This window comes from Cervus canadensis, chromosome 18, assembly GCF_019320065.1.
Source record: "Cervus canadensis isolate Bull #8, Minnesota chromosome 18, ASM1932006v1, whole genome shotgun sequence".
In the NCBI taxonomy this organism is placed as follows: Eukaryota; Metazoa; Chordata; class Mammalia; order Artiodactyla; family Cervidae; genus Cervus; species Cervus canadensis.
This window is the reverse complement of record NC_057403.1, coordinates 27,323,509-27,395,597: the sequence shown is the minus strand read 5'-3', so window position 1 is coordinate 27,395,597 and position 72,089 is coordinate 27,323,509. Positions and strand designations below refer to the sequence as shown.

At 43.4% G+C, this 72,089-nt stretch overlaps 1 protein-coding gene across 1 annotated transcript; it reads right to left on the bottom strand.

Moving 5' to 3' along the window:
* Window positions 1-16,095: 16,095 nt before the first annotated feature.
* On the bottom strand, window positions 16,096-46,540 carry LOC122421018 (zinc finger protein 211-like). The gene is made up of 6 exons (XM_043436721.1): window positions 46,442-46,540; window positions 45,315-45,352; window positions 42,897-43,023; window positions 41,525-41,595; window positions 18,625-18,751; window positions 16,096-16,184 (listed from the first exon to the last, which is right to left on the bottom strand). The coding sequence occupies exons 1-6, from the start codon at window positions 46,449-46,451 to the stop codon at window positions 16,102-16,104; spliced, it is 456 nt and encodes a 151-aa protein (XP_043292656.1). The 5' UTR covers window positions 46,452-46,540; the 3' UTR covers window positions 16,096-16,101.
* Between the last annotated feature and the right edge of the window lie 25,549 nt (window positions 46,541-72,089).

The following is a 72,089-nucleotide window of genomic DNA, read 5'->3' as shown; positions in this document are numbered from 1 at the left end:
AAATCTATGGAAAAAGACTCTCATAAACAAAAAATATACAGAGAACACCTGGTTTTGTGATGGACAAGCTGATGTATGCTTATCTCCCCCTTAGAAATGTACCAACTTAGGGCATAAAGGCTATGGTGAAAAATAAAACATTGCCAGACTCTGCTGCACATCCCACTCTGGTTTCTCTCTCTCTCTCTCTTTCCCTCTCTCTCTCTCTCTCTCACTCGCTGATGCTGTTCATCTTGAGGGTTCCCCTGGATCCTGCTGGGGCTGGACCCCAGCACTGAACAACTTCCCTGATGTGTTGTCTTTATAGTTCTTTACAAGGGAGGCTCTGCCCTCTCCCTTCTGATGGACTTCTTTTTTTAAAGTATTCTTGTTTATTTACTTACTTATTTTTGGCTGTACTGGGTCTTTGTTGCTGAGCATGGACTTTCTCTAGTTGCAGTGAGTGGGGCTACTCTCTAATTGTGGTGCCCAGGCTTCTCATTTTGGTGGCTTCTCTTATTGCAGAGCACAGGCTCTAGGCACATGGGCCTCAGTAATTGCAGCATGCAGACTCTAGAGCAAATGCTCAGTAGTTGCAGTGCATGGGCTTAGTTGCTCCACAGCATGTGGAATCTTCCTGGGCCAGGGATCAAACCCATGTTCCCTGCATTGGCAGGCAGATTCTTATCCAGTGTGCCACCAGGGAAGTCCTCTGATGGACTTCTTGACATTCTACTGCATCTGTTGCTGGTGAAGGTTTGCACTAAATCAGAACACTCTCCACTTATCAGACCAGTGTGTAGTCTCTGCCCTGGTGTGTGCCGTTGTATCCAGCCAGGTGCAAAATGTTTTTCAAGAGTAGATCATGCATATACAGGGGTAGGTTTGCTGAGTGGGATTCCTAACATGTGACACTCCTACTGTGCTCAGAAGGGTACTCCTCACTCTCCACTCCATGCAAAACACTGAAAGCTGGGAAAAGGCTGGAGAAATTCTTGTTAACTTTGATGGGAGGAAACAGCCCATCACAAATGTATGCCTGACCCAGGAATGACTGCATGGGGTTGTTGGGAAGATGAAGGCATTGAGGTCAGGGTAAGGAAGGGATGCTGTGCACTAGTAAGCCTCTAGAGGTCATAGAATCTAGAGTCAGCTTTAACAGGGCCACATCCTCACCAAAGTGAAGGATATGAGGATGGAGCATGGAAGTGGATGGAAAGGCAGGGTCTTAACTTACTTCTCTGTAAATGCTTTTTTAGCAGGATGTTGGTGGCTGGTAACACACAAACCCTATGCAGAAAATGTGTCCAAACCCAGGAAAATCTGATTAGAGCTGAGTTGCTGGTATTCACGGACTATTAATAGAAATGTGCATCCTTGTTCAGTTGGTAAATCATGTCCGACTCTTTGCACCCCCATGGACTGCAGCATGCCAGGCTCCTCTGTCTTCCACTATCTCCTGGAGTCTGCTCAAATTCATGTACACTGAGTCAGTGATGCTATCTAACCATTTTGTCCTCTGCTGCCCTCTTCTCCTTTTGCCTTCAATGTTTCCCAGCAAAAGAGGTCTTTTCCACCTCTTCACATCAGGTGGCTGAAGTACTTGAGCTTCTGCTTTAGCAGTACTTCTAATGAATATTTAGAGTTGATTTCCTTTACTGGTTTGATCTCCTTGCAGTACAAGGGACTCTCAAGAGTCTTCTCCAACACCACAGTTCGAAAGCATCAATTCTTGTGCGCTCAGCCTTCTTTATGCTCCAGCTCTCATCTTCATACATGACTACTGGAAAACTATAGCCTTGACTATACAGATCTTTGTTGGAAAAGTGATGTGATGTCTCTGCTTTTTAATAAGCTGTCTAGGTTTGTCATAAATACAACACAATAATCGTAGGCTGATGTTGGAGAGCCCTGAGGAGTAAGTAGTGGAGAGAGTGAGACATGGAGACTGCAACCAAGGATCCACAGCCAGCATAGAAATAAGAAGTGGCCAAGTTTCAAGAATAGGGAAGGAATGATATAGAAGAGGTATGGCCATCAGCTTTGGAGCACAATGTTGAACAGGGGACAGAGTGCCGGTGTGATTTGAACCTAGTCCTGATGTTATGCTGTCCCCCAGGTCCCACTTAGCAAGGCTGAAGCCCCTCTGAGCACCTCTTCTCACAGGTGTAGTATGTCTGCTCTGCTCAGGCACACAGAGCTCTTCCTTCAACTGCAGTTGGGAACCCAGAAGATGTGGCGAGTTCTAACGGAAAGACATGGCAGGTGAAGTTGCCCCTGTGAACTACTCTACCACAGACCACAGGAAAGAAAATCTAAATGAAACAAAACAAAACAAACAAATCCCTACGAGGAATGTCTTGTGGGAACACTAGTGGTCCCAGCCAAGTAGTATCTATGTCAATGCCTATAATCACTGGCACAGTCAGAACCCAGGAAATATCCACTGAAAAGGGGGGCAGAATCCAAATTGCATGACTGTTCCAGAACTGGACAACCATCTGAGGAGGGAATGGGATCCACTGGGTTGATCTCAAGACTAATGACTCTTGGCCTCTTATGTGAAGGACTTCAGGATGGCAGTTTTGGGACTGAGAGAGGACTGGACTGCTTAAAATAGTATATATACTTGCCCCTGGAATCCTGGCACATATGCCAGAAAAGTGGGGAAGGAGGAAGTGCCCAAGCTCCAGCTGTGGGAGAAGGGGACAGGCAGAAACCAGCTCAGGTCACCAGGGTAGATGTGAAGGTTTCACACAGTAAAGCTGTTAAGTGCAGGGTTGTCCAGCACCACTTCACAGTACAGGATTCTCAGCCTTATCAAGCTATCCCCACTGCCCCCAGGGAAAATGAAATGGCATTATCCTCAAAGGTCACACAGCCCTTTGTGTGGGGGCAATTCCATGAGCAGCAGGGTCACAGTCCATCCTCCCACACATCCATTCCATGCTCAACCTCTTTCCCAACTTCCCAATTCAGAGGAGCTACCAGACACTCGTGCTCACTCTCAACTCATATTCCAGTGACTACTGTTAACCCACAGTAGAGACAGACAGGCAGGCAGACAGACAGCAACAAAGCTCTGGGCCTGATAGGCAGGGTATTTTAAGATGTTACCTGGGGTTTGTTTTAATCAGGTGTGGTAAAATGACAGACATGGAGAAAACTGTCTTTGAAAGAGGAGTTTATTACTTACAGTCCCAAGAGGAAGGAGCATGGCAAGCCGTGCAGGGCCACATGGGGAGGCACCAGGGTTGGTCAGGAGGCAGAAAGAGTAAGGAGGAAACAGACCAGAGACCATTGTGGTTTTTGCAGGAGGGAGTGGGCTAAATGGCGTCTAGTAGCCCAGTACTTGGCCCTGGGGCAACTGAGGACAGGTGGATAGTGTCTCAGGCTGCAGGAGCCTGATAAAAGGAGGTGGGGGTGTGGACTTAGATTGCTGGTTTGCATATCAAAGAGTTTCTCACAGGTAACTTGTTTACTTCCTCTAGGAACTAGCTACTCTAGGAGGGGTAGTCACTCCAGAATCAGCAAGGCCTCCAAGACTTCAAAGCCTCATGAATACAGAAAATAAAAAAACATGATGAATACAACCCCATCTCCTGGTGTCACTGAGAACATAACTCAATCTTCTTCCTTGATCTCCAGCACCAGGGCCCTGGAGTCACCAGTTAACACTTCCTCCCCACATGGATATCACTCTTAAGACTACACTTCTCTCACAACTCTAGACACCCCCCCCCCCCATGAACCCCCAACACCACTGCTACCCAACTCCTGGCCCACACCCTAGTCTTCTCCATAGACTCCCCACAAGTCACTCTGCACATGGCATTCAGAGAGCATTTGGCAAATGTAACCAGGATCTCAACTGGCCCAGACTTTCTGTATTAGCTTCCTAGTGTTGCTATAACAGAGTACCACACACTGAACAATAGAAATTTATTATCTCCTTGGTCTGGAGGTGAGAAGTCTGAAATCACAGAATTGGCAGGACCATGCTCTCTGATGGCTCTAGGGGAGAATCCTTCCTTACCTTGTCTAGCTTCTGGCTGTCCCTGGTATTCCTTGGCTTGTAGACGTATTTATTGTTCCAGTCACCTGGCCATCTTCTGTGTGTCTTCACATCATTTTCTCTCTGTGAGTATATGTCTCTGTGTCCATTTTCCCCCTTTTCTGAGGACACCAGTCATTGGATTAAGATCCATTCTGATGACCTCATTTTAGCTTAATTACCTCTATAAAAACAAGTAAGATCACATCCTGAGGTGCTGCATGTTAGCACTTCAGCATATCTTTTAGAGGAGACATGATTAAACCTACTGGCAAGGGCAGCGTTCAATCCTGCTCTGTTGGCTTCCCTCCAGGCTCTGTTCCTGATTTCATAACTGCAACCTCAGTCATAACTATACACGGATGTCTGATGTCCTTGATACTTTTCTCATCTGAGTTGCACAATCTGTCCCTTCATCACCAATGGTCACCAGGTTAAAAGCCCAGTATGTCCACAGAGGGGTGAATAAGATCAGGCCAGGCCTTACTGTAGTCTTATTTCCATTCCTGCTAAACCCCAGCATCCAGAAATCCACTCTGACTTGTGGGGAGGATGGTGGGAAGGGACAGTTAGGGAGTTTGGGATGGACATGTACACACTGCTATATTTAAAATGGATAATCAGCAGGGATTGACTGTATAATAGCACAGGGAACTCTGCTCTATGTTATGTGGCAGCCTGGATGAGAGGGGAGTTTGGGGGAGAATGGATACATGTATACGTACAGCTGAGTCCCTTTGTTTTCCACCTGAAACTATCACAACATTGTTAATGGGCTATACTCCAATATAAAATAAAAAGTAAAAAAAATGAAATAAAATCTACTTCCCCTTGGAATATTTGACCACCTGCCAGACCCTGATCTTCCCACAAGCACCTCTCAAGGCCACTATATTTCCTCTCCTGTCCTTGTGATGGCCACCTTCCTCACCCATTGGCCCAGGCAAGATAAAACAGACCTCGGGTCCCACCTTCTCCTTTCTTTCCTTGCAATTTTGTTGCCACCATGACCAGAAGATTTAATCTCCTAAATCTAACCCACAGTTCCACACTCATCCATACACCAGATGCTACGTTTTGGACGCTTATAAGCTGCAAGCCTCCCCAGCACACCCTAATTGTGTGTCTAGTTCTGCCTATTCATAACTTCCATTCAAGGGGTCTCTGAAACATCACACTCAACATTGCACCATTTGGCTCCTTTAAAATGTTATTCTTTTTTTGTAATTGGAGTATAATTACAATGTTATGTTAGTTTCTGCTGTACAATAACGTGAATCAGTCATATGTTTACATATACTCCCTCTCTCTTGAGTCTTCCTCTCAACCCCTCTAAAACTCTTTATTCTTGAAAATAAATCATGAAGAAGGGTTTCATAACTATAGGCAGGCCTATTGCCTAACAGACGATTCTGACAGGCCAAAAGATTCAACACTTGAGAACATCACGTCTAACTGCCCTTAGGCCAAAGCTGAAGTGGAAGAGACGTGATTTCAAGAATGTGATGGCAGTTGACAAAACATTGTTCACCTCTAATTCTAAGGAATTTTACCCTGGTCCTGCCTCCCCTCTGGATCTCAGAGCAGCCACACTCAGGTCCAAACTGAGATGGCACAGACTGGTGACTCAGTCACCAGGGACTGCCCTCATCAAGACTTAATCACTTCATCACCTGAACCTGCCATCCACAGGTGAGCACCAATTAAGTGTATGCCCAGGGAGAGAAAAAGGGATTGCTGAGCACCTAGTCAGTTTCTAGCACGATCAATCAATTTGGCTACCAGATTATCTGTTATATTATTTCTCCCACATGCTCAACACTCTCAACCTTTTTATGTGACAGTCTCAAAGCTCATTCAGTCACTGCCTCCATCAATGATAGAATTTCTGTTCCCAACCTAACCTCAGACCTGGAGGCTCTCCTCCAGGTTCAGGGACACAGTGAAAGAGACCTATTCAAATTGCTGAAGAAATAACTGCTCATCTAACTTTCTAAACATATTGATAGTGTCTTTGGAGTAAGAGTATGGAATAAACTACTTCACATCACAAATGAGAACTTTAATGTAGAATTAACCTGCTTAAAACAAAATTCTTTTTTAAGCATCTTCTATTTAATGATGATGAAAAGTGATCCCAGGTGAAAGATCTGTGATGATAGAAGAAATGAGGCTTCAAGAGAGAGATGCATCTGTGGATTTAAAAAAAAAAAGCTCATTATCTGTGTAAAACATGGATAATATTCCATTATGAAGTCAGAATGACAGCATTACCATGTGCAGCCTCAATAACATAAATATATACTTAACTGAATACTAATGTTAATATTTTATTTTTAAAAACATGTACATACTGAGATGGGACAAACTGGTTAATGTTCTAAGTCTCTCAATATTGTGGAGGAGGGAGGTAAGGTATTTGAAACTCTTTGTTCTGTTTTGTTAAATAAGTGTTTGTAATTGTTAGCTCAATACTAGGAATCAGAATACACACTTCCAAACTAGAAGAAAAGAAAATTTGGACTGTAAATAAGTAATTAGTTGAAATTTTAAAAAATGACCACCTAAAGAACAGTAAGGCAAAGAAATTTACATAATAAAAGAATATAGTTAAAGAAAAATACATTAACTATTACATTAAGTGAATATACAAGAGATGTTCAAATTAGCTGTCACTGGGCTTCCCAGATGGCTTGGATGGTAAAGAATCTGCCTGCAATGCAGGAGACCCAGGTTCGATCCCTGGGTTGGGAAGTCCCCTTGGAGAAGGGAATGGCTATCCACTCCAGTAATCTTGCCTGGAGAATTCCATGGACAAAAGAGCCTGTTGGGCTATAGTCCATGGGATTGCAAAGAGTCAGACACAACTGAGCGACTCTTACTCATTCATCTGGGCTTTACAAATTAGCGGTCAGTGATCTTTATTGAGACCAAAATACCTTTTATGAGGAATTTAATTTTCATTAGTGAATTTAAATTTTTATTCAAAGCACAACTAATTCCATGGCATCCTCAGTCACCACCAGTGGAAAGGAGCCAGAAGTTGAGCAGGGATGTCCTAGGTTTGGCTGGTGGGGTGCCAAGATCTTATATTGAAGGTTGTGAAGGTCATGACCAAGGCCTAAGGCCAGCTGAGATGTCCATGGGAAACTGTAGTACATATGCTTTTATTCAGAAAATCACTAGGTCAGCAGCACTCTCTGGTTGGGGAGATGGGGGTTGGGAAAGGTGTATGATCATAATTACAAAAATATCTGCCCTTTTAAAAACATGTTCATACATCAAGCATACATACATGTACAGATGCTGTGTCCTTTAACCTACAAAGCAGTCTGGAGAGGTGAATCTGCCAAGTTTACAGAGAAGGAGATCAAGGCCCAGAGATCCCTGTGTTGCCTTTGGTAATATTTGGTAAGTGGCTGGGAATGTGCCCCATAGAGCTGCCGTTCTGCCCAATACCCACATGATCTACTTCCCAGTATCATCTAATCTGGGCTGAGCCAGGGTCCCTCTGTGTCAGAAAAATGAGGCCATAGAGAAATGAACTGCCTGTGTAACCCTCATGGGGACAGGGAAGAATCTCACCTTTCCCAAGCCCCAGAAACAGCAGCCTTTGGCTCCAGCGGGTTACTGTGTACTGACCAAGAAATATAAACACAAGAACAGAACATGCCCTGCAATCCCATGTATGCAGTGGGCTTTTCAGAAATGAGAAAAGTCATCCCCTGGGGCTCACCCCCTTATCCCAACCATCCATACATCCTATTATCTCGGCTTCCTAACATGACCCCGGTCATACTCTACCCTCCAGCTTAACACTGGAGTCCTGGGTCAGTCCACTGTTAACACACTCCTGGATTATATGGCAGCTTCGCCACATCCCCTGTCTCAGTTCTTGACTCTACCGAGTACATTCCTCACATATTAGTAGTTGTTGTTTAGTCACTTAGTCATGTTCAACTCTTTCATGAACCCGTGGACTGTAGCCTGCCAGGCTCTTCTATCCATGGGACTTCCACATCAAGAATACTTGAGTCAGTTGCCATTTCCTTCTCCAGGGGATCTTTCCAACCCAGGGATGGAACTGGTGTCTCCTGCATTGGCAGGTGGATCCTTCACTGCTGAGCCACCAGGGAAGCCCCTCACCCTAGTTACAGGGGAGTTTAAAGACAAATCAGATTGTGTCTTTGTCCTAGTGAAACCCTCCCACAGCCTCCATGAGCAATTAGGATAAAATCTACATTTTTCACTTTGCCTTCAAAACTCTGTGCATCAGTCTCTGCCTCCTACTCTAGCCTCACGGGCCCAGCCCTTGCGGCCTCAAGATCTTGGCCCATGCTATTTTCTTTCGCAGGAATACTATTCCCTATCTTTGGACCTGGCTTCAGTGCCTACCAAGAAGTCTGCATGAAACCCGTTCTTTAGTGTCTGCTCTCCTTATTGTGCTTTACAATTTATTGACCCTTGTTTACAGATAAGGATGCTAAGGCCTGGGGAGAAGAGACTTGTCCAAGTCTGGTGATGGGAATAACTTGGAAGTGCTAGCAAAGCAGTCTATACACACAGAATCCAAGTTCTTAGCCACCAGCAACTAGACTGCTCTTTCCTCTGTACATCTTTCCTCCAAGACCCCAGTTTTGAACCTACTCTTCTTTATGCCCTTGGAGGCCCTGGACAGGTTTCTATTGTAGCAGCAGAGTAGTTTTACAGTACCTGTTTTCATGTGTGTTTCCAAAACTATATGGCGAGTTCTCCTCTTGCTCAAGAGCCAAGTCTTAGTCACCCATATGTATTTACTTGTGATGTGTCAAGGACACAATGTGTGGTAATGTGGATGAAGGATGACTCATGACTCTTGCTCATCATATCAGCAAGAACACACCAAAGTCTTTTGAAGACAGATGTGAAGACTGAATGAGAGAACTGAATAATGGAGGAACCAACTCCAAGGTATCCTTCCTCTGCTGGGCTGTACATCACTCCTGCTGAGGAAAATGGAGTCTTGTGCTTTTGTGGGGGCCCTGTTACAGCATTCTTGCCTTGAGAACCCCATGAACAGCATGAAAAGGTAAAAAGATAGGACACTGAAGGATGATCTCCCCAGGTTGGTAGATGCCCAATATACTACAGGAGATGAGTGGAGAAATAACTCCAGAAAGAATGAAGAGACGGAGCCAAAGCAAAAACAACATCCAATTGTGGATGTGACTAGTGATAGAAGTAAAGTCCAATGCTGTAAAGAGCAATATTGCATAGGAACCTGGAATGTTACGTCCATGAATCAAGGCAAACTGGAAGTGGTCAAACAAGAGATGGCAAGGGTGAACATCAGCATTTTAGGAATCAGCAAAATAAGATGGACTGGAATGGGTGAATTTAACTCAGAGGACCATTATATCTACTACTGTGGGCAGAAATCCCTTAGAAGAAAAGGAGTAGTCATCACAGTCAACAAAAGAGTTCAAAATGTAGTACTTGGAGTGAATCTCAAAACTGACAGAATGATCTCTGTTTGTTTCCAAGGCAAATCATTCAATATTACAGTAATCCAAGTCTATGCCCCCAACCACTAATGCTGAAGAAGCTGAAGTTGAATGGTTCTATGAAGACCTACAAGACCTTCTAGAACCAACACCCAAAAAAGATGTCCTTTTCATTATAGGGAATTGGAATGCAAAAGTAGGAAGTCAAGAAATACCTGGAGTAACAGGCAAATTTGGCCTTGGAGTACAGAATGAAGCAGAGCAAAGGCTAACAGAGTTTTGCCAAGAGAACACACTAGTCATAGCAAACACCCTCTTCCAACAACACAAGAAAAAACTCTACACAGGGACATCACCAGATGGTCAACACCGAAATCAGATTGATTATATTCTTTGCAGTGAAAGATAGAGAAGCTCTATACAAGCAAAAACAAGAATGGGAGCTGACTGTGGCTCAGATGATGAACTCCTTATTGCCAAATTCAGACTTAAATTGAAGAAAGTAGGGAAAACCACTAGACCATTCAGGTATGACCTAAATCAAATCCCTTACAATTATACAGTGGAAGTGACAAATAGATTCAAGATCTGATAGACAGAGTACCTGAAGAACTATGGACAGAGGTTTGTGACATTGTACAGGAGGCAGGGATCAAGACCATCCCCAAGAAAAAGAAATGCAAAAAGGCAAAATGGTTGTCTGAGGAGGCCTTACAAATAGCTATGAAAAGAAGAGAAGTTAAAGGTAAAGGAGAAAAGGAAAGATATACCCCTTTGAATGCAGAGTTCCAAAGAAGAACAAGGAGAGAAAAGAAAGCCTTCCTCAGTGATCAGTGCACAGAAATAGAGGGAAAAATAGAATGGGAAAGACTAGAAATCTCTTCAAGAAAATTAGAGATACCAAGGGAACTTTTCATGCAAAGATAGGCACAATAAAGGACAGAAACTGTATGGACCTAACAGAAGCAAAAGATATTAAGAAGAGGTGGCAAGAGTACACAGAAGAACTATACAAAAAAGATCTTCATGACCCATATGGTGTGATCATGATGGTGTGATCACACACCTAGAACCAGATATCCTGGAATGCGAAGTCAAGTGGGCCTTAGGAAGCTTCACTAATAACAAAGCTAGTGGAGGTGATAGAATTCCACTTGAGCTATTTCAAATCCTAAAAGATGATGCTATGAAAGTGCTGCACTCAATATGCAAGCAAATTTGGAAAAACTCAGCAGTGGCCACAGGACTAGAAAATGTCAGTTTTCATTCCAATCCCAAAGAAAGGCAATGTCAAAGAATGCTCAAACTACTGCACAATTGCACTGATCTCACACACTAGTGAAGTAATGCTCAAAATTCTCTAAACCAGGCTTCAACAGTAAGTGAACTGTGAACTTCCAGATGTTCAAGCTGGATTTAGAGAAGGCAGAGGAACCAGAGATCAAATTGCCAACATCTGTTGGATCATCAAAATGGCAAGAAAGTTCCAGAAAAACATCTATTTCTACTTTATTGGCTATGCCAAAGCCTGCATCTTTGTGGATCACCAAAATTCTGAATGAGATGGGAATACCAGACCACCTGACCTGCTTTTTGAGAAATCCGTATGCACGTCAAGAAGCAACAGGTAGAACTGGACATGGAACAACATACTGTTCCAAATTGGGAAAGGAGTATGTCAAGGCTGTATGTTGTCCCCCTGCTTATTTAACTTATATGCAGAGTACATCTTGAGAAACTCTGGACTGGATGAAGCACAAACTGGAATCAAGATTGCTGGTAGAAATATCAATAACCTCAGACATGCAGATGACACCACCCTTATGGCAGAAAGTGAAGAAGAACTAAAGAACCTCTTAATGAAAGTGAAAGAGGAGAGTGAAAAAGTTGACTTAAAGATCAACATTCAGAAAACTAAGATCATGGCATCTTGTTCCATCACTTCATGGCAAATAGATGGGGAAATAGTGGAAACAGTGACAGACTTTATTTCTGGGGGGCTCCAAAATCACTGCAGATGGTGAATGCAACCATGAAATTAAAAGATGCTTGCTCCTTGGAAGAAAAGTTAAGACCAATCTAGACAACTTATTAAAAAGCAGAGATATTACTTTGCCAACGAAGGTCCATCTAGTCAAGGCTATGGATTTTCCAGTAGTCAAGTATGGATGTGAGAACTGGACTATAAAGAAAGCTGAGTGCCAAAGAATTGATGTTTTTGAACTGTGGTGTTGGAGAAGACTCTTGAGAGTCCCTTGGACTGCAAGGAGATCCAACCAGTCCATCCTAAAGGAAATCAGTCCTGAATATTCATTGGAAGGACTGATGTAAAAGCAGAAACTCCAATACTTTGGCCACCTGATGCGAAGAACTGACTCATTGGAAAAGACCCTGATGCTGGGAAAGATTGAAGGTGGGAGGAGAAGGGGACGACAGAGGATAAGATGGTTGGATGGCATCCCCGACTCAATGGACATGAGTTTGAGTAAACTCTGGGAGTTTGTGATGGACAGGGAGGCCTGGTGTGCTGCAGTCCATGGGGTCGCAAAGAGTCAGACATGACTGAGTGACTGAACTGAACTGTTACAGCATAGATTTTCCTGCTGTAGACTGAAGGACCCTTACTGAGAACCAAGGTGTGATCTGGGAAAGAGAGGGCCTCCAACCTCTGTGATGCAAGGGTTCAGCTACAGGTGAAGGCACAGCTGCCGCAGAGACTGTGTACCCGAGGAAGGATAGAGTTTCTCTTCAATATGAATTCTCAAATGTTGAGTAAGATTATCCCACTGACCAAGCAATTTGCCACAGTGTTTGTATTCAAAGGGCCTTTCCTTTTGAATACACTATGAATTCTCTGAAGTAGACTGAGGTTTGCCCGTGTGTGAAAGATCTACCCAAATTTCTCACACTCATAGGATTTCTCTCCATTATGACTCCCTCAGTGGCTCATGAAGGATGAGCTAAGGCTTACGTTTCCACATTCACTGTGCTCTTATGGCTTCTCTGCACTGAGATCCCACACACGTCTAATTGAGGACAGCTTGTCTCCAAAGGCTTTCCTACATTCTTTTCACCCAAAGGACTTTCCTCCAGTGTGGGTCCTATGATGCAGACAGAATTGGAGCGGTCATGATATTTCCATATTCACTGCACTTGTAAGACTTCTTTCCAGCATGAATTCATGTGTCAAGTTAAGAAAGAGGTGTCACAACAGTCCTTTTTATGGATTCTTTGCCCTCCAACAGTTTTTTCCCCCACTGGATAAAATTAGAGTGGTCTGTGATGGTATTTCCACATTCACTGCCCTCAGAGACTTTCTGTCCAGTATGAATATGTCAGTTCTCCATGAGGTATGACCTGTGATTTGAGGCCTCTTCACACTCAGCACACCCATATGGCTTCTCCCCAACATGGATGCTGTAGTGTTGGGTGGGGCCTGCCCTCTTGAGAAAGATTTTCCCATATTAATTGCATTAACAGGATTTCTCTACTAGGTGAGACCACTGATGTTGAGGAAGGAAGCAATTATATTTTTAACATGAATTTTATTGACTGAGACATCAGCAACTGTTAATGTGGTGAAGATTTGGAATAAGGTCTGAGTGGCTGGGGAAGCTTCTGCAGGAGAGAGAGCCAACCAGAGGCACAGAGCAGATGTGCAGAGATCAAGTGGGACTCTGTTAGCATCATGCAGGTGAAAGATGATGACAGCATGGACAGGGAATTAGTGGTGGAACTGACTGAACTGAGGGATTCAGGAGATGTGTATGAGGTACAATGGACAGGCCTCAGTATGGCTAGATGTTGGGCTTGATGGTGACAGAGGTGTTGAGCTGCTGTCTGTGTTTTCTGCCTTCTCAGCTTTCCAGATGGCAGGGTCATTCACTACAACTGGGAAGGTAGAAGGACTGGGAAGATAGTGAGTTCCCTCCCAGCCGTGATGAATATGAAGTATCACTGAGATGTTCATGTGGAAACATGGAATTGGGGAGAGGGGTGAAATTTCAGAACGAACTCCAGGGAGCTGAGGAGGGGTTGGCTAGAGACATGTAGCTAGCTGTGCAGCCTGAGGGATGAGCAGAGAAACAAGAGACCATCATGCTCAGGTGATGCCAGTCAACCCAGTAATGCGTTAGGTGCCTCAGCAGCCCAGATGTGGGTAAGGCCAGAGACACCTAAAGGTTGTACAGAACAAGAGCAATGACACGGGGAAAGGATTGCTTCTGAATGTCTGATTGACAAACAGAAAAATGACTGTATATATGGACAGATAAATTGATAAAGAATGTGGGTAATGGTGGTTACCAAGCATAAATGGAGGTATTAATGGTAGAGAAAGGCTCTTTTCATCTGAGCCCTGAAGGAAATGTGTAATATTACTCTTAGTCATTATGATTAATGTTATTACATCCATGATATCAATACAAATAGCTAACATTTTTTGAGCCTCTATGTGTCAGGTCCTATACTATGCAGTTTACATATTTTCTAGTTAGATCCTCAAACAATCCAATGAGATAAAATGAAATAATATAATTACTATCATTTTATAAATGTAGACTGAGTTTAGCGGACCAAGTAGATGTTCACCAAACCCATGTTCTTTTCTCCTTGGGCACACAGCTAAGCCATTTCATAGCTCTGAGAATACAGGTGTGGCTAAATGCCCAGGTTTTGTCAGTGAAATGTCAGTGCAGTGGCAATGGCAATGTTACGTGTATAAGTGGGTATGATTTCTTTCATTCCTCTCTCTTTCCCCCTCTGCTGGACAAAGAATGCCAAGAAGGCCCAAGTTAAACCTTATGTTGACAATAAAAGGTATCTTATTCTCTGAATAACTGTGATACAGAGCTTCCCACTAACTTGTTCAGATCCTGACATGAATGAGGAAAAGAAAAAAAAAACAAAAACAAGACTCCCTGTGCTGAGCTGCTGAGATTATAGTTTCTGTTATAGTAGCTAGTATTGGTTTATTTCCAATACCCATGAGATCATTCAACATCCCCATGGTCACAAACCTGAAGAGACAAAGCCAGGTGTTAATATCAAATGTATGGAACATATAGCCTGACTTTTACCTAATGTAACCTCAGTTCAGTTCAGTTCAGTTGCTCAGTCATGTCCAACTCGTTGCAACCACATGGACTGCAGCATGCCAGGCCTTCCTGTCCATCACAAACTCCCAGAGTTTACTCAAACTCATGTCCATTGAGTCAGTGACGCTATCCAACCATCTCATTCTCTGTCATCCCCTTCTCCTCCCACCTTCAATCTTTCCCAGCATCAGGGTCTTTTCAAATGAGTCAGTTCTTCACATCAGGTGGCCAAACTATTGGAGTTTCAGCTTCAGCATCAGTCCTTCCAATGAACACCCAGGACTGATCTCCTTTAGGATGGACTGGTTGGATCTCCTTGCAGTCCAAGGGACTCTCAAGAGTCTTCTCCAACACCACAGTTCAAAAGCATTGATTCTTTGGCACTCAGCTTTCTTTATAGTCCAATTCTCACATCCATACATGACTACTGGAAAATCCATAACCTTGATTAGACGAACCTTTGTTGGCAAAGGAATGTCTCTGCAAAATTTTTAATATGCTGTCTAAGTTGGTGATAACTTTTCTTCCAAGGAGTAAGCGTCTTTTAATTTCATGGCTGCAGTCACCATCTGCAGTGATTTTGAAGCCCATAAAAATAGTCTGTCACTGTTTCCACTGTTTCCCCATCTGTTTGCCATGAAGTGATGGAACAAGATGCCATGATCTTAGTTTTCTGAATGTTGAGCTTTAAGCCAACTTTTACACTTTTATCAAGAAGTTCTTTAGCTCTTCTTTGCTTTCTGCCCTAAGGGTGGTGTCATTTGCATATCCGAGGTTATTGATATTTTTCCCAGCAATCTTAATTCCAGCTTGTGCTTCCTCCAGCCCAGCGTTTCTCATGATGTACTCTGCATGTAAGTTAAATAAGCAGGTGACAATATACAGCCTTGACATACTCCTTTCCTGATTTGGAACCACTCTGTTGTTCCATGTCCAGTTCCAACTGTTGCTTCCTGACCTGCACACAGATTTCTCAAGGGGCAGGTCAGGTGGTCTGGTATTCCCATATTGTTCAGAATTTTCCACAGTTTGTGGTGACCCACACAGTCAAAGGCATTGACAAGTCAATAAAGCAGAAACAGATGTTTTTCTGGAACTCTCTGGCTTTTTCAGTGATCCAATAGATGTTGGCAATTTGATCTCTGGTTCCTCCGCCTTTTCTAAATCCAGCTTGAACATATGGAAGTTCACAGTTCACATACTATTGAAGCCTGGCTTGGAGAATTTTGAGCATTACTTTACTAGCATGTGAGATGAGTGCAATTGTGCGGTAGTTTGAGCATTCTTTGGCATTGCCTTTCTTTGGGATTGGAATGAAAATACAACCTAGTCCTCCTCAAGTAATGAGGAAGTGTGTAACTGGGTGAGGACAGGTCAAAGGGCTCCATGGCCACCAGGCCCCCAGGCAGGTCACAATAAGAGACTTCCCAGTGACCCTCTATTGATGCCCTCACCTGCTGACCATTGGTCACTCACCTGGACAGGAACTTTAGGAGAAGCCTCTCTTCACCAAGCATAGATTTTGCTCATTCTCCAGCAGATGGATCAGTTCTGGTTTGGGAACAGGATACCCTGATCATGGAAAAATAGGACAGCAGTGTTCGAGTAAAGGTACAAAAGTGTTAGTTACTCAGTTGTGTCCAACTCTTTGTAAGCCCATGGACTGTAGCCTGCCAGGTTCCTCTGTCCATGGAATTCTCCAGACCAGAATACTGGAATGGGTTGCCATTCCCTTCTCCAGGGAAAAGGTACAAATGATCCTCTCTATTCAGTATGATATTCAAGGATGAGAGCTTGGAATGAGCTTTATCCCACACATGTAAAGAAACCAAGAGTACAAATGCCATCCTTGGACCAAAATGCTGCAGAGGGTAGAGATAGCTATCTACCTAACACCTATTCCCCTTGATCTCCATCCCACAGGAACCAATTCAAGGGGCCCCTTCCCTTTATGCACAGCCACGGGACCCCAGGGAGGTGACACCTTTTTCTTGGAAGTTATTTTCTCATTAACCTAAGTCAGTGTTTCAACCTCCCTGGGTATCAGAACTACTTGGGGATGCCTGGTTTTGATCATTAACCAAATGGAACCAAATCTCTGGGGAAGAAGCCTGGATGTGAATGCTTTAAAAGCTCTCCAAGTGATTCAGGTACCCAGGGAGAACTGTAAAGCACTGTATAGGTCAACTGATGCCTGACTGTCCGACCACTTTCGTTTTATTTGGAAAATGTTGAAAGTTTTGCTATTCGGAAGTTATGATTTGTGATGGTGCAAAGTGAGACAAAGGGACTCCGTATAAACCAGAAGACATTTGCATCAACAGTCTCAGGGCAGAAATTAATCCTTATACTATGAATCTCACAAAAAGCCTGTTGAGTGAAAGACCCTGGACACAAAGCAGTGCACCCTGTGTGATTCCGTTTATGTAATGACCCAGAACAGTTTCAATCCAACATCTTGGTGTGGAGGTCAGCAATGACCCTAAAGAGTAGTGTCTTTGGTGGGGAACCAACTGAGAGACAGTGGGGAAAACCTGCTTTGGGGTGAAAAGTACTCCACAACTTGATCTAGGTGGAAGTCATATGAGTGGGTACACAGAAAAATATATTAATACAATTGAGTTAGACACTGGAGATGGTACATTTTCTTGAATATAATTATACCTGAAATAAATAAACATATTTAAGTAATAACTCATGCTAAAAACTGTTACAGTTGTCTTTGGGCAGCAGCTTCCTGGAGGGGAGAGAAATAGGTTTAGAGTGAGCAAAAGGTACTGTGAAAATTAAGTTAGTGGGGTGGAGAGCGTCTTATCAGGAATAGGGGCTGACAAGGGGTGTGAGTGCTCAGAGACCATTAGTTCTGCCCACTATTAACAACTGCTTTTGTTAAAAAGTTGACCCATATTTTGTTTACTTCAATTGACTTCTTCAGAAGGGGAATCTTGTATCATGTGTAAATGACGAAACTAGTTTCACTTTTCATGAATAGGTAGCATCAAAATATAATAATGAAAACAGAATAATGTTATAAATTCCAGTAAGCTTATGTGTCCTTCCAGGCATTTTGAGTCAGGGGTTGCTCCTTGTGTTGAAAGGAAAATTAGCCAAAGTTAGAGGAGGCATCAAAGACTTCTCACACAGATATATCATATAACATCTCTTATATGTGGAATCTGAAAAGAAATGATACAAATGAACTTACTTACAAAACAGAAAGAGACTCACAGTCTTAAAAAACAAACTTACGGTTGCCAGGGGGAAGGGATAATTAGGGAGTTTGGGAAAGTCATGTGCCTACTGCTATATTCAAAATGGCTAACCAACAAGGACTTATTGTATAGCACATGGAACTCTACTCAATATTATGTGCAGGCATGGCTTGCCTGGCTTGTGGACTCTGTGGGAACAGCCCCTCATCTCCAGCCCCTGCTTACTGGGTTATGGGGACACTTAACCCAACATAACGCCAATTTCCTTGGTCGCTCAGATGGTAAAGCATCTGCCTACAATGAGGGAGACCCGGGTTCAATCCCTGGGTGGGGAAGATCCCCTAGAGAAGGAAATGGCAACCCACTCCAGTACTCTTGCCTGGAAAATCCCATGGACGGAGAAGCCTGGTAGGCTATAGTCAGTCCATGGGGTCACAAAGATTTGGACACGACTGAGCGACTTCACTTTAACCCAACATAGCTTGACCATTGAGTTTTGTTCCAGTGAGAATCTGGAATAAGGGCCTCAGGCTGAGGCCAGCCTGGGCTAGGTATTGGAGTGAGGATGAGCTTGGTTTAGTTCTTGATTTTGCTTCCTGATTTTTGGCCCCTTGTGGTGCCTGGCTAGACACAGGGAGACCAGGAAAGAAGAGGCGGAACAGGGATGCAGCAGGAGTTATGGGTAGGAGGGAGGGAGGGTGGACTTCAGAGGCCTTGTCTACCAGTCAGGACTGAAGTGAGAGGGTATAATGAGGAAAGAGGCTGTGGGTTCCCCACAGAGGAGGCAGGTGGACCCTTACCCAGTGAGACCAGGAGTCTGCAGGTCTCCAGCATTACCTCCCAATACAGGGTCCTCTGTGCCAGATCCAATTGCCCCCACTCCTCCCAAGTGAAGGTCATAGCCAAATACTTGAGGATCATCAATATCTGGAAAGTTAAACAGAGACAGCCACAATGACTTTGAAACTTTGGGATGAGATTAGAACCTATTTCTTGGTCACTGCTAACGCTGCAGAGAGACTCAAGGCCCTAAACACCAAGCACAGTAGGGAGCCAGGCTCTGCACTGTGTTCAACATGGCGGCAGAAGCTGCCTTTGGGCATAATGTGGATGTGCCAGAGAGAAAAGCCATCCATGGGGGACGATGTTGGAGAACACAAGTTTCGGACAAGTCCATAGGACTATAAGGAGCAGACAGCAAGTGCTCTGGCATGTCAGAGCATGGGAAAATAAGATAAGATGGGAAAATAAGATAAAAATTCCAGCATGGTGGCAGCAGCTGAGCCTCACTTGTCCTCACTGTGTGTCAGCACCATGCTGACGGCTTCACAGGTTGTGTTAAAGTGTCTAAAGTCCCTGGTCTGGACCCAGATTCCTAGGTTTTCAGTCCAGCCTCTAGAAACAAAAGTTTGCCAGGTTACATGATCTTGGGGAAAGCACTTCATTTCTTTGAGCCTCAACTTACCCATAAATATAGCAATAGTTCCCACTTCACAAGGCTGTTGTGAGAATTAAAGAAAAAAATATTGCAAATGCAAACACTGGAGTGAATGGCTTGTGTAAGGACTCAATATGTGTGTTTTTGTGTGTGTTGAAGAGTTTGGAAGTTTCTTCTTTTTTTGTAATTAGTAATAATTATATTCCTCAGAACCATATCAGACTTACAGAAAAAGTCAGCAGATAATAGAAAATTCCCATATTTACCACCTTCTTCCCCAGTTTCCCCTATTATTAACATCTTACATTCATTGGAATATTTGTTACAAATACTGAACCAATATTGATATATTAACTAAAGTCCATAGTTCATTCTATCTTAGTATTTATCTAATGTCATTTTTCTGTTCTAGAACCCCATCCAAGATACCACACTGCATTAGTATCTCAGGCTCCTCTTGGTTGTGACAGTTTCTCAGAAACAATGCTTGTTTTTGATGATCTTGAGAGTTTTGAGGAGTATTGGTCAGGTGTGTTGTACGATGCCTCTCTACTGGAACTTAATTGTTTTTCTCATGATTATGGGATTATTCTCAAGGCCTTATGGGTGGAGGGAGAAGATCACAGAAGGATGCAAACTATCAACATGATTTATGCCTGCCTGTTGAATTTGACTGATTACTTGGCTGAAGTAGTGTTTGTCAGGGTTCTCCACTGTAATTACTGTTTTCCCTAGTGTCCATACTGTACTCTTAGAAAGTGGGAAGTTATACTCCCTCTCCTTTAGTGTGGAGTGTCTACTAAGATTTTTGGAATTCTTCAGCACTGAAGATTTGTCTTTTATTCCCCATTTATTAACTTCTTCAATAATCTATTTATATAAATATGTATTCATATACCTTTGTACTTTGAGGTATAATTGTATATATATTGTTGTTCATTGTTGTTCAGTCGCTAAGTCATGTCCAACTCTTAGGAACCCCATGGATTGCAGCACGCCGTGCTTCTTTGTCCTTCACTATCTCCTGGAGTTTGCTCAAACTTATGTCCATTAAGGCGGTGATGCCATCTAACCATCTCGTACTCTGTAATCCCCTGCTCCTCCTGCTATCAATCTTCCCCAGCACTGGGGTCTTTTCCAATGAATGGGCTCTTCACATCAGATGGCCAAAGTACTAGAGCTTCAGCATTAGTCCTTCCAATGAATATTCAGAGTTGATTTCCTTTAGAATTGACTGGTTTGATCTCCTTGTAGTCCAAGGAACTCTTAACTGTCTTCTCCAATTCCGCAGTTTGAAAACATCAGTTCTTTGGCACTCAGTCTTCTTTACAGTCCAATTCTCAAATTGGTACATGACTACTGGAAAAACCAGAGCTTTGCCTATATGGGCCTTTGTCAGCAAGGTGATGCCTCTGCTTTTTATATACACTGTCTAGGTTTGTCATAGCTTTTCTTCCAAGGAGCAAGTGTCTTTTAATTTAATGGCTGCAGTCACTGTCCACAGTGATTTTGGAGCCCAAGAAAACAAAGTCTGTCATTGTTTCCACTTTCCCTCATCTATTTGCCATGAAGTGGTGGGACCAGATGCCATAATTTTAGGTTTTTGAATGTTGAATTTTAAGCCAGATTTTTCACTCTCCTCTTACACCCTCATCAAAGGCTCTTTAGTTCCTCTTTCCTTTCTGCCATTAGAGTGGTATCATCTTCATATCTGAGGTTGTTGATATTTCTCCTGACAATCTTGATTCCAGCCTGTGATTCATCCAGCCCAGCATTCCACATGATGTATTCTGCATATAAGTTAATAAGCACAGTGACAATATGCAGCCTTGACATACTCCCTTCCCAATTTTGAACCAGTCCATTGTTCCATGTCCGGTTCTAACTTTTGCTTCTTGACCTGCATACAGGTTTCTCAGGAGGCAGGTCAGGTGGTCTGGTATTCTTATCTCTTTAAGAATTTTCCACAGTTTATTGTGATCTACACAGTCACAACAAACTGAATAAAACCAGAATTAGATGTTTTTCTGAAATTCTCTTGCTTTTTCTATGATCCAACAGTTGTTGGCAATTCAATCTCTGATTCCTCTGCCTTTTCTAAATCCAGATTGTACATCTGGAAGTTCTTGGTTCATGTACTTCTGAAGCCTAGCTTGAAGAATTTTGAGCAATATCTTGCCAGCATGTGAGACAAACACAAGTGTACAGTAGCTTAAACATTCTTTGGTATTGCCCTTTTTTGGGATTGGAATGAAAACTGACCTCTTCCAGTCCTGGGGCCACTGCTGAGTTTTCTAAGTTTGCTGACATATTGAATGCAGCACTTTAACAGCATTATCTTTTAGGACTTGAAATAGCTCAGCTGGAATTCCATCACCTCCACTAGCTTTGTCCATAGTGATGCTTCCTAAGGCCCACTTGACTTCACACTCCGGGATGTCTGGTTCTAAGTGAATGACCACACCATTGTGGTTATCCAGGTCATTAAGAAAGGCAAAGGAGAAAGGGAAAGATATACCCAACTGAATGCAGAGTTCCTGAGAACAGCAAGGAGAGATAAGAAAGCCTTCTTAAGTGAACAATGCAAAGAAATAGAGAAAAATTGGATAAAATTATATATATATATATATATATACACATATATGTGTATATATATATATACACATATATATACATATGTATACATACACACATATGTATATATACATATACATATGTATACTATATACACATACATACATATATATACACATATACATACATACATATATATATATATATATATATATATACATATGCTCAGATTGTTCCCTCTCTGGCTAATGGGAGCTCTTTCAGTTGGTTTCCTGTGTCTCTTTGACATGCTCCCATAATTGTGGGGGCTTGGGGAGTACCTTACTTTCTGGCATTACTAAGAACTCCATGTATCTTGCCCCAGTCCTAGATTCAGCCATTTATCCAAGGAGCCTTGATTCATTTTATTAGAGAATTGTATTAGAATCAAGATCTGGCCACTAGGTGTTCTAACTGTTACTGGGATGTCTTTGCTTTAGGCTCTCTCAGCTAACAAAACAAAGAAGTATGTGTATATACTAATCTGTATCTGTATACACCATCTGTATCTATATTAAATTAAACATGAGTTCTTACTGACATCTCCACTGTAATCCACTACCAACATGGATCATGAATCATTCTAATCTCCTTCCTTTGCTCATCTGTAAATTCCTGCTTCAACAGTGACACTCCTGGCTCCTACCATTCAGCACCCATTTACTTAATAGCTCAATTCCAGTACATATATTATAGAGTGGTATTGGAAATGTTAACCTGTACTCCTGTGGGAACAACTTTATCATCTAAAGTGCGTATTTGCAGTTCATTTTGTCTTTACTCTTATAATCTCACTCATTTCCACAATCAGCGCCTTTCCCCCATTTCCTCCCATGAGGTTGTGTCATAATTCATAACACAGATTCTCCGATTGCACTCTGTATTATTTTCTGTGATCCCTCAATCTGATAAATTGTTATTTTAGTTTGCATACATTAAGGTTCACTTTTTGTGCTATACAGTTCTATGGGTTTTGACAAATATATGACAGTATCACAGAGAATAGATTCATAGCTATAAAAACCCCCTGTGCTTTATATATTCATCCCTCCCAACTTCCCCTCAACTCCCAGCAACCACTGAACTTACTGTATCTATAGTTCTGTCTTTTACCAAACATCACAGAATTAGAATCATAAAGTTGTCTTTTCAGAACAGCTTCTTCCACTTAGCAATTTGCATATAGGAATATACTACATGGGCTTCCCTGGTAGCTCAGTGGGTAAAGAGTCTGCCTGCAGTGCAGGAAACCCAGGTTCAATCCCTGGGTCCAGGAGATTTTCTGGAGAAGGAAATGGCAACCCACTCCAGTATTCCTTCCTGGAAAATCCCACGGATGGAGGAACCTGGTGGGCTGCAGTCCGTGGGGTTGCAATTTTACAAGAAGAACAGAATTCAATGAGTCCCCATGTACACATCATTCAGTTTCAACATTTATCCTAATTTTTGCTACCCTTGTTTCATCTGTCACCTCCATTTTTTTCCTAGTTGGAGCAGTTTAAGGAAAATAGTATGCATCTGTATAAGAACATTTTAAAAAATACAACCACAATACCATTATTATACCTAAAAAATAAAAAAGATTCCTAATAAATACTCAGTCCATACTTAAAATTTCCTGATTATACCAAGGATGGGAATATATTGTGAATTTGTTCAGTTCATCATCCGAACAAGTCCAAAAATTACATTTAATTGTAATGCCTCTTAAATCTCTCTTGGGGAAAGAAGACAAATCTTGTCATCAAAAGAGAGAGTAGATGTTATTTAGAATAAAAGTGCAGCAAAACAAGCTGAATTTTGTTTTGTTTTGTCCTGGTATTGCATTATTAGTGCATCATATTCACTCAACACTACAATCTGCACAAAAAAATATGCAAATACCTTGGCCTACAGAAGTCATGCTCAAAGTGTGGTCCTGAGCCAAAAGCATCAGCATAACACAGGAACTTGTTTGAAATGTAATTTCTTGGTTCCCACCCCAGGCCTACTGAAGCAGAGACTCTGGTGATGGAGCTCAGCAATCGCTGTGTTAACAAGCCCTCCAGGTGGTTCTTTAAAAAAAAAAAAACAGTAATAAGCTTCAGGTGTACAGCATTATAATTCAATATCTGTACAAACTGCAAAGTGATCACCACCACAAGTCCAGTTGCCATCCATGACCATACAACTGACTCTCTTCATCCATTTTGCCCATTCCACATCCCCATTCCCCTCTGCTAACCACTAATCTTATTTCTGCATTTGACTTTTATTTTGTTCATTTGTTTGTTTTTAGAGTCCACATATGAGTGAAATCATACAGTGATCTGATAAGGGGTTAACATCCAAAATATGTAAAGAATTCATACATGTCACAACAGGAAAACAAACAACCCAATTAAAACATGGGCAGAGGATCTGAATATTCTTCTAAAAAGAACAAACAGATGGCCAACAGGCACTTGAAAAGATGTACAGGGAATTACAAGGAAAATGTAAATCAAAAGCATGAGACATCATCTTACACTGTTAGAATGGCTATTATTGAAAAGACAAGAAATAACAAATGTTAAAGAGGACGTGGAGAAAGGGAAACCCTTGTACACTGTTAGTGGGACTGCAGATTGGTGTAGCCACTATGGAAAACAGCAAAAGGTTGCAGCCGTGAGTGTGAGGCTGCGCCATGACAGGCAGCCTAGATTAGGAGTAGGCCTGGTTTTCCAGGGTAACATGATTATCAGGCCACCTGGAGCCAGCCAATCAATATGCGCCCAGTAAGGAAAAGGGAACCTATCAGGGGAAAGCTGAAAAGCCCGCGAACGCCCAAGTTTGAAAAAAAGCCCGTGAAGGTTTGAGCCAATAAGATTACTTTGCAAACATGTAATCAATCCACTTAAGCCAGCTACCAACTGCTTGTGCACACCTTATAAATTGGGTAACAGCTCGGGCTCAGCGCTTTCTGACCCTGCACCACTGCGTTGGTTGCGGCAGTGAGCCCTGACTCGAGTCAGCAATAAACTTCCCTTTTTTGCGAGTTGCATTGTCTTGGAAGCCTTCTCTCTTCCCGCTCGGGGATTCAGACATCGGGCATAACATTTGGGGGCTCATCCAGGATCCCTTGACCGGGGAGGGAGAACACTTTCAGGACAGAGGGGAAGGATAAATAATAGCACCGGTGCTCAGACAGTTCAGGAAAGTCCAGTGTAAAATCCGAGGCCCTGCTGAAAAGCAGGAAGGTATCTGGCGCAGGAGAAAGCTTTCTATAAAGGGGGAACGGATTGGACGTTCCAGCCGGCGCAAGACCGAGGCCAGCGAGCGCGCTGGAAGGCTGCCAGCTCTGCGGGAGGGGGAGTTCCTCTCCTGATCCCGAATCTGGTGAACAGCGGATGCCATTCGGTAAGGTGAATCTGCTACCGGGAGGCAAGAGAATTCAGGGGGCCCGAAAACCCAGCGCTGTGTTGTTGGCCGACGTTTCTTTGTCCGTGTGTTTGTCTTTGGCTCTCCGTGTTTGTGTGTGTGCCGGCCTTGTCTCTGGTCTCCCTTTTCTGGAAGCCCAGGGAAAAGTCCTGTAACGCCTGGGTGTCTGTAGGTGGCAGGAGATGTCTGTAAGTCCACCCCTTTTGCCCCCCTTTCCCACCTCCTCCTCCTCCTTCTTTCAACCTGGCTTCCTTTCCTCCTTTTGAAATCTTTGAAGACATCTGAAGTTTTGTGTCTCTATAGAAGGTTTTCTGAAAGACTGTATTCTTGTATTTAAGGGAGTGTCTGATGAGGACTGCCAGGTTTATATGTGTGTGTTTTAACTCTGTTCTGTGTTGTGATTTGTGACAGCCATTTTGCTTTGTCTGGCCACCATTTAGACCTGCTGCCATTTTGTTAGAACTTGATTTTCTTTTCCTGTGCCGTGAGAGCACGGCTCTCAGGAACATTTATCTAGACCATCTCTAACTCCTGAGACTGAGAGAAAAAGGAAAAAAAAAAAGCCTTTAAAAATGTTATTTATTTCAACTTTTTTTATAAACTAGTAAATTTTATATTGTAATATCTAATTTATGACCAAACTTAGAAAATGAAGCTAGATCTTGCACTGTGTCTGTCTAAATATGTTTTGGTATGTCTTTGTCTCTGGGAAATATTTTTTTAGGTTAATTTGTAAATGAGCTCTATTTAATTGGCTTAAAAAAAGGGGTAAGCGCTTACAAATCAAATAATTCTAAATTAAACAATAAATTCCAGGTTTAGGTGAACTGGGAAATATTCAGTACTAAATACCTGATATTAATGTTTGTTTGTTGACCTATCTAATATAGACATGTCTTAGAGTAATTAACATCAAGTAGAATATTTTTGTTGTACCTAGGTTTAATATAAGTTAAATATTATACCTATTACAAGTTTGTCAACAAGGAAATTACCTCGAGTGAAAAAACTTCTAAAAAATGTAAATGAGGTATGAGTTTGTATATAAACTCTATTAAGAATAATTATTCTTTAAGAATATCTGTCTACAATGGTCTCCCCAGATTGGCTTAACTTGAATTTCTAAGGGTTGTGCTAAACTAAGTATTGGAAGTCTATTAAATAATTATGTCATTTCCAAATGAAATAAGATTTTGAAACATTTACTACTAAACACTGATTTCCTTTTGCAGAAAAACTAAAGAGATTTGGGACTATAAATGAATAATGTTCCATGCCATCCTAAAATGTTTTAAGAAAGCAAGAGTTTTAGAAATTATCACTGGTATTTATGCTCACCAATCTATAAAATGCTAATATAAAAGTTAGCTCTTGATTGCTAAAGGAAAGCAGGAAGTGTGCTTTCAGTAAAGTATGAAAAAATAGTAAAAAGAGTTATGCATGATCAGGATTTTCTAAAATTGGATTACAATTAGTTAGATAAGTGAATTTTGTTAGGAATGACATGGTTGTAAGAAAACTGCTTAAGAGCCAATTAGGTCCAAGATAGCTGAGCTGACTTTCACTAGACCTTGAGCCTTGGTATTTACGCCCATTGTGACATATCAACAAGCTAAATGATACACCCATCAACATTGACTAAATCTGACCAAATGTTCTAAAGCTTTTAATTGATCTTTTCGATAAAACTTCCTAAATCGAATTCTTCTGAAGTTCCTTTGACATCTAGCTAACTTTGGAGTGTTTCAGAGGGCTCCTGAAACATCCCAAAGAGGGATATTAAACTGTTTATTTGGTTGGTTAAATTACATGAAAAAGATTATCAAATGAGTAATAAATCCGCTCAGGTTATAATGTATGAAAAATTACTAATACAGATATCCTAGAAAGTATATGGAGTTCTTAACATTTTGATACGTCTTGGTATTCTAATGAAAAACCTGATGACTTCACAAAAGTTAACAAAGGACTGAATGAACCAGCGAATATGCTTATAACTTTTATGGTTTCTATCTGAGAAATTACAGGTTTAAATCGTGTGTTTTCCGGGAATAGGAAAAACCTTCCTCTCAAACTAGTTATAAGAATAATTTGGTAAAATTACATGTTATAAACAAAACAATTATATTTTCTCTCTATCTGACTCCTCCAGAAATTTGAAACTCTTAGGTTTCCAGTAAGTTTATCAAATGAGCTAAGAAGGTTATCTCACTAACAGGTACAAAAATCTCAAGGAATTTTTGAGACCTTAAAAAGAAAAGAGTTCACCTAGATTTGTTAGGCAAAATCTGTGATAAGCCTTTGGTGTGAGTTTCCCAGCCCTGTTTTATATTAAAAGTTCAGTCTGAGATCCAATAAGTGTTTCAGCAAAATAAAAAGTCTATGATCAATTATGGTTATATAAATCATCAGACCAAAATTAGTGAAAACAGACCTATTTTGCAAGCAAACTAGCCTTAATTTGGTTGTACTTGATAAAAATGAGGGTAACTTTAGGGAGAAAAAGATATTTCAAAAAAATGTTAAATCCCAGTTTGTTAATGGAGGTCTGCATGTAGTAAGACTCATTTCTCAGATAGTTCTTTGCTGTTATGTGATATTAATGTGAAAGTTTGTTTCTGAAGCTTATCTCAGTAATCTATGTTTGGATGAAGATCAGATGCCTCATGACCTGCAACCAGGACTGGAAAAAGACATAATTTAAGAGACTGTCTCCAACCTGGATGGAAGGACTTTTTATCAGGTACTCTTAACTAGCTCATGCACAATGAAACTGAAGAGAAATTAACTCTTAGATTAATTCCCACTTCCAAAGGCCCCTACACTGGATTGGTCTATAGAGAAGACAGCTGACCTGATCTCACCTTTAAATGATGCTCAAACAGGAGAAACTACACTACATCAGGATGAGAAGACAGCAACATCAGAGGTAGACAGCTTGCCCAAGATGCTGGATCTGCTTCGTATGATCATTTATAATGTTTTCTTGACTTCTTAGACCTTTGCATATAAATCAAATGCTTTTCTATCATAGGCCTGATTCTATGCCAGTTTTAGAAATCAATCCAATTGTTGGGTTTTTGGCCAATTACCTGTATCTAGTTCTGGGTTACCTTGGTAAATTTCTCCACTGCAAGACTCTAACTGGTTGGCCCTGAGGAAATTTACTTTAAAAAAATTATAGTCATATTCAGGTCACTGTGATACTACCAGACGAGATCCCCTCACTGGGCCAATTAATAATGCCTACTCTGACTCTGGCCATAAATTTGAGTCTTTTTCTATTCCTCAAGTTCAATCAGAGCAACAAAAAAGTTTCAACAAAGGAAAAAGAAATCTCCCACAATTATAAGATGGATTTATATAGATAACACCAGGCTATGGTAATTTAGGTTTAAAGTCTCCTCTGTGTTGAAAACAATTATATCATGCTAAGGATAATCAGTCTAGTAACACTAGAAAACTGGGCTATATGCCTTATAGATGGTGGTGCCAATGTATAATTTCCCTGAAAGATAAAGATTCGTACAGAGTAGACTAAGTCAGACGACCTGGGATATACTGGGCTACATCTAATGGAAGCTCTTAAGTCTTACTTGTGACTTTACTAGTACTGCTGGCTATGTTCTTTGTATTTCACCTGTTTTACAAAATTGCTATTTCTTACAGTGCCAAATGTGTGACTGAGGCCTCTGATAAAATAATATATAGTTCCCTATGAGATCGATGATGATGGCAGTGTAACTCTAGATATGAGAAAAAGCAACAAGAGGGAATGTTTTCCTGGACCAAGAGGCTAGTAAGACAGGTGGTCCAGAGAATTTTGGATACTGTTTTATGGCCTAGTCCAGTAACAGCACATTGAGTGGCCTGTCAACAAAATCTTTGCCAAACCTGAGAATGGACATTCTCAGCACCGTGGGATAAAATGGTCATGAAATGTCCCCCTCAAAATCATGGTCAAGTTTATGAGCAAAAAGGGGCTCTGCCAACTGAAGATTGACACTTGCCATCTATATCTACAGAGATTATATCATGGCCACTGCAACTGCTGACTTTCAACGGCCCTGAAAGGAGTTCAGGGTGAAGATCAGGAATGAGGTGCTCCGTGCTCTGGGAAAAACTGGCAGAACAGGCCTTCAGATAGTTAGATCTTTTCAGGAGATTTTGTGAGTCCCAGTTCTTGCATCTTCTCATACCTAGAGAAACACTGACATCATTAATGGTGTCATCTGCTTTGGCTATTAAAGAAAAAATTTTACAATTAAAAGTCAAAATAGAGTACTCAGCTATGGTTCAGACATCCTGAGAAATAACCAGGTGTTACTATGGGTGTAATTTCAGATTAGACATTGTATTGCTAAACACTTGAGTTTTCTGAGTCGTGTCAGGCTTAGATGCCACCGTTCTCAAAACAATGTCTGCTGGAAGCTAGTAACTTCTACCTTACTTTTTATAAAACTAGGCAACTGGCCACCTGACTACAAGTCTCCCTGAAGTGCCAGGTCCAGACTGGGTTTCAGGCCTATTCTTCTAAAAGAAAGAGATTTATTTTGTCTATTAAAACTCCAGTTATCCCTCCTCTAGCTACTACTAACTGGGTATGTTACAACAAAATGGCAGACCAAGGGATTGAGATTTTAATCATACAAGGCTCAAATCTAGGACTTGGAACTCAGGAATACTTCCAATTCAGTGTCTCTTCTCCAGGCTGAGGCAGTCCTATGCCCGATTTTGACAAGAGATTATCACAGTCATAGTTGCCCTGTTCCCTAAATTAAAGCTGAGCAGGACTCTGTGGGGTGGCGACTCTGGAGTACAGACCTGCTGTACTGTAAAATATAGGCTTTATTCAGCCTCCTTGACCTCCCCTGAGTTCCAAAGGTTAGATTCAAACAATTGCTAATCAGGGAAGAGAAAAAATACAGAAACAGAGGGAAAACAATCAAATAGTGGTACAGCTTTGAGACGGGTCCTGGTTCTTACTCAAAGAAATATGCATAACACTGTCTGAGTTCTTCTGCAGAACTGGAGCCCCCACCCAGGTGAAAGATGGTAACTTCAGACTAAACACAAGATTCCTAGAACACAGCTCTGTTGCTTGACCACCAGCCAATCACCCCAAATGTTGCCTCCTGTTTCTGGGGACCAGTGATGACCATCCTGTTAGGTCTCCTGTTTGGCCCCTGTCTATTTTATCTCTGAGAGGCGCCAACAGTTTCAAACTAAGTTGCTGTTATTACAAGAGTAAAAGCTGGTTTCAGATATAAAACACCCCAACTTAGGTCAGGTATAGAGAGACTTCTGCTCTGCTAGGCAGGCCTACGCCCAGGCACAGCAGGAAGAAGTTACAGAAGAAAGAGACCTCCGCCCCAATTCCCAAAAAGCATCTTGAGTATGAAGTCTCTCAAGGGAGAGTTGTTAGGGAAAACACACTGCCTGTCCGTCCACCTAATGTTACTCAGATCTCAATATTCGACTGCCCCCACAGATGATATAGAAGACCCATGATTGGGCCTTCCACAGAAACAACAAGACAGGGGGGAATGTGAGGCTGCGCCATGACAGGCAGCCTAGATTAGGAGTAGGCCTGGTTTTCCAGGGTAACATGATTATCAGGCCACCTGGAGCCAGCCAATCAATATGCGCCCAGTAAGGAAAAGGGAACCTATCAGGGGAAAGCTGAAAAGCCCGCGAACGCCCAAGTTTGAAAAAAAGCCCGTGAAGGTTTGAGCCAATAAGATTACTTTGCAAACATGTAACCAATCCACTTAAGCCAGCTACCAACTGCTTATGCACACCTTATAAATTGGGTAACAGCTCGGGCTCAGCGCTTTCTGACCCTGCACCACTGCGTTGGTTGCGGCAGTGAGCCCTGACTCGAGTCAGCAATAAACTTCCCTTTTTTGCGAGTTGCATTGTCTTGGAAGCCTTCTCTCTTCCCGCTCGGGGATTCAGACATCGGGCATAACAGTGAGCTGTGAGCTATGCTGGGATTCGTGACCTCCAGAGGAGAGGATTTTGATCCCGGGCCAGAAACAAGACTTGATCACTCGGAGCTTTTGTGTAGCAAAGTTTTATTAAAGTATAAAAGAGATAGAGAAAGCTTCTGACACAGACATCAGAAGGGGGCAGAAAAGATACCCCTTTGCTAGTTTTTAGCAAGACATTATATACCTGTTGGCAAGTTGCTAATCAGATAAAAGATACGCCTCAAGACTGAGAGAGTTGCACCAGGCCCCTCTCCCACAACATGCATTTTGAGATAGAATGGCACAAGCAGACTCATCTCCAGCCATAAAACAACTGACATGAATCTTGAGGAAAAGACAGATGTCCAAGCAAATGCTTAGTTTCATTAACATAACTTAAAGAAACATTTCCATGGGTAAGACGTACTGGTTTGCTGAGCCATTATCAGCTCAAGGTTTGTGAATACGGTTAGTTTTAGGCAGAACCGATCTGACAAAAGGCAGATTCCAAAGCAAATACCTAATTCCATTAACATAGCTTAAGAAAAACATTTCCATAAGAAATATTGGTTTGTTGAGCCAGTAGCCCCTCAAGGTTAAGTTCAGGCGGAACCACGTGTTGTCATGACAACACAGAATTAAAAGAGCCTCCTTTAATTTTGTAAAGACAAGGGGAAAAAAAATCAGCCACTTGCAGTTTATTTCCTCATACCGCTTGGGGACCTCTGGCCTTCCTACCTGACTGTTAACCCTCTCAACAGTATGTGGATTTCCCTTAAAAACAGAGGTACCATATAACCCAGCTGTTCCACTTTTGGGTATTTATCTGAAAAAAACAAAAATACTAATTTGAAAAAATAAATGCACCCATATATTCATGGCAACATTACGGACAATAGCCAAGACATGAAAACAACCTAAATGTTTGTCAATGGATGAATGGATCAAGAATGTAATGGAATACTACTCAGCCATAAAAAGAATCTAATCCTGTCATTTGCAACAACATGAATGGCATTATTATGCTAAGAAAAAAACACAAACACCTCCATGTCCGCTGTGCCTTGATAATTCATTTTAAAAAAAAAACAAAACAAATTCCATTGTATATAGGTACCACAGTTTTGTTTGTTCATTTTGTGTGTGTATGTTATTATTGTTGTTTTTTAGTTCAGTCACATACAGAATGACATCTTTATTTGCTTTTGGCTTGGGGAAATTATGACTAAAGCTACAAAAAACATTCATATGCAAGTTTTTGTGTGGACGTAAGTTTTCAACTCAGTACAGTAAATACACAGCAGCATGACTGCTGGATTGTATGGCAAGACTATTTCAACTTTTAAAGAAATTGCCAAACTGTCTTGCAAAGTGGCTGCATTAGTCTGCTTGGGCTACCATATCAAAATACCACAGACTGTGTGGCTTAAAGAACAAAAATTTATTTTCTTACAGCCCTGGGAGCTAGAAATTCAAGATCAAGACGTCAGAAAATTCAGTTTCTGTAAGCACTCTCTTCCTGGCTTCAGATGGCCACCTTCTTACTCTGTGCTCACATGGCCTTCCTCTGTGTGAGCACAGAAGGAGGGAGGGAGAGATAGATGTGGTGTCTCTTCCTCTTCTAATGTGGACACCAGTCCTATGGGAATAGTGCTCTACTCTTCTGTCCTCACTTAACTTTAATTATTTAGCTCCTTAAAGGCCCTATCTCCAAATACAGTCACATTGGGGGTTGGGGCTTCAACACATGAGTCGGGGAACCCATAAAATTGGCTCTGCCATTTTGCATTCCCAGTAGCAATGAATGAGAGTCCCTGTTGCTCTATGTACTTGCCAAACTTTTGTATTATCAGGTTTAAACCATATATTCAGTCTAAAAGATGTGTGTGGGTACCTTATTAATATTTTAGTTTGCAGTTCCCTAATGACATATGATGTGCATCTTTTTATATGCTTGTTTGCTCTATCTATAACCTTCTTTTGTTCAGATCTTTGGCCCATTTTTCAACTGTGTTGTTTTCTTATAGTTGAGTTTAAATGTTCCTTACCTCACATAGTTTGAACCTCTGTTGCTAGCAAAATCCAGAGTAAGGATTATTTATATCTTCTTAGAGATTTGACTCCATTATCATTATGTAATACTGTAATACCCCTCTAAAGAAAATTCCCTTGCTCTGAAGTCTGAGTTAATATAGCAACTCCTGCTTTCTTTTGATTAGTGATAGCATGGTGTATCTTTATCCCTTAACTTTATATCTATCAGGGTCTTTATATTTAAAGTGTGTTTTAAATAAATAAATAAAATAAAGTGTTTTTTATAGATAGTATACAATTGGATCTTGTTTTTTTATCCCCTCTTCAGTTTCTGAGTCTATAGTTGGTATATTTAGGATATGCACATTTAAATTAATTATTGATATATTTGGATTAAAAACATGTTTATAACTGTTTTGTTTGTTGTACTTTTTTAATTTCCTCTTTTTTCTGTCTTCTCTGATTTTAACTGAGTATTTTGTATCATTCTATTTTCTCTCCTCTCTTAACATGTTGATGATACTTTTTAAAAAAATTTTTAGTAATTACCTCAGAGTTTACAATATATATTTCCTTCTAATCTAAGTCCATTCTTAAACTACACTAAATTAGTTCATGGGTAATACAAATACCCTGTAACAGTATTCTCAAATCCTCTATCTAATCCCGTATGACACTGCTAACATGTTCCCACTTACCCATGTGTTATAAATACCCAATACATTTTAAAAATTATTTTGAACAAAGTTATTAATGTGTTTCTTCTTTCTTAGACATTTCACTCCAGTCTTTTCTTATATGCACAGTTTCCAGTGTAATTCTTATCCTATTCTTTTTTAAATGGATTTTCTACAGTTTGAATGTGACATGCCTAAGTGTAGATTGTTTAGTATTTATCTTGCTACAAGTTTTCTGAGTTTCCTGGATCTGTGGTTTAGTATACATCATTAATTTTGGAAAATTCTCAGCCCTTTATTTGAAGTATTTCTTCTGCTCCTCTCTCTTCTCCTTCTGGTATTTCCACTATGTGTCATTTACATCTTTGGTAATTGTTTCATAGACCTTGGATGTTTCATTCTGCATTTTCATTCTTTACTCTTTTTGCAGTTTCATTTGGGAAATTTCTATTGACTTATCTTCAAGCTCATTGATTCTTTCTTCGGTCATGCCCAGCCTACTGATGAACCCATCAAAGGCATTCTTCATCTGTTACAATGTTTTTGATTTGGGGCATTTCCTTTTGCTTTTCAGCATTTCCATCTCTCTGATTATATTACCCATATGTTTTTATATGCTGTCTGTGCTACTTTTATCAATCCTCCACAGTTCTGGGATAAACACCCAGCATCTTTTCCATATCACAACCAATGACCTTAACAAGTTGTCCTGTGTCCTTAGTCTGATTAGCAGAGGCAATACTTGAAGTCAGGTCTCTCTGGTCCATGGTCTGTGTGTGTAAATTCCATGACTCCTCAGAATAAGGATGTGAAGCATTTCTCAATTATCTGTTGTTCTCATATTTATTTCAGTCACCCTTAAGCATATTTCTATGGACATGAGCAAAGAAGTAGAGCTGTCATCACATCCCTCATAGAAAAGGCATTTGAGATGGGCTGACACTTGCTATGGAGGAACAGACAACACACATCACACTCATGACCTCTCTGGTCTCCTCACCCAAGAGGAAGAGATAATATTCCCATTCCCTGAGGAAATGGAGGCCAAGTACAAAGAGGGGAACTTTTCAAGATCACAGCCCAGGAAACAGGCATAGCCAGAATCTACACTGCGTTTTCCAAACTAATGCTTGTGCTCTTCTCTGCAGCTCACCCCCAGCAGACTGTGTGGTCAGAGGATTCTGAAGTGGCCCATATCTCTCTCTGGTACCCTGGGGATGAGGAGGTCCAGCAAGGTGAGGGGGCTCAGGCAGCACAGAGGACAGGGGACTGGGAGGAATATGGGGAACACAAGGGGCCGAGGGCATGGAGGACAGAGAATATGGTTGCAGCTATGGTGTAGAAATGGACCTAATCTCAGGGATTAGATGAGGCTGCCCCTTACCTAGGATACAAGGGTGACACTCAGGTGTCAGTTGGCCATGCAGCCAATTGCATGCCCCCTGCCCACCAGGCTTGGGTCCAACTGGGTTAGAATGGAGGGAAGGGCATGATGGAGAGGGAGTGGGAAACCCACAGTCCCAGGAGGGCCCTTGAGCTATAAACACATTTGCTTCTCTTCCCCAGGACCTGTTTGTTTCCCATCGAGCCTGGGATTCCCAGATTCCTCTCCTGTTCAGATTATCTGAGCCTCAAGACCATTAACTAGTCATACTGCAACATCTCCAGCTGGGGCTCTCTAGCCCCTCTTCTATGAGTTACAGAGTCTGAAAACTTTCTACCCTCACTTGAAAACTATTTCCATGAATGGTGTCACCACCTCCAGGGCATTCCTAACAGGGCCACTGATGTCACCCAAATGCATCCTTTGCTCTCACTGTCACATGCAATGATTCATTTCTAAAGTCCTTTTGGTCATCCCCCAAATGCCAGTTCAGGGAACCTTACTCCACAGGTCTCAATACCCAGCAGTCACTTCTCATTATCACTGTTAACACTGTGGATGTTGGGAGAGACTCTGAAGGCTGAGAATTTTTTATGTGGCCCTGACCTGTGTTGGTTCCTTCACATACCTTATTGTATGTGACTTTACCCCTTAGTGCTCATACCTATCCTCCTGGGTAGAATGCAAAATGCCCAACAATGACTTTTAATCTGTAAAAACATTCCTTGCCTCTATCCTAGAACCACCTTTGACCAATGATTCCCAAACTAGCTGAATGTGGACTGACCTCTCCAGGAAAACCTGTAAAGCCCCTGCCTTATTGTCCTAATCAGATTGCTACTTCCAGGCCTTCTCAGCCGGCATATTTAAGTAAAGGCTTGTGCTACCTGGTTCAAGCTATTCTCTTCCCAACGCATGTCCCATTGTGCTCATATTCAGTCATCAACCATGGGTGAGTCTCTGGGTTGTGCCATGATGTGCACCATGGTTCCATCTTTTTTTTTTTTTTTTTTTAATTTTTGCTGGACTAGGTCTTTGTTGCTGCTTGCAAGCTTTCTCTAGTTGTAGCGAGTAGGGGCTACTCTTTGTTGTGGTGCACAGGCTCCTCACTGCAGTGACTTCTCTTGTTGTGGAGCACAGCCTATAGGTGTAAGGGCTTCAGTAGTTGCAGTACCCGGGCTCAACAGCTGTGGTGCATGGGCTTAGTTTCCCCGAGGCATGTGGAATTTTCCTGGACCAGGGATCTAACCCATGTCCCTGCGTTGGCAGCTGGATTCTTATCCACTGTACCACCAGGGAAGTCCTGGTTCCCTGTTATAACCCCCATCAGTGCATCATCAGATTTTCAGGGATGGAGGAAGTTTTGTTCTCTCCAAGCTAGGGGGTTCCTGTCTCATCAGTCTATGGGAACTGTGTGATCACAGCATGTGGTATTCCTATCATATGCCTGTCTCCAGAGTCTCCATGGAGTATCTGTGTCATCGTACTTGCTGTCATGTGTCAGTACTTCCATCCTGTCTCACAGATCACTGGTATGTTTTACACGTCAGTTGAATGTGTCTCAGGTCTGTCACACATCTTTCCTCTACCAGTATGGTAATTGTGTCTGGGTCCTGTCTGTTTTGAAGAGTGTTAACATCCAGCACCTGTCATACAGTGTCCCAAGGATCCCAAGGTTGTTCTCAGGTATATCACAAACCCATCACGCATGACCCCCAAATATATGTGTATGACTCTTGGCTCTGCTGCATTATCACTACGCATCTGGCACATTTAGTACCTGAAATATTTGTATTTCCAGACTGTGCTTCAGTGTGCTAGCAAAACACACTGTCATACCACGTTTCCAGGTGTGTGACCATCACACCTGTCCTATTCTTGTATCTCCAGTTCAGTTCAGTTCAGTTCCGTCGCTCAGTCATGTCCGACTCTTTGAGACCCCCATGGACTGCAGCACACCAGGTCTCCCTGTCCATCACCAACTCCCCAAGTTTATTCAAACTCATGTCCATTGAGTCGATGACGCCATCCAACCATCTCATACTCTGTCGCCCCCTTCTCCTCCCGCCTTCAATCTTTACCAGCATCACGGTCTTTTCAAATGAGTCAGTTCTTCACATCAGGTGGCCAAACTTGATTGGAGTTTCAGCTTCAACATCAGTCCTTCCAATGAATATTCAGGACTGATTTCCTTTAGGATGGACTGGTTGGATCTCCTTGCAGTCCAAGGGACTCTCAAGAGTCTTCTCCAACACCACAGATCAAAAGCACCAATTCTTTGGCACTCAGCTTTCTTTATAGTCCAACTTTCACATCCATACATGACTGCTGGAAAAACCATAGCCTTGACTAGACGGACCTTTGTTAGCAAAGTAATGTCTCTGCTTTTTAATATGCTGTCTAGGTTGTATCTCTAACTGTTACCATTACACATCTGTCAGCCAGGAGCAGACCCCAATTATCCATCTCTTCAATATTTAGTTTATAGGAAAGATGGGAGAAGGTTGAAGTGCAGTCACTCTGTCGTGTCCGACTCTTTGCGACCCCGTGGACTGTAGCCTACCAGGCTCCTCCCTCTATGGGATTCTCCAGGCAAGAATACTGGAGTGGGTTGCCATTTCCTTCTCTTTCCTTTTTGTTAAATCAAAAAGGTGCACAAAACCAAACCTATAATGAGATCAATTCTAATAGACTAGTGACCCAGCAAACTCAACAAATAAATCAGAATAAAAGGAGGTAAGTGGCACCTATTTGTTATGAGACTTATGAAACATACCTATTAAAAGTAATATGGGTATGTTTTAGATATTGATTATACTTCATCACCTTAGAAACAAACATATTTTGAAAACAACTGAGAAAACTGAGTACTGATAACATATGAGATTTTAAAGTATTTTTATTTTGTGTGATATAGCCCTTACATTTTAGAAATGCATCTTTGTTTTTGGCTGTGTTAGGTCTTTGTTGTGGCGCATAGGCTCTGTTGTGGTGCATAGGCTTTCTCTTGTTGTGGTACATGGGCCTCTCTTATTGTGGAGCACAGGTCTAAAGTGCAAGGGCTCAGTAGTTGCAGCATGCTAGCTTCTCTAGTTGTGGTTCATGAACTCTCTAGTTGTGGTGTGCTGGTTTAGTTGCCCTGCAGCAATTGGAATCTTAGCTACCCAACCAGGGATCAAACCTGCGTCCCCTGCACTGGAATGTGGATTCTTAATCACTGGACCACCAAGGAAGTCTCTAGAAATGCATCTTGAAGAGATTACGATTAAATGACATGATGTGTATGCTTATAAATAACTCAGTAATAAGCATGGGTATAGATGAATCAAGAATGGCCATGAACTAGCAAATACATGAAAAGATTCTCAACATCACTCATTATCAGAGCAATGCAAATAAAAATCACAGTGAGGTACCAGCTCACACTGGTCAGAATGACTGCCATCAAAAAGTCTACAAACAATAAATGCTGGTGAGGGTGGGAGAAAAGGGAACCCTCTTACACTGTTGATGGGAATGCAACCTAGTACAACCACTATGGAGAACAGTGTGGAGATTCCTTAAAAAAACTGAAAATAGAACTGCCATATGACCCAGCAATCCCAGTGCTGGGCATACACACTGAGGAAACCAGAATTGAAAGAGACATGTGTACCCCAATGTTCATTGCAGCACTGTTTACAATAGCTAGGACATGGAAGCAACTTAGATGTCCATTGGCAGATGAATGGATAAGAAAGTTGTGGTACAAATACACAATGGAATATTACTCAGCTATAAAAAAGAACACATTTGAGTCAGTTCTAATGAGGTGGATGAAACTAGAGCCTATTATACAGAGTGAAGTAAGTCAGAAAGAGAAACACCAGTACAGTATGTTAATGCATATATGTGTAATTTAGAAAGATGGTAATGACGACCCTATATGCAAGACAGCAAAAGAGACACAGATGTCAAGAACAGACTTTTGGACTCTGTAGGAGAAGGTGAGGGTGGGATGATTTGGGAGAACAACATTCAAACATGTATATTACTGTATGTGAAATAGATGACCAGTCCAAGTTTGATGCATGAAACAGGGCACTCAAAGCCGGTGCACCGCAACAACCCAGAGGGGTGGGATGGGAAGGGAGGTGGGAGGGCGGTTCGGGACTGGGGGGACACAGGTACACCTGTGGCTGGTTCATGTCAATATATGGCAAAAACCACCACAGTATTGTAAAGTAATTAGTCTCCAATTAAAATAAATTAATTTAAAAATGGCCATGAATGATAATGATGAATGGCCATGAAATGATAAATAATGAAAGATTGAGGAATAGTTCATGGAGCTTCATAACAGTTCTCTCCAGTTATATGTACACGTGTGTATGTGTGTGTGTGTGTGTGTATATATATATTTATGAAAAATATCTATTACACAAGGAAGATTATGTCCTTGCAGTAATAATTTTATGTTAATAAGCTGGATTAAAAAGAGTAGAAGGAAATATTTTGGTTTCAGGAGTGTAAGCATAAATCAAAAACATCAAACTGTACACTCTTTGTGCAATTTAAGTGAATCATACCTCAATAAAGCTGTTAAAAAACCAAAGGTACTAAATACCCAAAACTTGTCTTTCCTAGTCATTTTACTATTATGTATGTTCTTAGGTTTACTTATGAAAACTCTGTCAGTGTGGTGGAAAAAATATAATGATGAGCTACTGTGCATCTCTTCTTATTTCATGTTCAGTGACATCATTTTGGCGTCTTGAAACTGGCCACTGTGGGGACCTGCCAGGTGTAAAGGTAAGATGGCTTCTACAACAGAAACATGCAGTGACACATCTGGCAAGAGCCTTGGATAGGCCAGAAAGTACAAGAAAGCTTGCCACAAATTTGTAACTTATGGAGAATCTCCTTACTGTGGACATTCGTATATAAAAGGTTCAACATTAGGCAGACGTCTTCATCACAAAGGCTCTCCTCTAGTGTTGTTATATTGAGCAAGTAGATCGCACCATTCTTTTACGTCTATGGTGACTCTTTGTGCAAATTTCCTGCTGTTCAGTGAGGTTAAACTATCACCTGAAGGCTTTCCTATGTTCACTTCACTCATAAGGTCTCTCTGTTAGTGTGGACTTTCCTGGTGTTGAATGAGGTTCGATCTTTGGATGAAGACTTTCTTAATTCACTGTACTCATAAGGCCTATATGATTGAATATTTGGTGTTGAATCAGAGAAGACCTTTGACTGAAGACTTTCCCACATTCATGGCACTTGTAACATCCTTCTCCACTGTGGATTTTCTGTTGCTAAATAAGGATAGGCCTTTGGCCTAAAGGTTTCTCTTCAGGCAAGCTTTCAGTGATAAATCAGAGCAGACCTTGAACTGAAAGCTTCTCTACTTCATGAGGCTTTTTCTAGTGTGCAGTCTCCAGTGCTAAATAAGGTGGGTGCTTCAGCTAAAGAATTCCCCACATTCTTTATACTCGTAAGGCCGTCCTCTAATGTTAACTATCCAATATTTAATGAGGTTGAAGCTTTCCTAGAGGCTCTCCCATACCCATTGCATACAGAAGATCTTTCTCCAGGATGAAATCTCTGGTGTTCAAGAAAGCTAGATAAAGAATTTCCCATATTCACTGCATTAATAAGGTCTTTCTTCAGTGTAAATTCATTGGTGAAAACAGGTCTGTATTTGCAGGTCAAATCTGAAGATATTACCACATTTGTGGAAAGTTTAAGTACTTTTTCCTTTTTGTGGAGTCTCTGGTATTTGTGGTTGAAGGCTTTCCTGCATCCGTCACACTTCTAATGAGTTTTCCTACTATGAATGGTCACCCCACACTCGGTGCTGCTGCATGGCTTCTTCTGTTGTAAGTGCAGGAAGCTTGAACTGACCAGGAAGCACTTCCCAACTTTGTTTCAGGTAAAGGAATTCCTTGGTATATGGAGTTTGTAGCTCTTCACAAACAAGGTCCTCCCACATCCCTTCCGAACATTTTTCTCTACTGTGCTGCTTCTGGTGAAGGTTTATACTAAAAGAATGGTTTCCCACATGCCCCACAAGTATACGGTTTTTGCCTGGGATGTGTGCTCCTTTCCTCAGCCAAGTGCAAAATGTCTTTTAAGACAGAGATACATATCTCACAGGAGTGGGCTTTGTAGGGAAAAGGGACCTGCTTTGGGAGTCCTGACCTGTGACATTCCTTCTACAGAAACACTCTGCCAAGAAGGTGCCTCCTCGTCTTCCCCTCCATGCCAATAACCTGGAAACAAAGAAATACAGCTGAAGGACAGCTGACTCTGGTAGGAAGGAGCAACCTCCATCACAAAAGTGCATCCGATACACTAATGAATGAGTGCACGTGAGTCCACAGGATTGTTGTCAGGAGGAAGTTGGAGTCAGGTGGGAGAAGCAGCTGCTGTGCAGCAATGGTCCTCTAAAGGTCACAGCATGGGGGACATAAAGGACACAGTGAAGAACCAAGTGCAGGAGAAAGGGTGGGGTACAGCACAGAGAGGAGATGCAGGTCTACAACTTACTCTGAATGGTTTCTAGCACTTCTCTGCTGATGACCCAGGAGAGCTATGCAGAAGGATGTGTCTGGGCCCAAGAAAATCCAATAGCACCAGAGTAGTTCTTGTTCAAAGACTATTTAGAGATATGTGCACATCTCACAACAAAATATATGTGGGGCAGTGATGGAGAACACTGAGAAAAAGCAGTGGAGAAGAATGGGTGGAATCCATTGTGAGAGTTACGATTCACCCTGACAGAGAGCCAGTGTAGAAATGACAAGCTAGCAAAGTGTCAAGAATGGAGGAGGAAAGGCAGAAATAAAGTGTGGCTACTGGTACTGGCACCAAAATGTAGAGGAAACAGAACAGATTCATGGTATGAACTGAACACACAGTCCTGAGATCACGCCCCCTCACTTGCCACTCAATAGTGCCAGGGACCCTCTGAGCCCATTTTGTGGAGCTGGAGTCATTAAAATGCCCACCCTGAGAGGCATCCATAGGTCTCCCCTGACTCCCCATGTAAGTATAGTGCCTGGATGATACAAACTCTAAGGAAAAGACTGGACAGGTGAGTGGCCAGCACTGACCTAGAGTAACTCAGAGCGACAGACATAGGAAAGAAAATTCAATATTACCAAAATTAACCTCGGAGGAGGATCTTGAAAGAATAGCCTACGGGCCACGTAAGTAGTGACCATATCAGTGACTACAATTTCTAGCATAGGCAGAAATGAGGATACATAAGCTAGAGGAAGGGAGTAGAACCTAAGGCAGAGGTGACACCTGGCCTGAGAAAGGGAAAGCAAGGTGGGATCCAAAGGCTAACTGCGAGACTTCTGACTCCTTCCCTGAAGGGCTTTGGGGCAACAGGTACTGGGACTGAGTGAGAAAAAGACAGGACACTGCAGACAGCTCAGTCCTAGCAACCAGAGCACCTACCCAGGGAACTGAGGAAGGAAGCAGTGCCTGTGGTCCTGATGTGAGAAAGATCTGATCTGTCCATGGGGAAAAGGAAAATATACTGGGGCAGGTATGAGGGTCTTACCTAGAGAGGCCATAAGTGCAAAGTTCTCCAGCATCACATTGCAGTATAGGAGTTTCTGGGTCTCATCAAGGAGAGCCCATTCGTCCCAGGAAAAGTACACTGCCACGTCCTCAAAGGTTATGCTGCCCTGCCATGATGAGGAGAGAGGAAATCATGAACAGCCTCTTGGTCAAGGATCCCCAGTCCATATCCCCACATATGTATTCCATGCTCATACTTCTCCCCAGCTCCACAACTAAGATGAGGTATTGGACTCTGGTGCCATTTGTGTCTGTTCCCTCCTAGTGGTCCCATTAGTTACTGTGTCTAGTCCTCAGCAACATTAGGCAGGTGGGCACAAGGATACCATTAAGATCCAGGCCTGCCATGCAGGGCTCCACCTGTCCTGCCAGGCAATTCCCGGGAAGTCTCCCAGATTGCACTTCCCAAGCACAATCAAAATTGGGCCCACCCTTCATCCTTCAGTCCCTAATACCAGGACTCTGGTGACATCATTTCATACTTCTTCTTCATGTGCATATCATACTTTAGACTGTACCTCTCTTCTATCTCCAGACCCTATAGCCACCACCACCTCCTCTCTATCCCATGCTGCAAACCTCTCCCTGGCTTCCCCATGTGTTACTTACCTCATGGTGTCAAGATTATGCAAATGCAAACAGGATTCAGCACTACTCCAGACCCTCATTGGCTCCCACTGCCAGGGGCAGCCTTGAATCCTGCTATCCCATCCTCACTTCCTGGCTTATTGCTTGTGACACCCTCGGCCATTCAGAACCACGTGCATTCAGATCCCACTGGTCTTCTTCCACTTCCGTGTGGCACTTACTATCCCCTTGTTAGTCACAACCCTCCTCTCTCAACCTAACACTCATTCAAAGCCCAACCTCATGGCTCTCCTCCTACAGCTTAGTGACTCGATGAAACAACCACATTTTCCCCTGACCGAATCCACCAGCCTGATTGAAACACTCCAGCATCACCCAAAATCTTAGTAAGTCCATAGACCTGAGCATAGGAATCAGCCTCAGCCTTAGTGCCATGTTTCCTCAGTTATATCTAGGCTTCTGCATTGTTTCAATGTCTACTCTTTCCTTGGAAGCCTTGACCACCTGCCAGACCATCCTCTTCCCAAGCCCCCTTTCATGGCCAGTTCTCTCCCTCAACAATGCTTGGTGATTGCATGTTACCCCTAACCAGGTACTCAAAGAAGAGACCCAGTCCTGGGGCACCACCTTCCCTTTCCTGGCCTGCTAATAGCATTACCACCATAACCTCCTCCCAAATGTGACCCACAACTCCACCTCATCTTTGATACACAGAGTAACCACCACCATTTTGATGTCTCCACCTTGAATCATTCCCCAGAGTTTCAGATATTTATGTCCAACTGCCAATTTAATGCCTTCAAGCAGTATTTTCTGAAACATCTCAGATTCTTAACATGGCTTGCCTCCCACCAAAAAATAAAACAAAAAACTCCTGATATTCCCATTGAAAATTGCTGCCAGCTTTCTTTTCTTCTTTCCAAAACCTCAGGGTAATCCCCAACTCCTACCTTTTTCTCTCTCATCCTCAACATTAGAACATCCAGTCAGTCATACATTAAAGGGGCTTCCCTGGTGGCTCAGAAAGTAAAGAATCTGCCTGCAATGCAGGAGACCTGGCTTCAATCTCTGTGTCAGGAAGATGCCCTGGAGAAGGGAATGGCTACTCACTTCAGTATTCTTGCCTGAAGAATTCTATGGACAGAGGAGCCTGGGGGGTGGGGTGGGGTGGGGTGGGGATAGGGTCGAACAGTCGAACACAAATGAGTGACTAATACATCCTTCTCACTCATTCACTCATATATAAAAAAACAGATCCAGAACCCAACCACTTCTCCTACTTTCATGGCCACCAGACTGCCCGTTACCGCCAATACTCATCTGGACTACTATGGTATCATCCCTGATCTTCCTGCCTCCTCCCTCACTCCCCTAAATCTGTTCTTCACTCTGCAATCTAACAGAGCCTTCTAAGACCTGAGTCACATAACCTCCTTGTTCCTATACCATTGCTCCTATCCTCTCCAGGAAAACATTCAACTTCTCAGGCTGCCACTTCAGGTCTGACTGTTTCTTTCCTGATCACCACAGCAAAGAGAAATGTAGTTCTCTGAACACTCTCAGCTCAACCTTACCTTCAAGCATTTGGACATACTACTACTTGTGCCTGAAATAACCTGCCCCACCTCATTCCCTTGATTGCCAGACATAGGAACTATTTCACATAAACACTGACCTAGGGCTTGGGGTTTCTCAAGAGTCCCCAGGCCAAAGGGCTAGGAGAGTGACAGTCTGCATCCTAGAGCATCACAATCTCAGAGAACCTGTGTGTTTTGTGTGAGGAAGTTGGGACTGGTGAGATACCACTCACCTCGCTAGGGTCCTTAAGCATTTCTGTGGCCATGGAACCTGTGGGAAGAGAGAGGCTGTGAGAAGCAAGTCGCCATGGAAGGTCACCATGGGCTCAAACCTCCTTTGTACCCTTGCCTAGTGCTGGGGCCAAGTGACCTTGGGCTTACTGTTAACTTCTCTTTTTTAAAATTTTCTTTATTTTTGGCTGTGCTGGGTCTTCCTGCTGTGTGGGTTTTTCTCTAGTTGCAGAGAGCAGGGGCTACTCTTCATTGTAGAGCAAGGGCTTCTCATTGTGGTGGCTTCTCTTGTTGCAGAACAGGGGCTCCTAAGCACAGGCTCAAAAAGTTGCAGCAAATGGGCTTAGTTGCTCTGAGGCATGTGGTAACTTCCTGGATCAGGAATTGAACCTGTTGTCTCCTGCATTGGCAGGTGGATTCTTTACCACTGAGCCACCAGGGAAGCCTTATTGTTAACTTCTGTATCCTAGTCTTCAGTAATACCTCTTACCAGCTGTGTGACTTTGGAGAAGGGCTCAACCTTCAGGTGACTCACTGTCCTCATCACCCCTTTTCTAGTTGGGGGAAAACTTTAAAAACTCTAACTCAGACTGTGTTCCTCCTCTGTTCACAACCCTCCATGCTTCCAAGCACCATAAGAACCTAGGTACACCTCCTCCACCTGCCATTCCAAGCTCCACTCCCCAGTCACACTCTGTTCTATACAGACAGGACATGAAGCCCAGGTTTCCCCAAGAGTCCTGGACCAGAAGCTCCTCCAGGTCTTTGCACACGCGATCTCTCTGCTTGTAACACTCCCACATCTCATCACACTGACTTTCGGAAATGGGCCCTCCCTTCTCACACCCCTGCAGGTGCTGGACCCTCTGACCTAGGCTGTGGTAATTCGCCCATGCTCCCCATAAGTGGGGCTTTAGGATTCAAATGTGGGAGTGGTTCAAGTGAGGGCATGAAGATCTCAGCACCAACTCATGCCAGGTCCATCAGTGAGGCCCCTGTGATCTGAGCCTGTGTGTGAACAGGGACGGGAATGACAGGTGACCAGTGTGGGAACTCCAACATCACCCCTTCCAACCCAACCCTAACGTGGGTCCTCCCAGGTGGCCCCCACTCCAAGCCTCAGATTCACCTCTGTGCATTGAGGACAACAGTTTCTCTCGACCTTTCAGTCTCTGATTGCCTCAGACCCGACTCGGCGATCAAGAGCTATGGAGCTGGTGAATCTGCCCCAAGCCAGCCAAAACGACCGCCACAAAGAGAGGCCGGAAGTTCCGCCCCTATCTTTTGCCAAATATGGCTCGCCCCTCTCCCGCGCCTTCATTGGGTCAGCACTGCCGGTGTTCAGCGCAGAGCACTCTGGGTAATACAGTCACCTCTCCGCACGCGGCGGAGAGCAGTGTCACATCCATTCCTAGCCGCGGAAAAGGAGCTTTGCTTTCTCTCAAAAGAAAGGCACATGGATTTGTGAGCAGTGTAGTCTGCAGTCGATCACCAAAGTGTTGATAAAGATTATTTCACAGTTCATCAAGGTCAGCATGCTCTTAGAGGCTAAGCGTTTTTTCCGATGCTCCAAAGACTGCAAATCCAAGTGATCATTCCATGGTGTCACTGAGACTCAGAGTGCTTCCACACGTAGCTGGGAGCTAATAAACATAACTTGTTGCTCTTCAAATGCATGTAGCCTAAAGTGTTAATCAGTTTTGTGCATTTCAGTATGTTCTGTCAAGAACTAAAGGGGAAAAGTCAGATCAAGTAAGATGCAAGAGGGATGTTTGGAGGCCCTTCAAAGAAGTAGCAACACTGAGAATGGTATTTCCAAAAGTGATTCTTTTTCATTCTTGAAAATATTGTAAAGAGAACATGTAGAGTTACCAGAATAGTGAAAGTGGACAGAGATCTGTAGTGTTATGTTTTTTTCACTGATCTAACAAATGTTCACTGAGCATGTATTGTAGGTGCATGGGAGACATCATGAAACAATTGAGACAAAAACTCTTGCCTTCAACGGAGCTTATATTATATTCAAGGAAGACAGACAGACAACAGGAAAGAAGTACTTGAGGACTTCCCTGGGGATCCAGTGGTTAAGAATCCACTTTTCAATGCGATGGACATGGGTTTGATTCCTGGTTGGGGAACTAAGATCCCACATGCCTCAGGCCCACACACTCTGCAACCCACGTGCCACAACTAGAGAAACCTGAGCTCTGCTAAGAAGATTGCACATGCAGCAACTAAGACCAGACACAGCTAAACAAATACATAATTGTTTTAAAAGACAGAAAAGAAATACTAAATTATATAAGAAGAATGTAGTAGGCAGAATGGAGAGGAGTGTTTATGTGCTGAGAAGTAGGGAGGTAGTCTGTAATATTACCACAAGGAGGAGCAGGACTGAAGACACCAGACTGGCTGCACCCCTCTCCCACCTGCTCCACCTGCTGGTTTTTAGGAATAGGACCTTTTGACACCAACGGGGATTTGTTTTGTTTGGTTTTTAACAACTCAGGGTTTTGTTTTTATACAAATGTGTGCAGTAAGGGAGATCTCCTTAGTAAGAAGATAACTGAGTAAACACTTGAAGGAGGGGTGAGGAATGAGTCCTGTTGGGTTTATTGTTTCAGGCAGTTCCAGGCAGAAGAAACAAGTGATTTAGGGGCTTCAGTGGGTGGAGCCTGGTGGGGGTTTGTGGTCACCTGCATCCTGGGGCTTCCTCACTGGATTCCTTAGCGGTGGCGGGACTAGGACCTCCAGGGGGACATTTCTCTGTTTTGCTTACTGCCGAGACCTCCAGGGATGTCAGTGAGAACTCTGGCATCTGCCCTGCGGAGTCTGCAAACCTCCAGCCCTGTTGTCTGGGGCATGAGATAGCATTGCCTTTTCTAGGACACTTCTCTGAGTTTGATCTGTGAATAAGCAGCAAGAGCATCACATGAGAACACTTTTTTTTTTTTTAAGGATTTTTTAAAATTATTATTTTATTTTATTTATTTAATAATTTTTGGCTGTGCTGGATCTTCACTGCTTCTTGAGTTTTCCCTCTAGTTGTGGAGAGCAGGGGCTACTCCTTATTGAAATGCACAGGCTTCTCATTAAGGTGGCTTCTTTTGTTGCTTCAAACAGGCACCAGGACACTCGGGCTTCAGTAGTTGTGGTTCCCTGGGCTCTAGAGCACAAGCTCAATAGTGGTGGAGGAGCTTACTTACTTTGAGGCTTGTTGGATCTTCCCAGACCAGGGATCAAACCTGTGTCTCCTGCACTGGCAGGCAGATTCTTTACCACTGAGCTGCCAGGGAAGTCCCACATGAGAATACTTAAGGACTCTGAGTTGTTTGAACCTGGACCTACTGAATCAGACATTCTAGGGTGAAAGTCCAAAAATCTGCCTTAAAGGGGCTTTAGGTGATTTCATGCAAGTTTAAGAACATTGTCTCCATCTGCTGTGATTCCTATGAATGGGAATCATGCGGTTTTTGTTTGTTTTTTTGTTACTAACAGGAATCACTTCTAAAGGCACAGGAATTTTGAACTGAGTTTGCAAAATGCGTTTGTGAATATTATTTTTCCTAATACTTTAACATATAAAATGTCAACCCTATACACATTTCTAAAATACAAAATGAAAAGTCTGATAATTTTAGCTTCTGGAGCAATGTTTGCAAGCTTCTATTATCCTTTTAGAACTGAATCTTCACATGTAAGTCTTGCTGTATGCGTGTGTTCAGATATATCCCTATACACATTGTTTTTCTTTGTAAAAATAAAGTTATACTTTGAATGCTGATTTGCAGTTCGCGTTTCTCCATTTATCTTGGTCAACCTAAAGCTACCTCTTTATTTAACTCCCAAAATCTCCTTACGGACACCTTGTGCGCCACAAGCCGCCTCCTCCTTTTAAAAGCTGCCTCGTGTCATTGTCAGTATACACCATGGCTGCCCAGAAGCGGTGGGGTCAGCCCTAGTTGGGGCTTTTGCGACGGTGGCTTAAATCCGCTGGACGGCTCTGCCAAAGCCATGAAAACAGGAGGCCCTGTGAATGGCGGGTGCTCTCCGACCTCCAAGAGGTGGGGAACACGGTTTGAGAGAGTGGGAGAAGCTGGTTGGGACGCCTTTCAGGTCTTAGCGCTCAGATGCGTCCGGGTCCGGCCTACTGGTTTCGTGTTCCGTTATGGTCCCCATCTTCACGTCCAGGAGCCTGGCAGTGACGTCGCATCACCTCGCCGCGGCTGCGCCCTGCGGTCCTGGCCAGGTTTCCGGAGATTGTGCGGACAGGTGTGAGGGCGAAGGGGCCGCTCGATCCGCGCTCGGGGGCGCCCTCTACTGGCAGGAACTGGCCAGGCTGTTGCGGGTCCCCACGGAAGGCCTTCCGCCGCGCTGACCTGACCCTGCTGGGGCCTGGGCGCCGGAAGTCCCTTCCTAATACTTTTCTGCTTTTCTCCCGAGTTTTAGAGCGAAATTCACTGCTAGAACCTGTTGGAAAAGTCACGAGTCGGGATGGCTGTCGCTAGCTGGCTGGCAGCTCCTCGGTCGCCTCCTGGCGACCTCTGTTCAAGGCCGGAATTCGGTCTAGGAGGCCGCCTGGAACATTTGGCCTGTGAAGAGAGATGTAGAGACTCAACCTCTGGAGCCAAAGGTCAAGATTTAGTCTCAGGACGCAGCTCTTGAGAGAGTGCTGGGTGCTCAGCTGTTGAGACCAGCACTGGGCGAGTTAGGCCTGGTGCCCAGAGGAGCCAGAGACTTAGGATGGCACCCTATCCTGGGAGGGCACCCTTGAGAAGGCTCAGCGCAGTCTCAGGGGCCTGTCAGTACCCCTCCTAGCAGGTTATCCACAAGAGCTGATAGGGAAAGTTGAAAAGAACCTTAAAGTCTTCTGTGGGTCCTATGTGCCTGCGGCTAGTCACTCAGAAACCTTCTACCAGCAACTGTCAGCTGCTGGCCCTCTGGAGAAAGGGCATGCATGCTAAGGCACAGTGTTACTTCTAAGGGCTGGTCTCTCTGGGATCTCCACGGGATGCTCAGGGTGTTCAGAGAGGAGGTCTCTCCCTCCTCTCTGGTCAGGATTTCAAATGAATTCATTTGGTCAGGATTCAAATGATTGCACACTGTGGACCTCTGCAACCTCCATTCAGCACTCAGCCCCCAGCAACTGTTCTCACCAGGCCTTATACAACCTTTTCCAGAAGCCACCCAGTGTAGTCTTCTGCCAAAAAGCCAGGAGAGCCTGTACAGATTTCTGTGGCTGCCTCTCTACACATATCCCATTTTATGGGAGGCCCACACACAATTGCCTGAGCAGCTCCAGGCTCTCATCCCTGTTGCCTCCACCCTATTCTCTCTGGGCTCTACTTCCATGAATAGTTTTGGAAAATGTCTGGGCAACTGGATGACTCAAATTATGGTTTGTCTGACTTTCAATGGTCTTAATCATAATAATTTGCTTCCAAGTAATTCTGATTATCCCTGGTTTTGAAACCAAATTAATCATTTTGTGGAAAGTTTTTATTTCACTTCATATTATGGATTTATCTTTTTACTTCACCAATATTTCCTAGGGGTCTTACTTACTGAGTCTGTGAAAAATTAATAGTGACTTCTGTTAACACCTCACTCCTCTCCATTTAAAGAGAACTGGGACTTAAGCTTAATACCCAATCTTTTTTTAAAAAATCAGTGTTTCATTTACACAATTCTTTTTCTTACTCTTTCATTGCATTAAGTCAGGTATTTTTTAAGCTGCATTAAAATTTACATCTTTTATTTGTTTTCATAGAGTGGTTGCACTTAAGGTAAGAACCACATTTATATTCATACCAATTTTTCCCTTAATGAAAGTCTCCTACATATGAATGAGTTCTGTTCCAAGAGGTCATTCATAAGTCCAATTTGTTCATAAATCCAACAAAGTTAGCCTATGTACCTAACTAACACAATTGGCTAGATAGTACTATACTGTAATAGGTTTATAATACTTTTCACACAAATATGTACATAAAAAATAAACAAGCACAAAAAATAAAGGAAACATTTTTAATCTTATAGTACCTTGAGAAGTACAGTAGGTTCAGTACAACAGTTGGCATAAGGGGCTGGCATGCACATTCACATCTTTGAAAGTTTGCAACTTGTAGGAGACTTACTGTCTGTGCATTAGTTTGCTAGAGCTGCTATGACAAAGTACCGCAAAGTGGGTGGTTTAACCAACACAAATTTATTTTCTCACAGTTCTGGAGCCTGGAAGTCCAATATTAAGGTATTGGCAGATTGGCCTCTCTCCTTGGCTTGCTGTGTCCTCACATGGTTGTCCTGCAGTCCATGTTGTATGTATCCCAATCTCCTCTTCTTATAAGGACACCAGTCATATTGGATTAGGGCCCACTCATATGACCTCATTTTACCTTAATTATCTCTTTAAAAGCCCTGTCTCCAAACACAGTCACATTCTGAGACACTAGGGGTTACAGCTTCACCATATGAATTTTGGGGAAACACAGTTTCACCCATAACCTAGGGAAATGTGACATGCACATAGGAAATTTTTAAATATTTAGATTTTAATGAATCTTTCTGAAGCTGATACCTATGTAACTAACTAGCACTAAAGGCAATACAAAAGAATATCAGCAGTACCCATTGTCCTGAGTGGGCTTCCCAGGTTATTCAGTGGGTAAAGAATCTGCCTGCAATGCAGGAGAAGCAGGAGTCGTGGGTTCGATCCCCAGGTCAGGAAGATCCCCTGGAGGAGGGCATGGCAACCCACTCCAATATTCTTGCCTGGAGAATCCCATGAAAAAAGGAGCCTGGCGGGCTCACAGGGTCACAAAGAGTTGGACATAACTGAAGCAACTGAGCATGCACATTGTCCTGAGTGGTCCATCCAAGTCACCTTGGGATCCTCCCCCAACACCAAGAGGAATCTAATATCCTAATCTTAAAAGTCAGTATTATCTGACTTTTGAATAGTTTTTCCTACGGTTTATGAGTCCCCAAAATAGAATTTTGTTGTAGCTGTTATTGATCATTGTATGACTGGAATCATGCATTATGTGCTCTGTTTGGTCCTATATCTTCTTCAAAATAAACGCTTGTAAGCTTTGTCCATGTTATTCCATGTATCTGTGTATCATCCATTTTCACTGCTGTTGAGCAAGCAATTTATCTATCCACTCTATTGCTGATGCATCTTTGTATTGCTTTCAGTTACCAGTAATCATTAATGATGCTGCTGTGAAAGTTTCTGTCCATGAATTCTGATGCATATAAAAATGTATTTTTATAGCAGTTTATATCTTCATAAGGAAGATATAAATATCTTAAATATTTATGAACTTAATAGCAGAACTTCAAAATATAATAAGGCAAGAACTGACCAAACCAAAGGATGATAGACAAATTACAACCATAATTGGAGATGCTAACATTTCCTTCTCATGAACAGTTACAAGTGGACAAAAAAAGTACAAAAATTTTATCTTGACTTAGTGGCTTATATAAATAATTCATCAACATTACCTGAACATACATTCTTTTTCAAGTAAAGATAGAATGTTCACAAAGATAGGCACATATGAGGTGAAAAAATGGTCAGAAAATTTCAAAAGACTGAATACATAAAATGGAATGAAAGTAGAAACCAAAAGCTAACATGTCTAGAAAGTCCTTTATAAATCAAGCAAAACATGCTTTTACATAACCAAGGGATCAAAGAAATAACAAGGAAAATTAGGAAATTAGAAATGAATGATAATTAAAAACAGCATATCAAAATTTGTGGAGTGTGACTAAAGCAGTGCTTAAGGGAATGTTGCAGCTTTTTTTTTTTTTTTTTTGGCCACCCATGCAGCCTGTGGGATCTCAGTTCCCCAAAACAGGGAATCTGCACTCCCTGCATTGGAAATGCAGTCTTAACCATTGGACCACCAGGGAAGTCCCAGGAATGTTGAAGCTTTAAATGTTTATATTAAAAAATAAGATCTAAAAACAATTATTTAGTTTTCCATTTTAAAAACAGAAAATCAAGTTAAATCCAAAGTAAAAATAAAGAAATAACAAATATAAAAGTAGGAGAAAATCTACAGTAGAGAAAATTAACAAGCAAAAGCTGGATTTTTTGAAGATCGATAAAAGTGATAAATATTTACTAAAATTGATCAAGAAATAAAAAGAAAATTCAAATTACCAACATCAAGGAAGAAAGGGGGAGCATAGCTACAGATCTAGAGGATTAAAAGGATAATGGTGATTATTCTTCCCAGGAAGAAACTTATAGGTCCAAATAATTTTCCTGGTGAATTTCATCAAATATATAAGGAAGATATTTTACCAGTGTTACATAAACTCTCAGAAAATAGGGAAAGGGGCAGTTTTTCCTAACTCACTCTATGAGGTTAGCATTAGACTAATACTACAACATAATAACAAAACATACAGGTTAATGTACATTATGAACATAGATATAAAAAATATTTAACACTTTTGGAAATCAAATGTAACCAAAAATGAAAAGATGCTCTACCATGGCCAAATGAAATCTGTAGCAGGAATGCAAAGTTAGTTTAATATTTAAAATCAGTGTAATTTACCATGTTAAGAGAGTAAAGGAGAAAAACCATGTGAATATCTCAAATATGTATAAAGTGACTGACAAAGTTTAACATCCCTTGCGAAAAAAAAAAAAAAATATCTCTCAGGAAGGTAGCAATTGGAAGGATTTCCTTTGTCCCAAAGCAAAGCAGGGCTGTGGAGTTACCACAAATTTCAAGAGATTATGCCTTGAAACATGAAACTTTTAAACTGCTGTGCATCTTGTCCTTGCACATGAGAGAAGATCACTCACAGAGAGCTGTGTGGTTGACCAAAGGACTCAAACAGAAGACAAGGCCTGATGGGGTTATGCTGACAACTGATCTCTGTCCTACATCTGAGGAAAGCAGAGAAGAGGTGGCCAGTGGGTGTCTTATGAGTTGAACCAATTCAGACCTCCTACTATGCATTGCGTGTGCTCATCAGAGGTGTGCCATGGTGCTGAGTCCCCTAAGGACTATAAAAATGGTCACCCACAATGCCCACATGAAGAGGAGGCACCAGTCTCTCTGGAATCACACAGAGTTCAAATCCTGGCTTCTCTGCTACCATGCCTGTGACCGGAGGAAGGTTCTAAAGGTTAAATGCTGTTTTAATTTGGAAACGATACAAAAAGAATTGAAGAGAACCTGACTACCTGGAAAAGACGTTGTGGGGTGTAGCATCTGGTCAGGTCAGGTCTGGGTGCTGTAGCCCCAGCTCAGAAAACTCCCCAGCTGGGGGTGCTGGGGACTTGTGACCAGGAGGTGGCATGCCTGGAGAGGTCCCAGGAAAGGGTGGTATCTGGTAGCCCTGAGCTACTAGCATGAGACTGGGAGGGTGTGGAGGTAAACTGTGTGGTCAGTGGTGGCCACGTGAAAGGAAGAGATGGGGGTTAACTGCACCCCATGCTGCTTGGTCACTCCTTCCCCATCTTAGCATGTGCCCTGCTGCAGTCATCCTGGGCCACCTGGGTGCAGCAGCATCCGCAGGAAACGAGCCCACCCCTGTCTTGCCATCACTGTATCTCTTACACTGACCTCGAGTAAGCCAGGCCCCACTTTGGCAAGATCCAGGTTACTCCAGCACTTGGCTCTACACAGGCTCTGCCTTCCTGTGACTCACCCAGAAAAGGCCAGCGGACCCAGAGGCAGTGACTACTGCAGCTACTACTGTCCCAGGTCAAGTGCTGAGGAGGCTGAAGACCCCATGCCCTGGTGGTCCCTGTTCAACTGGCATCAAGCGTCAGTAGTCCTGAGCCATTCCCACTTAGCACAGGGGGCATCTGGTGCCAGGCAACTGCAACCAGATGTGGGAATCCCAAAGGGACAAGGGAAGGGCCACTGGGTCCTGCCACTTGCCCTCTGGTACCTTTTCCTCATCCTCTGCTAGCATGACCCCACTCAGTCACCCATTCCAGCATCAGGCCAAACAATGCATGGTTTGCCTTGGTAGGGCAAGTATTTAGCAGGCAGCTCCAAACTGAGTCCTGCACTCCCAGGATCAGATGGCAAACACAGTTCTTTCCAAGGGTAATGTTCTTAGCATGGTTCTGCCCTCCCCCTTGCCAGCTCCTGTTCCAGACTAGCTGTCACCCAGCTGACCATTTTCCTCCCTCACTTCCACTATCCAGCCACTCATTGCTTCCTCATCACTTACTCCGCTGGACTCAACCAATATGCAGACTCGGCCTACCTCCCAGCCTGCTCTGGGATTGGGTGTAACCAACAAGGGCACCGCTCTCCCCCTCCAGGCTTTTATCTCCTGGCTGCCCCCAGGATCCAGTGCCAGCTCCCTCTCATTTGACCAGGCCCAACCCAGTGTGGAACAGGTTCTAGCCTCTACCAGTCCACCTGCATTTCTGCCAGGACCCCTGCCCCCAACTTTGAACCTTTCCTTTAGCTCAGGAGTCACCTCGTTCACATCTGAAGTCCCTCACAGGCTACATACAGCAGGGAGTCCCTCTCCCCATTGGCCCTGACTTTACTAGCCTATCCATCACTGCTTTTGCAGTTGCTCTTCCAGCAGACAAGGAGTCAGCCAACTGGGCATCCAAGCCCACCTTTGACTCTGATGAAACTGGTATGGCTACAATGCCCCCTTCCCAGGCTCCTCCTGACAGACTCCCCCCTGAACAGTTTTGATATCACTTCCCCTTTAGGAAACATGGAAATCCCAGTACAAGTTCAAAACTTAACCTCTACTGCAGCCCAGGTACCCCATGGGGACTTAACTCAGTTTTTGTATATATGACATCCCTATGTTCCACCTTTGGCATCACTGTCAACACCCAGCCAGCCTTTGCTGGTATATTTGGTGTTTTTCCCCATTTGCCAACCTGCTACTTCTCACCCCAAGCCATCAGCAGGATGCCCAGCACCAGGCACAGCTCACCTTTAGTTAACACCACTCCAGACCCAAATCTATTCATGGCACATGCAGCTCCTTCAGGTAATGACAGCTCAGGGGTCAGTGTGTTTGCCCCAGGCCCCAGCTCCATGTCTGAAGCACTCAGCTTTAGGACAGAGCTGAGCACCACCACTCTTGTTGGGGGAGGCTTAGGACCTGAACACCAGGGTTCTGCCAGCCTATAGTGCCTCTGTTACAATTAGAGAGGCCAGCACTACTGAAAGCAAAACTTTACTGGGAGACACTTTTCTTTTTGCCTAAAGTCAGACCACCTGGGTCTCACCCAGCCAAAGCATACCTGTTCTTGTTAGAGGAAACAGCATCACTGAGAAGGAGCATGTATCAGCCTCCTTCCTGTGTTCAAATCACCCAGAAACCATGCAGCCAAAGCACATCAGTTGCAGTGGGTGGGGTCAGCACCTTGCCTGTATTTGGAGATCCTACATTTCCCTACAATGAGAACACCCGGGTTCCACTTGTCCAGAACACAGGCATTGCAATGGAAGTGGCCAGGACGGTAACTGTGATGCAGTCAGCCTTCTCTTGCTGTGTCTGGTCAGAGTGCTTGGGACCCATAGGACCAGAGCAAACCTGTTACTCCTGAAGAAGCCTGCACCACTGAGAAGAAACTCGTAACCGGAGGCGCTTCTCTTCACACCTTCTGTCAGATACCTCAGGGCCAATGGCCACGGAATATCCATTGCAGTGTGAGGGGCTGGCGCCACATCTGTAGCTGAAGAAACCACTGTCCACGAATACAGTCAGAGCATCTGGGGTGCAGGAGTCCAGGGTACAAGTGGTGTAATGGGAGGAGACAGCACCATACCTGCATTTGGACACACTTCTAGTTCCACCATCATTCAGAGCTGTGGCGGGGGCGAGAGGGTGGTATACTCCTGACCAGAGCATACCTGTTGCAATCAGATGGGACAACATCATACACCTTCAGAAAGACACCTCTAGTCTTACCTTCAGTCAGAACACCAGGGGCCTATCCAGCCAGGGTACCCCTTTGACTTTGTAGGAACTGAAACCACTGAGAAGATACCAGCTTCAGGCATTTTTTTTCACACCTTTGACCAGATCAAATGTGCCTCTTTGGTGGATCCAGCAAGCAGTCGCCTTACCTATGGGGCATCTTAATCACCTACCCAGGGATTCTCTGGGAACAAAAGTGTGGTGGACAAAGCCATTTCTTCTCGTGCAAGAACTAGGACCTCAGCAACTAGGAAGTGAAAGTTTCCTCTAGAATGGCAGGTGAACTCTGTCCCCCATAAATGGATCTTGCTTTGCTGGGAACAGTCTCAATCCTTCTAGTTATGTCAAACAAACGTAACCTGTTCTGTGTTCTCCGAGAACCAGCTAGAGGCCAGACACATCAGGGTGATGTCTGTGTCTGTATCAAAGGTTTGTGGATCCAGGTATACTCGTTACAAGTCAGCACACTAGCTTGAGAAGTTCCACTCTAGAGAGAAGAGACAGATCTGTATGTATCAACTATGCAACACTGGTTTCAACTGTTAGCCTGGAAGACTTAAGCTCTAGGTCAGCTTTCCTCTAGTCTTGGAACTGACAAGACAGCCATTGCTACCTACAACTGTCCCCCTTTCCTCTTACCCATTGGCTTCAATGGGTTGTTATCTTTCTTTCCCAGATATAATGTTACACATAAATTGTTTTCATTAATTGGTTCTCAGCTCAGGTGTTTTTGCTCTTTTTTTAAAAAAATTGGAGTATAATTGCTTTACAATATTGTGTTGGTTTCTGCTGTACAACAATGGGAATCAGTTATATGTATTCATATATATCTGGGCTTCCCTGGCGGCTCAGATGGTAAAGACTGCCTGCAATGATCCTGCGCTAGACCCTGTACCTACCTGATGTGTGTCTCCTGTCCAAGTACCTGGGAGAAGATCACTCACAGAGTCAGCTGAATGTCTTAATTAGAAAAGAAATGCCTGATGGCACTATGATGACAGCTGTTGGCCTCTGCAAATGTGAAGGTAAGAAAGAGAAATAAAAGGCATGGAGATTAAAGCATGAGTGAAACTAGCTTCATTCACAGAAAACATTGTTGGGTATGTAGAACATCCTAAGAAATCTACAAAGAAACTACAGAAGTGAGGTGATTTTAGCAAGGTCTCAATATACAAGATCATATACATGTGTGGCTCAGACAATAAAGAATCCACCTGCAATGCGGGAGACTGGGGTTCCATCCCTGGGTTGGGAAGATCCCCTGGAGAAGGGTATGGCGACCCTCTCCAGTATCCTGGCCTGGAGAATCCCCATGGACAGAGGAGCCTGATGGGCTACAGTCCATGGGGTCGCAAAGAGTCGGACATAACTGAGTGGCTAAACAACAACAGTGGAAGACCTACAGACAGAAAACTATGAAACAGTGGTTGCAAACTTTTTCTTAAAAGGCCAGATAGTAAATATTATAGGCTTCATGGGTCACATGTTCTCTGTCACATAATCTCCTCTGTGTGTATTAAAACTCGTTAAAATTTTGACATGATCCTTAGTTCAATGGTCTTATCAAAATGGTTGAATTTTATCATATATGTTATACCTCAATAAAGCTATTAAAAAAAAAAAAAAAACAGGCTATGTGTTGAATTTGGCCCAATGGTCCTGGTGTGAGCCCCTAGTACAAAATGTTGCTGAAAGGAAAGAAGAAAGACCTAAATATATGGAGACATATACCATCCTTGTGCCCTGAAAAAGTTAATATTGGTAAGTTACCAATTTTGACAAAGACTCTGAAACCTAGTATACGGAACTGTTGTAAGAAATATTGGTGCCTTTGGGACATAAGGATTTTTAAGACAAGTGGATCCTGTACCTACCTAATGTGCATCTCCTGGAAGAAGATAACTCCCAGACAGCTGTGTGACTTCCTGCAAGAGTCAATTAGAAGAAATAATTTGCCATGGAGAGGCGCTGATAACTGGTGGTCCCTCACTACATTATCTGAGGAGACTGAGGCCCAGTGTAAACAATGGTTCACTCATAAGTTGAACCAAAGTTGACCTCCTAGTCGATAGTGCATGTGCTTGTTACAGGTGAATCATAGTGCTAAGCATCCAAAGGACTACTTAAAAAATAATATATGGGATGTCCCCAGAAGTCCAGGGGTTATGACTCTGCCTTCCAATGCAGGGTGTACGGGTTCAATCCCTGGTTAGCAAATTAAGATCCCACATGCCTCACAGTCCAACCAAAAATAAATAAGTCTCAGAAAAGTATTTTTAAAAAGTGAAAAGTAATACATGACATGTACATGACAAGGAGGCACCCTAGTCTGATGGTTGGTATTATGATCTATAGAATTAGTCAGCCTGTGTGAAGTCCTACCAGGGTTACTGCCATCTATGTGAGCTGAAGAAAGTTCTAGGATTTAAATAGTTTTATCCAATTTGTAAAAATAAGAGACCCTGCCCTCCAGGAAGTGCGGCATCCCAGCAGGTCAGAGGACCTGGTTCCTACCTCAGAAACCATCCCAGCCCAGCTGGTGCTGCTCTAGGCTGGCGCCTTTCCAGGATGGCCACATAGGTGCTCACCTTCAGGGTTTGGAGGGGCACTACAGAGGTTCCTAGGGCTTCCCTGGTGGGGAAAGACTGTAAAGAATCCGCCTGCAATGCAGGAGACTCAGGTTCGATCCCTGGCGGGGGAAGATCCCTGGAGAAGGAAATGGCTACCCACTCCAGTATTCTTGCCTGGAGAATTCCATGGACAGAGAGGAGCCTGGCCGGCTACTGGTCCATAGGGTGGCAAAGAGTCAGACATGACTGAGTGACTAACATACATATACATACAGAGGTTCCTAGAGGTTGGTGTCCTGAGCCCCAAGCTACCTGCATGTGGGTCGGGTGCAAGCTTGGGGGCGGTGTGTGGGATGCTGACATAGACTGGGGTTTTCTGTGGCTGTTGACTGCAATGAGGAGGCTGGTGGCTCTCGCCCGGTGCTGCTCTGTCCAGTGTCTCTCAACACCTCAGCACTTGCTCTGCGGCAGCCTCCCCTGCCCCCTGCTTTCATCAGTCACCCGGGAGACAACGCGGCCCTTTCCCCCTCCCTATCCGGGCTCCCAATACCTATCACTCCCCTTGAGCCTGGTCCCCGACTCCAGGAGGGTCTGGGCGGCTCCAGGACTCTAGCTCGGAGTTGACACCGCCCTCCAGCTACCCGGAGGGAAAGAGCTGGAAGATCCAGAGGCAGTGATGCGCCTGGCCAGTCGCTGAGGCTGCAAACCCCGCGCCCGGGTAGGTGGGCGGACCCAGTTCTGCTGGCGTTGGAGCATCCACAGTCCTGAACAGTTCCCATATAGCGCCGGGGTCCATCTAGCGCCAGAGACCTGTAAGCACGTACTGGAACTCTGACGCGACGGAGAGTCCCGTGGGGCCGGTGGGCCTCGCCGTTTGCCCTTTGTCGTCTTTACTGCGAGCTCATGGCAGTACTCAGCGCGCCGCTGTCACGCTTTGCAGGGGTGTCTCGTAAGCCTTGGGCGCGTGCTTCGCCGCGGAGGAGTCTGAAGCTAGGAAACCTCTCGCAGTTCTTTATTCCACTCCAAGGATTTGCTGGCAGCCACAGTGCTCTTCAGGCAACTTCTTTAGCCAGCCTCGCTCCCCGCCTCCCCTCACTGCTCACCGTGTTTCTGCATCTGGCCTAGATCAACCCCCCTACCCCCACCCCGTCCCTGTCTCTCACCTCGGCTCTGCTTGCAGACTCCTCTATGGCAATTTCAGGTCTTCTACTCTTGGTGTTACATCGCCCCTAGGAGGCCGTTTCCGATTCCACAGCCTGGGTGCTCCTCCCTGGGGCCCTTTCCCCCGGTTCCAGGGGGGACTCTCAGAAGAAGCGGCCGCTGTCTACTTGCACCACCCACATGTTCAGTCACACGGGAGGGATAAAGATCGTTCCAGAAAGGCACAAATCCTCTCCTGTTTGCCACCTGAGCAGGTGAAGTCTTCGCAATCTAGTTACCCTTCCAGACCTTGTCCAAATGAGACTGACCTGCGAGCCCTGGGATAGGGGAGGAAAGGGGTGGATAAGGAGGAGAATGAAAAATGACAGAGAAGCTTGGTGAGAGAAGCATCCCCGCCCCAAAGCAGGAGGAGTACCATCAGCATCTAAGTCCTTGGAGACTGGAGACCACTTCTCTCTGGTAGAGTCCTGCACCTCCTAAGAGAAACCTCCATTCCCAGCGCCCAGAAGACACTGAGAGTGAAAACATCTTCTCTGAGCCCATCGCCAAAGGTCATGCCATCCCCAGCTCTTACAGCCCTGCTGGAGGCTTCCCCTCTCCTTTAGAAGACTGATCTTGAGACAGGCTAGGACCTGGGACTCTTTGCTGAAATGCTTGAACTTAGACACAGCTCTCTTCAAGCAACAAAATACAAAGAAACAGTATGGGACTGAAAACAACTTCATGCATGCACCTTTGGGACAAATTTTCGGCAGAAGATAAAAAGAGAGCCAAAAAAAGTCGCCTGGAACAAAAGCAGGGAGTCAGTATCAAAAGCAGGGTACTTTCAGTGAAACTGAACGTGTTGCTTGGTCATGTCCTTTGCAACCCGGTGGACTGCAGCCTGCTGCACTCCTCTGTCTGTGGAATTCTCTAGGCAAGAACACTGGAGTGGGTAGCCATTCCCTTCTCCAGGGAATCTTCCCCACCCAAGGATTGAACCCAGGTCCCCTGCACTCCATATAAGAAACAAATTCAGGGAGCAAGCAAGCAAGGGAACCTGCTGTTTGTTCTCACTCCCCTCTGCTACAGCAGTAGCCCCAGTAAAGCCTTGCCTGAAATACTTGTCTGGCCTCTAGTCAATTTCTATTGGTTGAAGAAGGCCAAGAACCCTAGTCAGTAACAATCTGAATGTAGCAGGGATGTTTGGCCTGCTCTCAGCTTCCCAGGTGGCTCAGTGGTAAAGAATCTGCCTGCAACCCAGGATACTCAGGAGATGCTTTTTCAATTCCTGGGTATGGAAGATCCCCTGGAGAAGCGAATGGCAATCCACTCCAGTATTCTTGCTGGAATAATCCCATGGAAAGAGGAGCCTGGTGGGCTACAGTTCATGGGGTTGTAAAGAGTCGGACACAACTGAGCACACATGCATCCTGCCCATACTGCTAAACAGGTATTTTTTAAAGTTTTGGTGAAGGCCACCCAGCTCTCCCACCTCCCTGAAGTCAGAAGAACACACAAGGAGTAAAGCTTCCAGGTGCTTTGTTAAGAAGGAACTTTTCTCCCACACCTGCCAGTTGTTGGCTCTGTAAACAAAATCTCCATCTCTCTGCTGCTGTCACTGCTACTGTTTTGTTTTGTTTTTTTGGTGGTGGTGGTGCTATCCAAGCATTTCATTCTCTGTTGCCCCCTTTACCTCCTGCCCTCAATCTTTCCCAGCATCAGGGTCTTTTCCAATGAGTTGGCTCTTCCCATCAGGTAGCCAAAGTATCAGGAACTTCAGCTTTAGCATCAATCCTTCCAGTGAATATTCAGGGTTGATTTCCTTTAGGATTGACTGCTTCGATCTCCTTGCTGTTCAAGGGATTCTGAAGAGTCTTCTCCAGCACCGTATGTCGACAGCATCAATTCTTCCACACTCAGCCTTCTTTATGGTCCAACTCTCACATCTGTACATGACTATCATAGCTTTGACTAGACAGATCTTTGTCAGCAAAGTGATGTCTCTCCTTTTTAATACACTGCCTAGGTTTGTCATAGCTTTTCTTCCAAGAAGCAAGTGTCTTTTAATTTCATGGCTGCAGTCACCCTCCACAGAGATTTTGGAGCCCAAGAACACAAAATCTGTCACTGCTTCCACTTTTTCCCCTTTTATTTGCCATGAAGTGATGGGACCAGATGCCATAATCTTGGTTTTTGGAATGTTGAGTTTTAAGCCAGCTTTTTCATTCTACTCTTACACCCTCATCAAGAGGCTCTTAGTTCTCTTTATTTTCTGCCTTTAGAGTGGTGTCATTTGAATATCTGAGATTGTTGATAGTTCTCCCAGCCATCTCCCAGTTCTCCCATCTCCCAGCCATCTCCCATTCCAGCTTGTGATTCATCCAGCCTGGTATTTGGCATGATGTACTCTGTATATAAGTTAAATAGGGTGACAATATACAGCCTTGACATACTCCCTTCCCAATTTTGAGCTAGTCTGTTGTTCCATGTCCAGTTCTAACTGTTGCTTCTTGACCTGCATACAGGTTTCTCAGGAGGCAGATAAGGTGGTATGGTATTCCCAGCACTTTAAGAATTTTCCACAGTTTGTTGTGATCCACACAGTTGGAAATTTTTAAACACTTATGAACAATCTTCAGATCAAGGGGGAAATTCCTAAATTGAATTTTTTGTGCAAACCAAACACAAAATAATGCAAAGGAAAACACCTCACAAAAAAGAGATTACAAGAAACCTCTAAAGTTGTTGTGTTAATTATTTAGTTATTATTGTGGGCCTCCCAACTTTCCTTTCTATAATCTGCTTAGTGATGCCAGGGCTGGGTCTCCTCACAGACTCCTGTGGCAGTTGGTTGCTCCTCCCAGGAAAATAGATAAACAAACTCTGGTATATCCATACAATGAGTCACCAGTACAAAATAAAATGGAATGAATGATGGACTTAGGTAACAACTTAGCTTGATCTAAAAATCATTATACTGACCCAAAAGAGAGGCACACAGAAGGCTACCTGACATATGCTTCCATTTGTATGAAATGGAACTAGAAAAACTAACTATAATGTCAGAAATCAGATCAATCCATTTGGTGAGCTAGATATGTGGAGGGACTGACAGCAAAAGAGAATTTTTAAGAAGATGAAACATTACTAGATCTGTATCTTAAATACTCTGTTATTTACCTCAGTGAATATATTTGTCAAAACTTATCATACTCTATATTTAAAATAACTACATTTTATTTTCTATACATTTTACTTCAAAGACTTAACTGGAAAAAACTGAAGCAAGACTAAGGAGTATAATCCTAAAGTCGTTGTTTTATGAGTAGATTTTTACTATACAGATGAAATTGACCATTGTTGTGGCAGAGAAGGCTAAATTTTCTTCATAACTGTTACAAAAGTTTTCAGACATTAAAAAATTATTGAGACAATGACGTTAATAATGTTAATGTAGAGGTGTAGCAGAGAATAGGAAGATGGAAAGCAGGGATAAACAAGGCAAGAAAGAAGCAAATCAGCAAGCAATCTTGAGTGGATGAAAGACTTGGTGAATGACTATACAGGCAAGAGCCACAGGCTCTTTTTAGAACAATGCCAACATCCTCTAATAAAAACTTCATGGACCATGAGACCTGCAACTCCTGGACTAGGGAATCTGATCTCAGCCAGGTCAGTAAGACACATACACACATATACACACACACATACACACACACACACACCCCTCCCCTACCAGCAGGCAGGTCAGCACAGAGAAAGAGCAGTTCAGCCCTTGGGGAGGATCACTCATGGGTGGGCTGTCCTGGCTCCCCATGGTTGGCAGTTCCCTGATCTATTCACTGCTGTGTCTCTAGATTCAGTCAACCCCTCGCACCCTAGTCCTTCAGAAATTGCTCCAATATAAGTTAGTTTTAGCTGCTCTAGATTTCCACATGAATGACTCTTATGTAAGGCTTCTTCCATTTAGTAAACTGTTATTTTAATTCATCCCTGTTGTTTGTTGCCTGCTATCAGGAGTTCTTTCCTTGATAGTTGAGCAGTATGAATTCTTTGTGATTTGCTTTTCTGTCCTCTTGTGGGTTGGCACCAGGGGTATTTCCAGATTTTATTAAAAATAAAGCTCTTTGCAAAAGTGCAAGCATTTTTGTGTACACATGTTTTCATTTCTTTTGGTTAAATTATTTGATGTGAAATTGTGGTGTCAGAATAGATGTATGTTTAGTTTTACGAGAAACTGCATGACTTTTTTTCAAACTGGTTGTACCATTTTACATTCTGATTAGAAGTGAGAAGGGTTTCAGCTGCTACACACCCCTGAACACATTTGGAGCTATTCAACTTGTAACCTTTATCCTTTCTGATGGTTGTGTAATGGTATCTCTCACTGTGGTTTAATTTGAATTTTCCTGATGACTAGTGGTGTTGAGCAATTTTTTAAAGGGTTTATTGAACATTTGTGAATCACCTTTTGGGAAGAGATTGTTCAAATGTTTTGTCCATTTTATACTGATTGGTTTGTCTTATTATTATTATTTTAAATTATTATCCTTAAGGGGAAAAGAGTTTCAACGGGAAAAGTAAAATGAGAGTTAGGATTTAGGCATCTCATTTAATGATCAGTATTTTGTGTGAGGACAGGTACAGGGGCAGACAGGTGGAAGCCTGGCAGTTGGGACAGTAGGTCAGTGTCTTATAATAAGGCAGTTGCTAGAATATGCAAGGTGAAAGTAACCAGCGGCAGGAGTGTCTGCAGTTGCCACTGAAAGGAAGAGAGAACAGGCAGGCTGGATGGCACTAGAGTCTGCAGTGGCCTCGGATTTATCTCCAGACACCATGTGGTTCTATTGGAGCTCAGCTTTCTCCTAAAAGCCTAGGGCCTCACCAATGAGTATACAGCGAACCTGGGAAAGAGAGGCAGCACGCCTTCTTCCAAAAACAGCGGCAGTGGAAGCAGCAGGGGTGTGGGAATTTTTGTGTACAGAGCCTAAAACTGGCAGATGCAGGTAGGGAGGTTTTTTTTGGATGGAGCATCTGGAAGCTTTCCTGTGTCTTCTCTGACTTCAGAGAGGCTGGACATCTGGGTATACGGCCTTCATCAAGCTCTTTCTTTGCTGATCTCTTTGGCAGCAGAGGCAGGATGAGAGTGGGCCAGACAGCCCTGCTGCACCCAGATCAGTTCTCCAAAGACAGAGAAAGTCTCCAGTAGGACTGTAAGAGCTGGGGATGGCCTCTGGTGATAGGCTCATAGAAGGTGTTTTCACTCTTTTTTTTTTTCCTTATATGGCTGCATCTGGTCTTAGTTGAGGCACACAGGATCCTCCTTGCATCGGGAAGGATCTTTCATTTCGGAGCCTGGGCTCAGCATTTGCAGCACGCAGGTGAGTTTGCCTCATGACATGTTGGCTCTCAGTTCTCTGACCAGGGATCAAACTCGCAGCCCGTGCAAGGTGGATTCTGAACCACTAGATGAGCAGCAAAGTCCCTGTCTTCACTTTCTTACTCAGCTTGTCTTCTGGGCTCTGGGAATGGAGGTTTCCCTTAGGAAGCCCAGGACTCTACCAGAAGCGAGTGAGGACCCTCTTGGTCTCCAGGGCCCTGTACGGTGCTGGTACACTCCCACTGCCAGGGCAGGAGCCCTTCTCTGATCATGCATCCTATAATATTTTGTCCTCCTCGGCCCTTCCTTTTCTAGGGCGTTCAGTTCAGTTTCCTTCAGGCAGAGATCTAGGGCTGACTGGATGGCCCAGGCTTCACACAAGCCTGCTCAAGAGCTATTTTGCACCCTGCAGGAGGAGTCTTCAACATTCCTGAGTGGAGGAACATCTTGGAAGAGCAAGCAGACAGTGATGGCTTCTGAGACCAGAAGAACAGACACACACACTCCACGCCGAGGTACGGATCCACAGAGAGGAGCACTGAGCCTGCCAGATCAAGTCTTAGCCTCTTAGCTGTGATGTCAAACGGGGGTGGTAATCTCAGTCAAGAGCCCAGGTGGAGGAGATTTATTCAGACCAGACAGTGGGGCGGGGCGTCGGAGTGGGGAGCCGGGCGTGGAGCTAGTTAAGAAGTTGCCGGTGAAGAGAAGTTTGCGCGCTGGGGGATCCTCCGAGTGGGCTGGGAAGCTCAGAGAGGTCTCCTGGTTTCTGATTACTTGACAACGAGGGTAACACCCCTGGGACACGTGACAGAGGAAGGTGCGAGAGGGAAGGGCGTGAAGTAGCGACAAAGGGCCAAGGGCGAGGTCCAACGGCCCAACCCCAGTGGGCCTCTGCCCCTCTGGAACTCCGCGCAGGTACGAAGTGTTGCGGGTGTGCAGACTCAGACAGACGTGCCCTCGCGCCGGGAGGAACCGGAAGAACCGTTCAGGCCAGCGTCGGTTCATCCTGCGTCGGTGCGCGGGTCTGCGGGCCCGTAGCTCCTGGTCTGGGGACAGTGGCTTCTGTAGTCAGTGGCGGAGCTTCCTGCAGCTCTTTCTCTGGGGTCACCGGGGAAAGCAGAAGCTGCCCCCGAGTCTGAGGAGCAGCCCAGATCCAGATGGCGACCCAGCTCACTGGGGTAGGTGAGTATGAGAAGCTCGATGATGGAGGGTAGGAGCGCTGCGCAGTCTTCTAGGGCGTCTACCCACCCAGAGGGCCAGGGAGGCTTCTGCAGGACAGGTGCTGAGGAAGGAGACCCCAGAGTGCCATGGGGCACAAGAAACTGGAGCCTTTTTCTTTTTGGCAGTTGCCACTGATGTCATCATTTTGCTCTCCTCGTCCTGCACCCTGTTCTCGTCCCTCCTCTGAAGTCACCTCCCGAAATCCTGGAATCAGGCAACTTCTCTGAGGCTGACTTGAGCCTGGAGCCTCACCTGCTAGGCTTTCCTGAGGTGAGGAACTGAGTTCTGAACTGCCTGAATGACACATCATTCCTTTCTGGAAAGCAGGGTTTCTTTGCTTGTTTTTACAAATTTAGTAAAACAGCATTTAGTTCTATAACTTTTTTCACTCACACAGGTGAAGTGGACAGACTGTGGTGCCCGCTCATCATGGAGGCCTCCTGAGTAACCATTTTTTCATAACCAATAAGAATCTTAGCCCCATGGCATGCTTATTAATGTAATGAGCACATATACTGTCTACTGGGCTTCCCAGGTGGTTCAGTTGTAAAGAATCCACCTGCCAATGCAGGAGACCCAAGAGACACGGGTTTGATCCCTGGGCTGGGAAGATCCCCTGGAGCAGGAAATGGCAACCTGTTTCGGTACTCTTGCCTGGAAAATCCCATGGACAGAGGAGCCTGACTGGCTACAGTCCGTGGGCTATCAAGGAGTCAGACATGACTGAATACACACACACAGAGTCTACTAGGAAGTCTTTCTTTTAGTTCAACTCAGATGTCACCATTGGCTACAAGGGGGCCTCTGTCTCCCCAGAAGATGTGGAGTTGGCATCGTTGTTGTTGGCGCCTTTCCTTAAGACATTTCTAAGTGTTTGCTCTGCAAACAGTGAAGATCTCTGTGACCTGTCTTCTTCTAAGGCCAAGGACAGGAGATGGTACATGAGGTGGGTCCAGGGTTCATCTTGCCCTAAAAACCTTGTGCCCTAAGGGCACCAGTATCTCTTGTTGTTCAGGGTTCTGGCCAAAATTTATAATTTATAATTCAAGGGCTATAAGGGTATCCACAGGTGTGCAAATATCAACAGAATCAGTTTTAGAACATTTTCATCACCCCAAGAAACCTTGTACCCCTATTACCTCCCAATGACCCTGACCCAAAAAAACTTAACACACTTTCTGGATGAAAACCTCTATGGATTTACCAATTCTGGACATTTCATGTAAATGGAATCATAGAATATGTGGTTCTTTGTATTTGGATTCTCTCATTTACCATAAAGCTTTTAAAAAATGGTACTAACATATATATATATATGTTGATAACAAAATTTATCATTTTAACAAATCATAACACACTTAGTGCATTCACATTGTTGTACCACCATTACCACTATCCATCTTTAGAATTTTTTCATCATCCCAAACAGAAACTGTGCCCCTGCTAAACAGTAGTTCCCCATTACTCCCTCAAGCTCTTGGCAACCACTTTCTATTTTGTCTATGAATTTGCCTATTCTAGCTACCTGATAGAAGTAGAATTGTACAATATTTGTCCTCCTGTCTAGCTTATTTCACTTAGCATGAGGTGTTCAAGGTTTATCTATGTTGTAGCATGTATCAGAATTTCTTTTTGAGACTGAATCATATCCCATTGGATGTATATGCCACATTTTGTTTATCCATTCATCAGTTGATGGACATGAGTTGCTTCCACTTTTTGGTTATTGTGAATACTGCCACATGAACATGGGTGTACAAATACCTGTTTAAGTCCCAGCTTTCAATTGTTTTGAGTATATATCTAGGAATGAAACTGCTGAAAGAAAGTGAAAGTGAAAGTCACACAGTCGTGTCCAACTCTTTGCGACCCCATGCAGTCCATGGAATTCTCCAGGCCAGAATACTGGAGTGGGTAGCCTTTCCTTTTTCCAGGGGATCTTCCTGACCCAGGAATCGAACCAGGGTCTCCTGCATTGCAGGCAGATTCTTTACCCAACTGAGCTATCGAATCATAGGTAACTATATGCTGCAATTCACGGGGTCACAAAGAGTCGGACATGACTGAGCAACTGAACTGAACTGATATGTTTAAAATTTTGAGGAACTTCCATAATGTTTTCTATAGCAGCTGCACCATTTTACACTCCCACAAGCAATGTACAAGCTTTCCAATTTCTCCACATTTTTGCCACCATTTGTTATTTTATGCTTCATTGGTTATAGCCATCCTAATAGGTGTGAAATATCTCATCCTGGTTTTGGTTTGAATTTCGCTAATAAGTGATGTTGAACATCTTTTCGTATGCTTATTCATACCAGTCCTTTGTTAGATATATATTTTACAAATATTTCCCCTTATCTGTGCCCTGCTTTTTCATCTTTTGAATTATATCTTTTTGGAGAAGTAGTTTTAAGTCTATGTTTTGTCTTTTAGTTTTGTGTATGGTTTTTAAAGGGCTTCCCTGATGCCTTAGTGGTAAAAAATCCACCTGCCAATGCAGGAAACACAGGTTGGATCCCTGGGTTGAAAAGATGCCCTGGAGAAGGAAATAGCAACCCACTTCAGTATACTTGCCTGGGAAATTCCATGGCCAGAGGATTATAGTCCAGAGGGTCACAAAAGAATTAGATACAACTTAGCCACTAAACAGCAACAACACATGGTTTTTAAATAAAAGGTTTTTGTTTTGGTTAAATTTTATTTCTTGGTTTATTTTATGATCATTTTATTCTTAAGAACTCCTTCAGGACTTCCCTGAAGTGGTCCAGTGGTTAAGGCTCTGTGGTTATAGTGCAGGGGGCTCAGGTTTGATCCCTGGTCGGGGAACTAAGATCCCATATGCTGCTCATATCGCCAAAAAAAAGGAAATACATTTTTAAAAAATTTTTAAAGGAACTCCTGGACAGAGTAACATGGAAACATATACACTAGCATATGTGAAATAGGTCACTGGTGGGAATTTGTGTATAAGACAGGGATCTCAAGTTAGTGCTCTATGACAAACTAGAGGGTTGGGTGGGAGGTGGGAGGGAGGTTCAAGAAGAAGGGGACATACATACACCTGTGACTGATTCTTGCTGTTGTAAGGCAGAAACCAGCACAATATTGTAGAACAATTATCCTTCAATTAAGAATTGGAAAACTATTTTAAAAAGGGACTCCTTCATATCCCAAGTCTATAATCAGAGTCTCTTACATTTTGTCCTAAAACATTCATAATTTCACTTTTAATATCTGATATCTTGGATCCTTCTAGAATCTGTTTTTTGTGATGATCTGAGGTGAGGATGTCAGCATTTACCCCCATGCACAGAGCCAACGATCTCAACCATATGCACTGAGGATTCCATCATCCCTCTATAGTCTCCATTCTTATCTTCCCCTTCTATGAATTCCTCCCTAGTTTGTTTCCATAGTTGCAGTGACCAAGAATCATTGATGAGTCACATATTTTATCCTAGACTTAACATTTTCAGTAATTACAGAGTGGCATGAATTCCTTCTTCCAATTGTTCTTCCAGGCCCAAGAAGGTAGATGCCAAGCCCATCCTCTCTGAGCAAAGTATGAATGTAGATTATTAAGCCAGGTAGAATGCCTGGCGTAAGTCTAATTTAAAGAAAAAGATACAAAAGAGATATTCAGACGTTTTAAAAAGACTAGAAATGTAAAATGTGCTTTGCACAGTGGGGATGATCTGGCAAACAGGCCAGATGTTAGGGAAAAGCATAGAGGAAAGAAGCAAGGGTGAGTCACCCTGTCTTCCCCTTGGGACTGCAGAAGTCAGTACATTAAGTCATAAATGTAGCTATATTTGCCGAGTCCCAGAAAACTTGAAAAACTTAAGTCAGGCTCCACCTGTTGCCACTCATACAAATCAGTTCTTCCACAGACTAGTTAAAGAACAAAGACTCATAGAAATGGGATAAATTAATACGAAGAAGGCTTTACTCAGCTCAGTGCTCTGTGATGACCTAGAGTGGTGGGATGGGGGTGGGAGGGAGGGAGGCGCAAGAAGGAAAGGATAAGTATACACTTAAAATTGATTCACGTAGTTGCACAATGGAAACTAACACAACATTGTAAAGCAATTAGACTCCTATTAAAAAATAAGTTTCAAAAGCAGGCTTTATATATTTAATCTGGAAAGAAAAGTGGAAGAACCATGAAGAAAAATGGGTAAAGGGAATGGGGACAGCTGTAGGCAGCAGGGGAAGGGGTTGTCTCACCAGTATCAAGACTAGAGGAAAACCGGCCCAGGGCTTGGGTCTTCCAGGCTAACAGTGGAATGCAGCATAGTTGAAACTTACAGATCTCTCTCTCCTCTCCCCAGTGAACTTCTCAAGCCAGAATTGACCTCTGACCTGGCTCATCTGAATCCATACCTTATGGCTTGTACAAAAGCACCTGGAGGCAGTGAGCCTCCAGCTTTCTGTAGGAGGAAAAAGAGCCTGTTCCGTGTGTTTGCCATCATCACTGGCATCGTCTGTGCTGAGCCTCTTCCCAGCAGAGGGAG

Bases quoted from the DNA above. Each gene is read 5' to 3' on its own strand.
- LOC122421018 (XM_043436721.1), bottom strand. The intron at 43,024-45,314 runs GTGAGTGGTATC...TCATCATGGCAG, and splicing joins TGCTTAAGGACCCTAGCGAG to GGCAGCATAACCTTTGAGGA. The intron at 41,596-42,896 runs GTAAGACCCTCA...CTTTGTTTCCAG, and splicing joins TGCACTTATGGCCTCTCTAG to GTTATTGGCATGGAGGGGAA.